The following is a 58,777-nucleotide window of genomic DNA, read 5'->3' as shown; positions in this document are numbered from 1 at the left end:
TTCCAAGGAGTGGCTGGTGGGTTTGAACCACCAGCTGTCTGGTTAGCAGGCAAGTGTCTTAGCCACTATGCTACCAGAGCTCCCCTACTGCTGGTAGGAGAGCAAAATGGGTAGCCACTGTGGAAAACAATTTGAAAGTTCCTCAACTCAAAAGGTTAAACATACCACTAAAAGATGAGCCAGCCATCTCAATTCCAGACACATATCCATAAAATTGAAAGCAGAAATGCAAACAGAAACTGTTATACCAGGGTTTAATGCAGTACTTTTCTCAATAACAAAGCACTGGAAACACACTAGATGTTCGTCAACAGATGAATGGATAAGTAAAATGTGGTACATACATACAATCGTATATTACTCATCCATGAAGAGAAAATCTTGATATACAACACAACACAGTTGAACCTTGAAAGTACTATATTGAGCAAAATAAATCAATCACAAAAGGACAAATACTGTATGACCTTATTTATATGAAATAAGTAAAGTACTCTACTGCTAACCAGAAGATTGGCAGTTCAAGCCCACTAGCCACTCCTCAGAAGGAAGATTGGGCAATCTACTTCCATAGAGATACAGCCTCAGAAACCTAAGGCGGGGTCGCTATGAGTCAGATCCAAAAACTTATTATGGTTACCAGGGGTAGGAGGAAGGAGAGAAGGGAAATTTTTACTTGAGGGGGACAGGAAATTTACAGTAATCATGGTAAGATGATTAGGAAAAAATGGAGGATGGGCCCAAGATATAGGATGGATGCAAGAAGGAGGACAAGCAAAGATGCAGGATGAATACAAGACAGAGAATGGATACAAGACATATGATGGTCATAGATGGAGGACTGATACAAGATGAAGGATTCACACAAGATGGAGAGTGGACACAAGAACTGAAAACAGACCCAAGACTAAGGATGAACACAAGATAAAGAACAGATACAACATAGACATCTGATATAAGATGGAGGATGACTGTAAAATGGGACGTGGACGGTGGGTGCAAAATAGAAGACAAATACCGGATAGAAGATGGACACACATGGATGATGGACACAACATGAAGGACAGATGACGCAAGATGGAAGATGGACCATGGCCACAAGTGTACCACTGGATGTTGAGTTCATTTCGATTTCTGGTGAGCTCATGTGTGTCAGAGTAGAACTGCCCCACAGGATTTTCTTGACAATAATCTTTGCAGAAACAAATCTCCAGTCTTTTCTTCTGTGAGCCTATGAGTGGATTCAGACTGCCAACCTATCAGCTAGACCTAACCTACTAAAACCCAAACACATCGTGCCACTAGGAACCTAGGTGTATAAAAGTTGCATAATAATTATTTACTAATTTTAACCTGTTTCTAGCCCAAATGATTACTGAGCTGAGTAAGCTAAGCTATTGAATAGTTTGAAATCCACTAACACCTAGATAAGGAGCTCTGGTAGCATAGTGCCTAAAGCACTTGACTGCTAACCAGAAGGCTGGTAGTTCAAACTCACCAGCCACTCCTGGGAAGGAAGGTTGGGCAATCTACTTACATAGTGATACCACCTTGGAAACCCAAGGAGGGGTTGCTATGAGTCAGGTCCGACTCAAGGGCACATAACAACAAAAACAACAACACCTAGATAAGGAGCTCTGGGGGCATAGTGCCTAAGACGTTCGACCACTAACCAGAAAGTTGGCGGTTCAAACCTACCAGCCACTCTGCCAAAGGAAGATGAGGCAATCTACTTCCATAAACATTTACTGCCTCAGAAACCCAGTGGTGGTTGCTATGAGTCAGAATAAACTCACTGGCAGTGAGTTTGGTTTTTTGAACACTTAGATATGTCTGAGTTCCAGGTAAAAAACATATAATGTTCCCACAGGGCTGATACACTAAATCCCAGGGAAGCCATTGCCTACTGTCCTGAGAGTGTGAGAAAGATGGAATGAGGACAGATGCTGAGGCCATCCAACAGCTCTGCTGTACAGACGCCTAAAACCCCTAGCCAGCAATGTCATAAATCCCAAAGGCAAGTTTGGAAATAAACATCCCTCATCTCCCTTCAAGCAAAGGCATGATTCTTCTGGCAGAAAACTGCAGATTCCCGAAACCCCAACTCGCAAAACACTAGAATTTCTTCTAAAAATTTTCAGATGACCCTTGTACTTGTTCTCCAAAAGTCTCTCTCTTCTTTTGGATGAAATACAAGACCAAGTGTCAATAGCAGGGTCCAGAATTTTTGTACTTCTCAGGCCATTAATTAGCTGGGTAACCTCAGATAATTTATTCAACTATTCTGAGCCCCAATCTCCCCATACATCCAATGAAAATAAATATTCAGTATAATGCTTTTTAATTGAATACTTATGCAGTATCTATCCCTGTGCTGGCCATGTATTCTTCATTCATTTAACACACATATATACAAACATACATGTACTCACATACACAGCCATCATACACATACATGCATACACACAAACATTTTCTTAATGTTAGTAAAATAGTGTTCCAACATTTTAAGATCATGGACCCTTCTGAAAACCAATGAAATAATGGACTCTCACTAATTAGAAAAACAAGTGTGCACATATGTGAGGGAGCCCTTACACCTCAGGTCTGAAATCTCTGATGACACATGTAACCACACATCAAGGGTACATGATAGAAGTTGAAAGGGTCACTGTCACAGTATAGGTAGTGCTATGCAAATTTGGATAGAGCAATCACAGAAGACTTTTCCAAATATTCTGTCAGAATGAACATATTACGTCTATGGTTTCTCCTTACCTGTGCAGGTGGCACAACCTTGCTTGTTGGAAGTGAAGAGGACTTGAAGCACTTAGTGATAAAGATCAAAGACCTTCACACAAAATCCTCACAACTGGACCAATAAGCAACCTTTTGGTTAGCAGCCAAATGCCTTAAGCACTGTATCACTGGAACTTCTCCTGCTACAAAAGTCCTCTTTAAAGTGTTAAAAAGCAAAGAAATCACCTTGAGGACTAAGGTGTACCTGATACAAGCCATGATATTTTCAATCACCTCCTATGCATGCAAAAGCTGGACAATGGATAAGGAAGACCAAAGAAGACTCAATGCCTTTCAATTATAATGTTGTTAAAGAATTTGAGTATACCGCAGAAATGCCAGAAGAACTAACAAATCTGCCTTAGACGAAGTACAGCTGGAATGCTCCCCAGAAGTGAGGGTGGCAAGACTTTGTCTCATGTACTTTAGACATGTTGTTAAGAGGGGCCGGTCCATGGAGAAGGGCATAATGAAATTAGAGTGCCAGTGGAAAAGGGGAAGACCTTCAATGTGGTAGTTTGGCACTGCTTGCTGCAACAATGAGTTCAAACATAGCAATGATTGTGAGGATGGCCCATGATCTGGCAGTGTTTCATTCTGTTGGACAGAGGGTCACTACGAGTTGAAGCCAATTTGATGGTCCTGAATGTTTTGATGGTCTCATGATATTTTCAGTAGCCTTATATCCCCGTGAAAGCCAGAAAATGAGTAAGGAAGACAAAAGAAGAACTGATGCACTGAATTGTAGTGTTGATGAAAAATATTGAAAATACCGTGAACTGCCAGGACAAACAAATTTGTCTTAGAAAAGGTACAGTCAGAATGCTCCTTAGAAGCAGGAATGACCAGACTTCATCTCATGTGCTTTGGTCACATTGTTAGAAGGAATCAGTGCTTGGAAAAGGATACCATTTGTTAGCACAGAGGGTCAGTGAAAAAGGAGAAGACCCCAACGAGATGGATTGACACAGTGGCTGCACCTATGGGCTCAAGCACAGCAAGGATTGTGAGGATGGTGCAGGACTGGGCAGTGTGTTGTTCTATTGTATGAAGGGTCACTACGAATCAGAGCCAACTCGATGGCACCTAACAACAACTACCATGATAGGCTGGGGCCCAACTGCATCAACTCTTTCTTTTGCATGCGTACATCCAGTTGTCCCAGCACCATTGGTTGAAGAGACCATTCTTTTCCCATTTAATGGATTTTGCATGTCTGTCAAAAATCATTTGGCCATCAATGAGTGAGTATATTTCTGGACTCTCAATTCTACTCCACTGGTCTTTATGAAAGTTAGAAATGTGAATTTGAATTTGAAATTGGGAAATGGAAGACCCCCAACTTTGTTCTTCTTATTAATAAATTTTAGCTACTCAAGTCCCCTTGCAATTTTATATGGATTTGAGGGTTGGCTTTTTCATTTCTGTAAAATAAAGCTGCTGTGTTTTGACTGGAGATGAACTGAATCCACAGATTGCTTTGGATTATATTGCTAAATTAACATTAAATCTTCCAGTCCATAAACATGGCCTATCTTTCCATTTACTTCTGCAATCTTTCATTTCTTTAAGAAATGTTTTCTATTTTTTTTTGGTATATGGGTCTCTCACTTCCTTGCTTAAATTTCTCCCTGGGTGTTTTATTCTCTTTCATGTTATTGTAAACAGAATTGTTTTTTATTTTCCTTTTCAAAATGTTCATTCCTGACATACAGAAACACAGATAATTATTCTGTGTTGGTCTTGATCCCTGTGATTTTGCTGAAATTTCCCCTTTTAGTCCCAGAAATATATGGCATTAGTGAAGAAAGAGCTTGATAATTAAAAAATTACCCCATGAAACCTTCGATTGAAACAGTTTGGCATTTTAGCATACTCAAATATCTATACTCTTTCAAACAACATCCAGTAGTGCAAATGTATGATCAGTTATATGAGCAACAACCAGGATAAACAACTCAGGGTGCCTCGTTGCCCACCTGTTTAGGGCCTGAACCCAATTCTTGGACAGTCTGTCCTATTTTGGAACTGGCTCAAGGTTCACCAAGGTGTAGCAAGAAATTCCAAGAATCTGTGAGAATACTTGTGATTCTATTTCCCCTCCTCATTCTTCCACAGGAGCTGAAGGTCTCTGTCTGGATGGCCAGTTATTTTTATCTACAAGATAGTCACCTTCAGAGGTATTACTTCTCAGGGAGGATTTTGCATCTTCATGAAGCACATACCGTTGTCCCTCAGTATCCGCCGGGGGATTTACTCCAGGACCCCTTGTGGATACCAAAATCCACGAATCTCGAGTCCTTATAGAAAATGGTATAATATTTGCACACCTACTTTAAGTCATCTCTCAGTTACTTATAACACCTTATACGATGTAAATGCTATGTAAATGGTGCAGTAAGCTCTCTCTTAGCCTTTGAGGGCTTGCTTTGACAAATTAAATGCTTTTTTCCCCAAATATTTCTGATCCATGGTTGGTTGAATCTACAGACACAGAACCCGTGGATAAGGAGGACCCACTGTATTCACATACACACAGATAGATGTACATGCACACAAACATAAATATATCCTGAGTGTGTGTATAATGTTCATTACATAAATAAATACATATTGTATACATTACATTAAATAGTCAATATTAAATAAACCAAAATCAAACCCACTGCTGTGAGGTCACTTCTCACTCATGGCAACCCACGCACTGTGGGGTAGCGCTGCTACCTAGGCTTCCCTGGCTGTGATTTTCATGGAAGCAAGATCCCCAGGCCCCCCTTGCACCACACCACTGGATGGATCGAAACTGCAACCTCTAGCTTAGCAGTCAGGTGCAAGCGAGGGTCCTTCAGTATTAAATACATACGCATATTTAATATGTGACTGCATTTGATTAATTCAAATTCCTTGTTTAAAAACTATCATTTGTTTCTGAAACCATACTCAAATAAAAAAGATATATTTTTTCAATGGGAAAATCACATGTATCCTATTTCATCCCCCAGAAAATTAAGCAATGTTCACTGATAGAAAAATAAATGCCCTTAACAACAAAACTAGTTTGCATGGATCATAAAGAGCAGTTTGGCGGTAACAGTACAGGAAATGGCAGGCAATCACGTTTAATTGTACTAATGCTTTGTTCCTTTTCCTACACTGTTGAAAAGTAAATTAACCTGGTGGGGGCTCCTAGTTGTCTAGCAATCAGCCGTCTCTAACAATCAGACGCAGAGAAACGCCGAGCGCAAAGCCCGGGATGGACTGCTGCGCTCTGTGAGTGGTGGGACCAGACTCCAGGGGACGCACCGCAGCCGCAGGCGGAGAAGGGCACCTCTCTCTGCGGCTCTGGGGAGTCACGCTGCCCAGCCACCTGATGTCCACCCTCCTTTCCAGCTGCTGCGTGTAAGTTCCCTAACTGACACTGTCCTCTCAAGTCCTGTGGAGAGCAGAGCCTCTTCGCTGGAGTGCTGATGTCAGCTGCTTAACTACGCACGTGGTGGTGCGGGTGACAAACGAGGCATCTGAGAAGGAGGCCACTGGTCCCTGAGAGTGAGTTCTGGAAGGCACATCTACAGACAGCAGAGTGCTCCCGCTGGGACCCTGGGGAGGACCGTCCCAGTCTCTCCAGCCAGCTCGCCAAGAGGGGGTGCCAAGACGAGTCCCAGAACGAGATCTTGCTGCTCCCACGTTGTGCAAGGCTGCGAGGACCTGGCGGTGCTACTGTTGGTTGAGCTGACACTTGGCCGCTCACTCCCGGACTTCCCGGCGAGTGCCTCGACTTCCCAGCACCAGAGCCCTCTCCTGCAGTTGGCACCTAGAGGCTCCAGTCCGTGGACCTGTGTTCTGCTCTGTGCGAGCTCTCTGCTCCCCGTCAGGGACCGCCCTCTCGGGGCAGTGTGGTCTCCTCCTGGCCAGTCCTAGGGTAAGATTTCCTGAGGACATAAAAGAGTGTGGAGAATTGCCATGTCTACCTGAGGGCCTTATCTGAATCCTCTTTTAATCCTCAGTCGTGTCCCGGCTTAGTACAAACGGTTAACAGGTGAGCTGCCGAGAGGCTGGAGGGCAAGGCCACTCAGAGGCACCCCGAGAAAGGCCTGGTGCCCTACCTCTGAGAAAGCAGCACTGACAACCCTGCAGAGCCCTGTGCTGGGCTGACACCCGGGGGGCCGCCATGACTCAGAGCCAATTTGACAACTGGTTCATTTGTATTGTGTATCTTAGTCACAGAAGTGTGATCAAGTTCCTGCCTCACCCTGTCCCCACTATGTCACTTTGTGCCTTCATCCCAAACATCACTTTGTGAGATTCAGAGTCAAGGAGCAAAGCCTGTTGAAAGGGACTGATGCCAACAGAGACTGCAGAGGGACCCTCCTCCCACTCAGCTGACAGGTCAGAGATGCCAGCAGCCAGAGTGATGGGCCTCCTGGGCCCAATGATGCCTGGGGGGTGACCCTGACCATGGAGACCTTCTCTCCGCCCAAAGTTGCCTATGCCCTGTCTGGTAACTTGGGACTGGGCATGCACTCGTATTTAACTCACTGACCTGTTGTGATCACCAAGGTTTGTGCACACATGGGAATGAGTCGCCTCATCAGTCTCTGGTGAGTGGGCAGTGTGGTCCACTAGGGCCTTGGGACTAGACACGCCCTTCATTACTACACTCGCCAGCTCCTTCTACATCTACTGCCCACAAAGGCACTTCTTTGAAGTGTTATAGTTTTACACTATCTCAGGAGCCTAGGGCTACTGTGTCAAAACAGTGTCCGAGTCAGTGGCTTTGAAGCACAAGGATTTGTTGTCTGTCTCACAGGTTTGGAGGCTCGAAGTCTGAGCCAGGACATTGCCTTCAGGGAGGGTCCTTCTTTGTCACTAGCCAGGGCAGTCCTTGGTGCTCCTTGGCTTGCAGAGGGGTCTTCAAGTGGGTCCATCTTCCCTGTGTATGTTCCCATGTCTGTCTCCCCTTTGTAAGACACCACTCGGAAAAAATTAGGTATAGAACCCACCCTATTCTAGTGTGACCTCATTAACATCACGAAGAGACCCTGTATTCCCAATTGAGACCACAATTGCAGTTATGGGGGTCAAGACTCAACATATATTTCTAGGGAGCATAATAGGACCCTTGAACAAAGGCAAAATACAGACTTTCTCTTACAGCAAGCATGAATCTCCACATCCAGCAGGGCAGAGCGAGGGCCCTGACACCATGGGCTCCTTCTGTACGGCTTTTTCAGACCCTGAACAAGTTGTCCTAAACAATGCAGGTTCTGATCAGACCACCTGTCACAAAACTCACACATCCCAATAAATTGCAGGAAAAAACACGAGTTTGTGAAAATTATCTACCATTGTTGTAATGCAAGACTTTGAAGCACCATTATTAAACATATTTTATGGAAGTACATATACACACATGCACAGGTATGCGTCACTTTGACATCCACGATACATTCTGTGAAATGGGACATTATATGATTTGGATGTTGTGCAAACACCATACTATGTACTTAGCAAACAGATGTGCCTGAATCATGGGCAACAACATTCACTGATTCCCCACCTTCCTGTTGTTTAGTACCCTTTTGCTTTGCTTCCGAACAGATGTTTCTCCATCATCCCTTGCTGCTGCTGTCACTACACTGGTTTTGCTTTATCTGGAAGCCACGGTGGTAATATTTTCAGGAGAAAATTAAGAAGAGAGATAATGCTACAACACTCAAAGAGATGCACACCACATGAGACTGGGTGCTTCGCCTAAGTCAAAGCACACAGTGAACTTTTATTTGTAAATAAGGAAAGTTCACATGAAAATAGCAATAGAAAGTACAGTACATACATACATAAGCCAGTAACAGAGGCATTTGTTACGACTCTCAAGGCATAACTAGTACAAATTATGTATGTACTGCACTATTGTGTGCCTGGCAGCACAACTGCATCACCTATGCAAGAGACATGACACACATGTGTTGCGTGCAGGAGCTATTGTGCTTGCTGCGTCTGGATGTGTCTGCTCCACCCCCTTCTTGACTTGGAATCTCTGAACTTTATAACCTCATGGGATGACAGACATATATGTGGCCGGGCATCACCTGAATGGATATTATATTTGAATGACTGCATTTTGTTTTCCTCAGTAAGAGATACATTTAGGTTTCTTCCAATAGCTACCCACAGTCCAATGAGAATCACTTCCTCACTGAACTTCCAAGGCTTCCTGACTTACATATTAGACCTAGGCTTTTCCTCCATGTTGATATCAATACCCACCCAGGCCACCACTTGAGTCGGAACTAAGCCTTCAGGCAACAGCCGTCACCTCAAACGGCCTTTCCTATAGCTTGTTGCGTCACCGGCTGACTCATTTCCACTTTCTCCCAGTCTTAGGCAAATATGCTTGTTTTTTTTCTTCAATCTCTCCCTCACACTCACACTACTCTGTTCTCTCTCTCTCTCTTTCTCTCTTTCTTCTCTCTCCTCTCTCTCTCTCTGTGTGTGTCTCTATTGTTTCCATCTCTCTGTTTCTCTCACTCCCTCTATTCCCCATCTTTCTCTTATTTTCCCCTAAATTTGATTCTACTGTAATATTCAGGAATCCCTAAAATTAACTGCTAACTGCTAAAGAAACACCAAAACTCCCGTGTTGTTTTCCTCTTCGCCCACTGAGAAGCAGGATATGTGTTTTTCATGCATCATTTAGAAATGCGGGCTAACTAAGCACTTGCCCTTCCCCTCCTGTGCAGAGAAGTGCAGCTTTTGTGTGTCAGCAAGAGGCATCCCTCCTGTTGGCCCATTTTTTTTGAATCATTCCCGGGACACCTGACACATGCCCTTCAGAGTTCTACTTCCTTGTCCAACAGTAGGAGGCAGGAGGCGACTCTTAAGTGTTTCATCAGCACAATGCTGGGGACTGAGTAGGATGGACCTTCTCAAGGCCATCAATCTGCTTTCACCCTGAATAGTCAAAAGGGAAAACTGTAACCAAGCAACACTGGTTCTGTTACAGGAAGCGAAATGTTCACCCCTTCCTATCTGAGTTGCTCTCCCTCCCCCCAGTGGAAACCCTGCCAAGTATCTTCATCTTATTTTATTTTATTGTGCTTCAGGTGCAAGTTTCCAGAGCAGAGTTTATTTTACATTCAACATTTCGTATACATTTGGTTTCACTCCCCAATTACCGTCCCCAACCCTAATTCAGTCTCCACCCTCCCTGCCCAGTAACCTCCCCCATGCCCCTCATAGTTGCATACTGCTTTGTGTCTTGCATTTCCTCCGTGTGAATGTTGCCCCTCTGGTGCCCCGTGGTCGATTGCTGCAAGGGATGCATCTCCACAGAGTATATGGGTGAGGTCACCCTGGGTTGAGTGGTCTGCGTGTACATCTTGTTTACTATTGGGCTGAGAGCCAGCCCCTGGGAGTGAGTTTTATTCCAGCCTGCCAACTATCTTTAAAAAAGGGAGAGAGATCCATTCATAGAAAACCTTTTTACAATTTATTTCCTGTTATCGATCTTTAAAATATAAAAAGGAGGCTCTAGCTAGATGGAGGCAGTCAGCAGTGAAAGTGTGACCATGCAAACAAATAAATAAATAGTTACAGTCTTTAGCAAACAAATGAACTTCCATCCACTTATACAAGAAGCTTGGTTTAAAAAAAAAAAAAAAACATAAATAATTTACAGAAAAATATGGTACATTCTAAATATTAACAGCATCGTGCCCACACCATTATATTGTTTGACCAAACAGAAAGGCTGCACATTCTTGATGATGTTACATTTAATGAAGTCCCTGAGCCCTTCATTGGTCTTGGGACTATAGTTCCACAAAAAGAAAAAAGAAAAATAGTAAGAAGTGCAGCAAAAGAAAACAAAACCAAAAAATCAACCTCAAAAGACACAACAGAGATATTTTATCGAAAAAAAGTAAATGTGTAATTCAGACAAATGCTATAAATGCTTTCTATTAAACACAGAAATGAGACCACTATTAACAAAATGGGAGAGTCACCCCATATCACACAGACAGCACAGACTTCTCTTACTAAATCCCAAATGCAAGAGTATTAACTAGTATTTCTTGCAGACAGACAGTGCAACTTAAAGCAAAAATGAAATCTAAATTGTGTGTATTACTGCATGGCTGATTAATCAGTGTGTGTGGTCACAAGGAACTACTGGTACTCCTTTAGTATTCAAATTAAAAAAAAAAGAACATCTGACATACAGCAGACAGATAACTGTAAAACATCTTATATTAAAATTACTGACAATAGTATATATTAAGGTTCCATTTATAAACTCTTTGTTATTATTTATTTCTTCTATTACATATTATGGGAGCTCTGGTGGGATAGTGCCTAAGGCATTTGATTGCTAACCAGAAAGCTGGTGGTTCAAACCCACCAGCCACTCTGTGGAAGGAGACTCCATGAAGATTTACTGCCTCAGAAGCCCATTGGAGGTCTCTATGGGTCAGAGTCGACTCGATGACAGTGGTTTGGTTTGGTTTGGTATAACATGTGACAGCATGCTTTATCATGACAACATAACATTATTAAGCCTCGTATGTGGGCAAGCATGTTTCTTGCTATAACTGTATCTGTGTATTATGTAAGTTTATTTATAGGAAGTATACTACGTATTACTTGACACATCTAAAATAAGTTACTGGTGAGTGGGGCTGCATTCTATAGTCATTCAATAAATATTAACAAACATTTATAACTGGAACCTTAATGGAATGTGTTAGCAAATCAGGTAAAAGCAACTTTCCCACAGTTTCCAAAGCCAAGAATAGCGATCATCTGCTGAAGTGCGTCTGCTTCTGGGTCTGCTTGTCCGGTGCCTCGTGCCAGAGAGTGGGCTTTGCTGGCCCCAGGCTCCCATCTAGAACACAGTTCGATTCCTTCCCTTAAGGCTCTCCCTTCCTTGGTTCAACTACATCTCTGTATAACACAGGGGGTTTCGTTGTAGAAAAGGGGAATGTGGGCGTTCATTTATTTTTGTAATTATTTTTTATGTTCCAGTTAGTTCACTGATATCGTCCATCATTTGAAATCATGATTATTATCTTCTAACATGTTCCTTGCTAGGGCATCACTTCAAGCTTGCATTGATGCTGTTTTGTCATTGACCTAATAGGACTTGTGTGTTACTGTGACAGCTCTCATCCAGGCACAGTGACAACATTAAGCAACAGAAGTGCTTTAGCAATATTTTTCCTGCTTAATTTATGATAAAGGTATATGCACAATATTCCTTTCAACTTCATATACACATAAATACAAAAAGTAATTACATTTTATATGTAAACGTCTTTCTTTTTAAACACACAAGAAAAAACAATGCATGTCATACTCAAGTTCCACTGTGCACAGAGTCACATACACTATCAGACTGTTTTCTCTTAGTGGGCTGGATGTTTGTCTTTGGGGTCCATTAATATTTATCCACTGAAGGCACTTGGGCTGGGGCTGATGACAGGAGGTGAATAACCACTCAGAGTTAAGGGCAAGGAGCAGGAGGTGCTGCTAAGAGAGAGAAGCTGCAAGTACCACGATGGACTGAGGTGTCTGGGTAACAGCATGTACAGTACATGGCCAGAGATGCAGCAAATACCATTTAGACATCTAGAAGAAAGGAAGAGATAGGCTGAATTAGGGTAATAGGATAATAGTTTTTTGTTTTTGTTTTTGTTTTTTACCTAAAACCTAAAGCATCATCATTTTAATTTTAAGAATAACATCCACAATATATATGGATAGATGGATGGACAGATGGATGGATACACGAATACATGGATGGATGGATGGATAGATAGTTGGTGGGTGGATGAATGGACGGAAAGATCTTTAAAGGTAACTTAACACAGGGAAAGGAAAACTTTACCAGAAACAAGAAGAGCAGTCAAATTCTGGTCTTCATTTTATGTCTGTACTGTCTCTGCGCATGCCAATGTGGGATTTTTGAGATATGTCTCTGAGCCTGTTGTTGTTTGTTGTTGTTGTTTGCCGTCGAGTCAGCCCCGACTCGTAGCGACCCCTCCTTGGGTTTCCGAGGCAGTATCACTACAGAAGTAGGATTGCCCAACCTTCCTTCCAAGGAGTGGCTAGTGGGTTTGAACCGCCAGCCTTCTGGTGAGCAGTCAAGTGCCTTAGGCACTATGCTACCAGAGCTCCCACCTCATCTACAGAAAGGGAATGCTTTCATGTCTGGTTGAAGGCATGGCGCTGGATCAAATGGGACCTTGATTTCCCTTGCTAGGTCTATAACCAGCCACTCCTTGGAAGGAAGGTTGGGCGATCTACTTCCGTAGTAATACGCCTCAGAAACCCAAGGGAGGGGTCGCTATGAGTCGGGGCTGACTCGATGGCACATAACAACAACAACAACAACAAAGTCTATAATAATATGACTCAAATATGCTCGAGACAAATAACTACAGAGAAACTCACGCTTCCTTTCTCCCTTCTTCCCTGTATCCCTCCCTACCTGCCTTCCTTTTTCTCTTTTTTTCTTTCTTAATTTGTAGCAAGGGTAGCAATCTAAAATTCCTTTAAGGGGCCAGCAGGTAAGGGTATAGGATACAGTAAAATGGGGAGGGGCAGGGAGTAACTGGAAAGTGGATGTCCCTCCAAAAGTCACTCAAAATCAATTTAAAATAAACAAGCAAACAAAGAAACAAAACAAAACACTGGCCAAATAAAACCTGTGCCAGGAATGGGCTCCCAGTTTATCATGTCCATGTATAGCTTCTGTGAAAGGTAAAGTAAGTGGGTATTCCATCCTGTCCGGTGAGTGCCACCCCACCCCCTGCAGGAATCCTTACACCCACCTCTGCATTCGTATCTGAGGTCCGAGAAATAGACCATCTCTTGAGAGAAGACAAACAATCCCAGTCGCCCACCAGCGTAGGTGTTGTCATAGATGGGCCCTGAGTCAGCCATGACCTGCTTTCCTTCATGTACCAACACTCTGCAAAGGGAAAAGAGGAGAGGAATGAGACATGAGAACTCTGTGGAGTGGATCACCAAAGGCTGGGCAGGCAGTCTGGTATGAGGTGGTGGCAAGGGAGAGTCTGAGGGTCTTGGCTGAGAGTCAACATACCTAGGGAGGGAGCGGACTGCTTACTTTCTCCTATTCTCTCCTTATAAGCACAGGTCAGCCATTATGCAGCACCACTCAATGTTCTCCTGGCTCTTAACTCATCTCAACACACCAGTAATCATGGCCCAGCAGTCACCACAAAAGGTGACCACAGCCTTTGCTTTTGAGAACCCACAGTTGGGTAGTGGGAAGAGCTTCCTTGGTCTCCCCCAGGTGTAGCCAGGTGTGTCCTTCTATCCAGCCAAGTGCTATTTTGTCTACATGCTCTCGTACTTCTCAGGCCTTCACCTGGGACTAAAATCACAGATCACCTGGGTTTCTCTCACTGGACTGTAAGTGCTTGATAGCAGGGACATGGTCCCCATCCAACATGGCTAGGATGGGCCGTAAACCATTATCTCATGTACCACAGAGAGATCTGTACGAGCTCACCTGCCAGGTACAGTACGGCTTCCTTGATGAAGCAGTACGAGAATGGAAGTTTCTCCAAAGAGACAGTATGACCTGCACAGGTGAATTTATACCTACAAAGGACTAGCACACTTCCAGCATCCATAGAACTCCAACCAGGTCTTGGTTCTTATTAACTAAGTCTAACGTTGCACACAAAGGTTTTCCAATGCTATTTTTTCCACATTTTCTTTCAGTCAAAATTTATTATAAATGCTATCAACCCAAGAGAACAAAATTCTACAGAGTTGATATCTGTGAAAATTTTATTCAAATATGTTTTAAGTTAGGGTTAGGGTTAGGGTAAGGCACTTGACTGCTAACCAGAAGGCTGGCAGTTCAAACCCACCAGCCAATCCTCGGAAGGAAGATAGGGCAATCTACTTCTGTAGTGATACTGCCTCTGAAACCCAAGGAGGGGTTGCTATGAGTTGGATCCGACTCGACCATGACAACAACAACAACAACAACAATGTTTTAAGTTCAGCCATTTTTAAGTGTCAGCAATAAATATGAATCTGTTCTCCAAATTATGCACCTGCTAATATTGCAAAGATGCAGTTATTTTAGTTGCACTTTCTCTCCTGCGCCCAGGGCAGGAGTTAGGAGAAAGAGTTCATCACTTTCCAAATGACTTTAACAAGACAAGTCTTAGATTCTCCTCTTCGACAATATTTTTAGAAATAAATAGGCATATAGTAGAGATAGGCAACAGAAAAGACAGGGTGTGTAAAAATGAACAATCTGGAGAAGAACACACACATTCGAATTCATGTTGGTTAAGGTTGGAGGTTCGAGGCCACCCAGAGGCACCTCAGGAGAAAGGCCTGGTGATCTACTTCCAAAAATGCAGCCACTGCAAACCCTGCAGCGTGCAGTTCTGCTCTGACAAACACTTTAGCACCATAAGCAGACTCACCTCAACAGCAACTGTTGGGCTGTTTGTCTGTCTATTCATATTTCAAAAATGTGTCTATTAATATTTACATTTGCCATCAAATGGAAAGAATGGTAATTCCTGGAGTGAGAATTGTCTGATAGAAACGTGGAAGGAACCGAGGTGCTCTCACCTTATGTAACCCGTCCTAGGTCTGTGAGTCAGATGCCACCGGTAGGCTGTGTAATCTTTCCAGCCAATATTTTTGGGGTCATGCCATAATGTTCGCACCTGGGAAGGAAGGAACCATCTCAACTGAGTGCAGTCAGCCCCCTGGGTTTAACAACCCCTCATCACACCAATGGGGAGACACAAAGTCTTTGTGCAAATGAGTCCTCTATGTAAACGAGTCCTCAGTGTTCATGTGGGTGCCTCTCTTTGGTGTACCCTGTCTCTGGTGCATTTCACAGGACCACTTCTGGGTGGTTCTAACCTGTTAGTGGGAAGCAGCACGGCCCAGTGCGAGGACCCTCGGCTTAAGTCAGAGTCATGGCCTCATCTCTGCCTCTGCTGCTTTCCTGATGAGGACCTTGGGAAAATTCGTAAATGTTTTTAAGCCCAGTTCTGCCTATCTCTAGAACTGGGCAGAAATATGTTTACTTTGCAAGAAGATTGCCAACTATGCTCATAAAAGCAGAAGGCACAGCACCCTTCCTAAAGCAAGCCCTCAGCAAGGCTTGACTATACTTAGCGTGTTTGAGCCCATTGAGCCCACTAGGCACAGACTCTCAAAGGACCATGAAGGTGAGTCAGGACCGGACAGCATTTCTCTCTGTTACACATACGATTGCCATGGGTCAGAGCCAACTCAACAGTAACTAACAGCAACAAAATTATTGCTGTGACATAGATAAAAATAGACAAAAACAAAAGCTGGGTTGTCTTTGGAATGGAGGAAGGAGAAGCCAGGCTACTCGCCTCATGTCCCTCACCTGCCCCTCCGTGTTCCCCGTGTGCCACAGTGCATTCCTCAGGTGCTCGCCTGTGCCCGTTGTGGAGTTGACCACTTTGAGGGACACCCCTGAGTAGCCATACGCCCGTGTGGGCTTGTCCTCCCAGTAGGTTTGAGTGACTTGCTTCCACATCACCACGTAGAACCTGCTGCTGGACTGATAGCCGAAGACAAAGCCAGCGTAATCGTCATCCCGGTCAGTATTGACATAAAACGTGCCACTGAAGTCCACAGACCCAAATTCATCGAAACCTGGACTCAAAGGGGAAACATTCAGTCACAAAAGTAGTTAGAAACACTGTCTAGGGAGATTCCCAGATTACCCCTGGAATCACATGAATGCTGGTATGAAGAAGTTGGGATGGACTTCCTTCCTCCACCTAGCCATGTTCTGTTGTGAGTTTCATGAATTTTTCCTGATTGATTTTTTTTGGGGGGGAGAGAAAATTCCATTTATAGCATGGGGGGGATTTTTCCATATTATATAATAGATATTTTAAAGGCCAATTCCAAAACTGAACACACATGGTGGTTACCATGGGTTGGAATCAGCTTTGGAAAAGCAAACTCATATGTCCCCAAGTTCTACCCTAGTTATTTATGCAGACAGTTCTGCACACCAAGAGGGGATGGGGGCTACCAGACAGACCACACCAAACCTATCCCCCTGATTTTAAAGAGCAGCCTGTGTGCCTGCACACACCATCCATGCTGGGATCACCATCATCTCACAAACAGTATCTTAGAGGCTCACCTACAGCGATGCCAGGGTCAGAGTTGGCCGTCTGAACCAGCTCCTTGCCTTGATGACGGATGACCCAGTTGGGGTCGATCTGAGTGGTGCCTTTGGGATCTAGGTGGACCATCTGGAAGTTCCTGAAGTCAGTCTCACTGATGGCATTGTTCTCAGGACACACATCATCAATATCTGGTACACTGTCATTGTCAAAGTCATCTTTACAAGCATCACCCCGCCCATCCCCTATGCACAAAGAACAAGACAGAAATAAGAAGGTAGAGTGAGCTGTTCATCATTGACCTTTCTGTGTCCAAGACAAGTTGGCCCATCATCCTAGGAAAATTGAAGGTGAAACAGTTTGTGGTGTTTTGTGGATCAGTGCTTGGTGAGCTCTCAGACTTTAGCTTGTATGCCAGGAGGAGTGTTGGCACTGTTTTGGAAACATGGCTTTGGTGAGCAGCAGCAAAGGAGACATGAAGTCAAATCCCACCAGAGACATTTCTCACTTCATTCTGACTCAACATTTCAACATTGGCATGTGAGGTCTGATGGCTGTCAGGTAATAGCAGCTCAATTTGCAACTTTTCACTCTGCTGGTTTCCAGAACATCTAACACCACCTTTCTCTGGTATCTCTGCCTGTAATCTACCTGGTATTTAAGGCACAACCCTTGAACTAAAATTGATTTTTCTTGGGGAAGTATCGTCTCCTTTTTTTTGGAAATTACTTTCAGATTTTTCAGGGAGGTAAGAGCTTGGAGTGTGGGGTAAGTGGTCCATATACAACCCTGGTCCATGTGGGAAATGAACCATGTTGCCTCAGCAGCTATCCAGTCCCCTCATAATGATGATCATCCTATAGCCTCTGAGCAAACTAGTGCATGTTAGTGCCCGTTGTTTTAGACAAAGATACCAAGTCTGGCTGACGCTCCCATCACATTCTTTGAAGAACTGTTCAGTTCTTTTCAATCACCTGCACTGCACATCCACTGAAGTAGTCCCGTACCTGGGCATTTCCCTTTCATCCTCATCTTCCTGGATAAAAGGTCAGCTCTGCTCCAGCTGGTGGCAGATCCATCACCCTCCACAACCCCCAGCTGTGTAATCTTGGACTCATCGATCTTAATTGGCCCTTCCTGGCTCCTCCAGGCTGCACTGTGGATTTTAGAGTTTTCCCTTGTCTTTCTAAGTCCCTCATCTTATTTATTAAGGACCTGCGTCCCAGGGAGTCCACTGGAACTGGCCAGAATTCTCACTAAGACACTCTTTACATCTCCAACTACAAGCCAAATGGCCACAAACAGCCACCAAGCCCAGCTGTGTCCCTCATTTGTTTTGTGGAGATAATGGTATAAAAGGCTGTAGCCTCCTGGTGGTCTTAGCCTACTCAAGCCCCATGTTGCTAAGGACCCTGATTTACATAGCACTGGATTACATCACTGTTTTCCCTTCATGGTCCATACTCCTACCATTGTAGTTTGCTTTGCCCTTAAAAGAGTAAGTTCCCAGTGACTTCACTGCTTTGTGCTGTTTATAACTGATTGTTTCTCTCTTAGAGATTGCCCAAAGATTACTATAAAGAAGCTGACACCTTCCCTCATCCCAGCATACACAAGCAGACCCCTGAGGCACATTACCTGTTGAATAACACACAGAAAGAGCCAACAGTACACTGAGCAGGCCAGGCAGAAATAGGAACAGACCCTGTATCCATCATCTGGAGACTAGGGGAGACCACATCTCCCCACCAGGAGTTTATGATGAGCACTGCTTGTGCAGAGGGGTTCACTGAGCAGTGTCCACTGTGCTGCAGGGCTCAGAAATAGCACCTACCATCCGAGTCCTCCTGCTCTGGGTTGGAGACAAGTCGGCAGTTGTCTCTGTCATCGGGAATGCCATCGTTGTCATCATCCGAGTCACATGCATCACCCTTGCCATCATTGTCATGGTCAGCCTGGTTGGCATTGGAGATGTAGGGGCAGTTGTCCTGGTTATTTTGGTGGCCATCCTCATCAATGTCCTCATTGTTGTCACACTGGTCCCCAACGAGGTCATTGTCCACATCGGTCTGAAGAGGCAGAGTGAGAGGAAGCAGAGATGGGTGTGAAGCACTGTAGTGGGGAGACTCACAGAGGTGGGGCAAAAGTGCAGGTGAGGGTGGGATTCATGACCTTGTTGTGTAACGGGCTGGGAGTAGGGAAGAACAGGCCCCAGAAACCACATGGCAACAGACATCAGAGTAGAGACTAGGGTCCAGGAATCTCAGCCCCAACAGCCTCCTTCTATCCACCTTCTACATAAGTCAGTTGCCTACATCAAACTACATCCTCATGGAAGACACTAAGTGCCAGATAATGAAGGTCCATTTTTACCTTATCTGCTACAATACAGTTCATGATCTGTATTCATGTGTTATATCCTCACTTGCCTCACCCAAAGGCAAATCTGGAAATGTCATCATTTCCTACGTTTGTGTCAAAGAATCCAGAGAGAATCAGATGGACTCACCACCCCTTTAGATAGTGGGGCTGCAGCATCTCCCCTTCAAGTCTTTGCCCCTGAGATGCAAGAGCTCTGCTTGGCTCTGAGCTCAGTAATATTTCCAATTAGAATTATTTTAAACCTGTGTTGTCATGTCTTGGCAGACATAATGGAAGATGCTAAAGGCATATCTCTATCTAAAAAACCTAAAACCCAAGCCTCTTGCCGATGAATCAATTCTGACTCATGGCAGCCTCATGTCTTACCAAGTAGCACTATGCCTCACAGGGTTTTCTTGGCTGTGATCTCTAAGCAAACTGTCAGGCCTTTCTTCTGTGGTGCCACTGGGTGCATTCAAACCACCAATCTTAAGGTTAGTGGTTGACCGTGATGTGTTTGTGCCACCTCCATGTGTTTCTGTATTTGTGCCTATCTGTACATTTCTATAGGAGCCCTGGTGGCATAGTGCCTAAGGCATTTGTCTGCTAACCAGAAGGCTGGCAGTTCAAACCCACCAGCCACTCCTGGTAAGAAAGATTGGGCAATCTACTTCTGTAGTGGTACTATTTCGCAGACCCAAGAATGGGTCACTATGAGTTGGATCCGACTCAATGGCAGTGCGTTTGGTTGGGTTTGTACATCTCTATGCATACAGATACATAACCCAAGGACCTTGGATCCCCCACTTGTAGACACAACCAGTTACCTGGTCAGGATTGTGCATGAGAGGACAGTTGTCACAGTGATCCCCGACCCCATCACCATCTGTGTCTCTCTGGTCAGTGTTGTAGACATAGGGACAATTGTCTCGTTCATTGAAGACATCTGCAGGCATTCAGAGAAAGAAATGGGAGCACAGTACATTTAGGAAAAATGCATTACTTTTCTTTTTGCATTAATGTACAGTCAAACTTTAATTTCTAAAAAGGTCTAAGAATATGGAAGAATTTAGAGATTCCTAGGCTCATGAGAGAACATATGTCATATTTCTCTTAAAATCTAAAGTTCCTTCATTTAAAATAGAATCAATGCTTGGAGATCCTGGGTCATGCCACATAGGTGGTGTAATTCAATGTATTTCCCTGGGATGCATCTTTGAGCTACTGTATCAGTCATTCTCCCAGAGAGCTTTTCAGAAAACATGTACTGGGTCCCTAGGAACTGACTAGCTCCCAGGATGGTGCCTGTTTGTTATTACAATGCAGAGATTCATGGGATTTTAGATGTAATACATATTTGAAGAAGTCTGGGAGTAGATAATGGACCAGTAACACTGGAGTGATGACGAATCACACATCAGCAGTGGACTGTGGTAACACCATCTATGACACACGCACTGAGAGGCACATGGCACAGAGCAAGAGTCCAGAGGGAGGGGAGCTCAGTCTCGTTCTCAGTCAGGTAGGGGCTGAGCAAGGAGGTGGCTGTCCAGCAACAGGGCTGAGGCTGAGAAGGGACCCCTAAAATGCAGCTGGCACCTGGTGGATGCCAACAGAAACCACAGCTCCCCAGTGGTGCCAAGCTGCCAGCAAGTGTGAGATTCAGCCACTGTCTCTGAGGTAGTGGATCCCCTGAAAAGATTATGTGATGACACAAGCAGCCAGAATGCTCCTTGGAAGCGAGAATGGCCAGACTTCGCCTCTGATACTTGGGTCACTGTCAGAAGGGACAAGTCCCTGGAGAAAGATATCATGCTGGTAAAGTAGAGGGTCAGTGAAAAAGGGGGAGGCCCTCAATGAAATGGATCGACACAGTGGCTGCAACAATGGACTCAAGGATGACAAGGAATGTGAGGATGGCTCAGGACCTGGCAGTGTTCCATTCTACTGAAGGTAGGGTCACTGTGAGTGGGAGCCAACTCCACGGCCCTTGTCAGCAATACTTAGTGGGCACAGAGTTTCTGTGGAGGTCATAAAAACCTTGGGACATAGTGACGATGGCTGTACAATGTGGTGAACATCTTCCTTTCATGCCACTGAATTGTCCACTTAGAAATGGCTCAAGGGACAGTGACTAACTTTGTTGAGAGTGTGTGTATGTAAAAACTAATCTGGAAAATAACATAGCATGAGACAAACAAGTACGTTAGAGTGAGTCCAGGAAGCCATAGCCGGTAGTGCAGGGGACATGCCTTGGCAGAGTGATGGTGCTGCTCAGGCCAGGACAGACATCACGGGGCTGAGCACCAGCCAGCTCCCAGATGAGCTGAGTTCATGGCCTGCCATTTCCATGGGAATGCTGCTGATCTCTGCACCCAGTGGGAAGGGGTGGACAGAGGGACTGGGCTCAGAGTGAAGAAGCAGGTGTGATGTCAGAGATAACCATACATGGAAAAATTAGAAATAAGGTAGAGATGAGAGTGCCCTATGAGGGACGAGTGGCCCACAGACATTTTCAGAAGTGCAGTGTGGCAAAGAGAAGGCCAGGGTCCATGGAGTTTTGAGTGGAGGAGCTTAGAAGAGAGGTCATGAAGAAGGCCAGAGCACAGGACTCAAAGAAAGAAGATGTAAGGTCGTTATTGCTGCCGTCGGGTCGCCTTGCCTCTTGGCTACCCCATGCTCTGCTGTGCACAGTATAGCTGTGGTGCACAGGCTTTTCACTGACTGATTTTTAGAAGTGGCACTCCAGGCCTTTCTTCCTAGTCCTTCGTCGTCTGGGAGCTCCACTGAAACTTGTTCAGCATCACAGCAACCCACAAATTTCCATTGGCAGATGGGTGGTGTTTGCACCAGACAGAGGTGCTCTGGCCAGAATTGGGAGTCTCCCACACGGAGGGTGAGAATTCTACCACTAAACCACCAATGCCTCACGCCAGACATATGGTTTTCTAAAGAGTGGTCCTGAGGCTGGTGAGCTCTGTCACAGCCGCATGGGAAAAGATGAAGTGTAGAGAGGCAGAATGAGGATCGACTTCTATGAGGATAGTTTAATGAATTGCTCTTATACGGGAGACTCTGGGTGGCACAGTTAATGCAGTTGGCTGCTGACTAGAAGTTTGGAGGTTCAAGTCCACTCAGAGGGACCTTGGAGGAAAGGCCTGGCAATCTGATTCCACAAAATCAGCCACTGAAAACCCCGTGGGAAACAGTGCTGCTCTAACACATGGGGGAGCCCTGGGAGCTGAAGTCGAGTCCAGGACGGGACTGAAGTGGAGCTGAAGCAACGCGTCCAAACTGGAACATGACGAGTGCAAGCCCTGCTGATGGGGGGCCTTCGCGTGCACATGTGACCACGAATACAGAACTGACCGTCCCCGTCGATGTCCACAGAGCAGGCGTCGCCCTCGCCATTGTTGTCCGTGTCGATCTGTGCTGGGTTGTGCACATACGGACAGTTGTCACAGCGGTCCCCAACCTCATCTTTGTCATAGTCAAACTGGCGGGGGTTGAATAGAAGCTGGCAATTGTCCTGGGGGAAAAATAAATACAGAATTTAAGAAATAGCACACAACTGTTTATTCTATCATAACACTGCTGAAGGCTTACATGTTACCTGCTCAGAGTCGATCCCAACAGCCAACGCAGGAACAAAGAATGCATGAAGCCAATTAACCCTAGCAAAACACTTCCTCCACAAGCATTGTTTTATACGCAAGCATGCATTTGTCTTGTTAAAGACTTTCAGATTTTCAAACCCAAAGACAACACAGCAAATACATTGTGTCAAGAATAGATTCGTAAATATCAAATGACTGAATAAACGAGCCAATGAATGAATGAAAGTCATATGTAGGAAAGATACGAATAAAAATACAGGCATCTGATCCCTGCTAGTGCTGTAGTGTGCACTGTTATGTTAAGTCATTCATGTTCTGCAACACTTTTTCAGAAAAACGAAAATACCACCATAGAGTCGAGTGTATCATTAGGTTGGTGAGTGTCATTGCTGGCAGTCCACAACTAAGAAGGGAAGTGGATACATTCCTTTCTATGCAGTTACCAGGGAGCTACATGATTAGAAACATTTCCAGCCAAGCACCCCAGGCAGCACTGCTCATGGGGAACTGCTGTGTACATGACTAGCGTTCCCTATTAGGACTGGTAGAAATCGTTGACACTGACAAAGACTATTCAGCTTGACTGATCTCCTTCTGACCTCCCTGCTCCTCCAGGAGAGAACGAGGCAAGAGGCTGCAGCCTACCTTCTCGTCATTCACCCCATCGTTGTCATCGTCTTCATCACAAGCATCCCCGATCCCGTCCTTGTCAAAATCTTCTTGCCCAGAATTAGGCAGATGGGGGCAGTTATCCTGCAATTAAAAAAATATAATACTAACCTAATTAGAGAAAGTGTAATAATTCTGCCCCAAGTCATGGTATATTCAACCACCTCATACGCAGGTGAAAGCTGGGCCGTGGAAGAGGAAGACAGAAGACCTGGTGCATTGGAAGTGTGGTGTGGTGAGGGATGTACCTGGGACTGCCAGAAGAGTAAACAGACTTAGTCTTAGAAGAAATACAACCTGACTCCTCCTTAGAAGTGAGGTTGATGAGACTTCAACACACTTTGCACACACCATTAGGAAAGATCAATCACCAAAAAAGGACATCATGTTTGGTAAAGAGCCATCGCAAATGAGGACAACCCCCCACGCGACGCAGTGACTCAAACATTCCATCAACTGTGGACTCAAACCAGTCCATCAATCGTGAAGACGGGGCAAGACCCAGAAGCATTTCACTCAGTTGTATTTGGTGTCAGAGGGGACTAGGGGGCAAGCACATCAATCCTGGAAGCATTCTGACAAACCTCCCTCTTTCAGTAAAGTGGGGTAACCCTCAGCCACATCCGCAGTGGGAAACACGAGCGACTTCCTGGGCTTATTTGGTGACTAAGTCTGTTGTTCTATCACCGTCCTGGTTATTCTTTCTACAGAATTTCAGGCAAGAATTAATCTCAAAAACAGGTCATTCTACTTCATACGTGTGTGTCCATGGGTCTGTAAACAGCTCATTGTAGTTCATACATGTGTCCATGTATCTGTAAACAGCTCATTCTAATCCAAAAATGTGTGTGTTCATGTGTCTGTAAACAGCTCATTCTACTTCATACATGTGTGTTCAAGTGTCTGTAAATAGCTCATTCTAGTCCACAGTGTGTGTCCATGTGTCTATAAGCAGCTCATTATAATTCATTCGTGTGAGTCCATGTGTCTGGAAACAGCTCATCCTAGTTCATACGTGTGTTTCCATATGCTTGTAAACAGCTTATTCTAATTCATATGTATGTGTCCATGTGTCCATAAAAGCAAACCAGTGGTTATTGAGGCGACTCCAACCCTGGGCACTGAGTCGCAGGTACTAGAATATGTCTTTTTCTGCAGGGGCTGCGCTAGGGATCATGCCTCTGCTGCAGGGGGTTTGAGACAAAAGGGACTTGTTTCTGAGCCCTGGATGCTGGTGATGTTGCCAAACAACCTAGGCAACGAGCAGAGTAAGGAGCCAGCCTTCGGGGTGAAAGCAGGACCGAGTGTGTATGTGCCTTCCCTTCCCACCACCTTCAACTCACAGATCAATGAGCCAGAGCCTCACCAGCCGTCAGGCTCAAAGGAAAGAGCTCTTTCAAAGGGGCTGAGCTCGTTCCAGAAAGGACACAGAGGACCTGACAATGCTTCCTCTCCCTCAGCTCGCTTTAGTTAGTTGGTAACACCAGCACGAAACAAAGAAAATTATGAAGTTTTTCTGTTTCCAGCATGGCCATAATGTGAGCCAATACTGTGCAGACGTTAATAACTGGAGGAAATGGAGACAGAAACGGCAGTGGCACTCATGTGTGTCCCACGGAAGCCCAGGGTCACATGGACACTTGTCTCCTCAGAAGCACAGCCCATGGGAGCTGTCCTGAGCCAGTTTCCACATGACTGAAAAGAGAAGCACATCATGGCACGCAGTGGAGCACTTCACACCGGTCTGGGTATGTGCGAGCATCGACTGGAGAAGATCTCCACCCAGTTACACAAATGCATCCAGAAGGGCACTTGGGAGAGGCGCGTGGCCCCAGTCACTGATACCCCCACTGCCCCCCACCCCCCGAGGTGGGCAGAAAGCAGTCCTTCTTAGGGCTGTGCTCTTATCTATGAGAGGAATTCTGACAGAAATACAGGAATATGGGGGAGATGGGCATTTCCTATTGTTTGTGCCAATAAGTCAGTTCACATCTGCCATGAACGACTTGTCCTGACTTCACTAGAACCAAGGGTGGCCTAAGCATTTGAGTTGTAGAGATGCCAAAAGTTAACACGCTCAGCTGCTACACAAGGTTTGCAGGTTCAAATCACCAGAGATGCCTTCAGAGAAAGGCCTGGATATCTGCTTCTGACAGGTCAGCCACTGGAACAGCCCCACCCTGGCACGCAGGCTCACGAGTCAGAGTCAACTCAGCTGCCGCGAGGTCACTGGCTGGGCCCCATCCCCGGCTGCAGTGCCCTCACACGCCACCCCCCTACCTTGACGCAGTGGTAGCTGGCATTGGTGGCACAGACCAGGTTCTTGTTGGGCCAGCCGTCCAGGTCTGAATCCTCCCCACAGATGAGGCCATCCCCAGCGTACCCTGTTTGACACTCGCACTTGTACATGGGGTCACTGAAGTGGCCCAGGTAGATGCATTCGGCATGCCTGTGGCAGTGGTGTGTCTTGTCTTTGCATGGGTTCTCAGGCTCGCACACCTGTGGAAGACATGGCTGTGTGAGCACTTGTGTCAGGCACCACAGGCATACATACATGTGCCCTAGGTTCTCTCCTCAAAGGGCTGCTGTGGAGACCACAATGCTGAGCAGGAAGCAAGAAACTTGGGATTATATATTTCCATGGAGATGGCTGGGGCATGCCTTGGTTATTCTACTGAGTGATAAAAACAGCATTCCCAAGCCTGAGAAAGAAGGCTTATGTGGGATATGGCTGCAGTTCAAGAAAGTAACCTGGCCCTGATCCTGCAGGGTGCTTTGTATTCCAATAAGGTCTGGCTCGCTGGGCAAACAGGGTCACTCTTTCTGCAGTTCTGGAGAGCACTTCCTGTCCTTTCCTGTCCCATCAATACTGCATGTGCTTCTCCGTCATCTCCATCAGTACATCCTTCTTTTGGACTCTTGCTGATAAAGAAGGAGGAGGAAGGGAGGGGAAGAAGGAAGTAGGGAGGAAGAGGAAGGAAGAGGGGGAGGAAGACAGAGGAAGGAAGAGGGGGAGGAAGACAGAGGAAGGAAGGGGGAGAGGAGGACAGAGGGAGTAAGGGGGAGAGGAAGACAGAGGGAGGAAGGGGAGAGGGAGGAAGGGGAGAGGGGGACAGAGGGAGGAAGGGGGAGAGGAAGACAGAGGGAGGGAGAGGGAGAGGGGGACAGAGGGAGGAAGGGGAGAGGGGGACAGAGGGAGGAAGGGGAGAGGAGGACAGAGGAAGGGAGAGCCTCACGACACAGCAGGTGGCCCACATGACTCACTTGTTTCTCTGTCCTGGCCGCCTCCAGGCCAACCCCGAATGGCTGGCTCCCCTTGTAGCGTGGGGGGCAGGGCAGGCAATGGAAGCCAGGGTTGGTGTTCACGCAGCGGTGGGCCTTGTTTGTCGTGAAGCAGATGTCAGTGACCACGGCACACTGCAGGGGCCAAGCAGATGATGGGCAGTAGGTCCTGGGCCCTCGGGTAAAGCCCCCACCCCGTGATCAGCTGGGAAGTGCACCTACCTCATCCAAGTCCTCACAGTGTGTGCCATTGCCCAGGAAGCCGGCTGGACAGGAACTGCAGGACCAGGAGCCATCGGGAAAGCTGTTGCATTCTGCCCCCGGGAAGCAGGGGTTAGACAGACAACCATCTGTGGGGGAGGGCAGGCAGGGTCAGTGACCTGATACAACATCGCCCTGTTTTAACCACACCCGGAGCCACTCAGAAACACAAAAACACCATTGGGCCTGGGGCAGGGCCTCGCCACTAGTTATCCTGGAACTGTGCTAGTTGAGAATTTTTTGCTGATGAAGCAGCAGCAGCTTAGCATCAAAGTCGCTATCTCCAAAGAGACTGATCAAGTGACAAAAATGTTGCAGGTTACAGCAGAATGGGAGCAGTAAGATCCAGCTGTAGCCCTGGTCACATTTTGTGCTTTCCCATGAAAAACTGAAGGCACATCCCAGATGATAAAAGTGGACAACCTGTGTCATGGGTGGACACGGGAAGAAGGTTGTTACTTCTGCACACACCACAATAAAAAATGTATTGGAACAGGTTATTGATGGAGGTGATTTTTTAAAAAACTGAAGCAGTTGTCTTTGCAGTGAGAACAGAACTGAGTTCCAATTTCTATTCTGTTTCCCAGCTCTGATCCAGCTGATATTTGCACTTTCAACAGGATGAAAACCCAATGATTTTTTTCAAAGAGGGCAGAAGGTCTTGGCACCATGGACAGACCACAACTTTGCACGCAGAAGGCCATGGACCCACTCACACTCCCTGTCCACCATCAACACAGCCTGTCCACCATCAAAATGTCTTGTTCACCACTGACATGCACTGTCCTCCCACCAACACACCCGTGGACCCAACAATATGCCCCGTCCACCAGTAACACTGCCTGTCTACCATTGACAAGCCCCATTCACTGACATACACCATCCACCCACCAACATTCCTGCAAACCCAATGACATGCCCCATCCACCCAGATACTGGCACTGTGTCCACCCCCAACATGCCCATGACCACCACCATCACAACTGTACCCACTCTCAATGCATCCCATCCACCCCCTAGCACATCCTGTCCACCCAGCCACCCCAGCCACCCCCAATGTGCCCCATCCAACACCAGCTACCCTGTCCACCCCAATGTGCCCCATCCACCCTCGACCACCCCATCAACCCCTGCTCAGCCCACCTCTGGCTGCCCCGTCCACCCACCAACAGGGCAGCTCCTCCGGTTACACATGTGCTGCTCTTTGGTGTCACCCACACAGGCCTTTCCTCCATGCTGGGGCTCTGGGCTGTTGCAGACCCGTGTGCGTTCACGGATACCACCAGCACACGTGACAGTGCATGCTGACCATGGGGACCAGGGGCTCCACCGGCCATCAACTGTGGGGACCACAAACAAAGGGAAGAACACAGGGAGGATCAGGGACCAGGAAAGGCCATTTGACACTGGTGAACAAAGTGTGTGCGTGGGGAGCAAGACGTCCCACACACTGCAGAAAAACCGCTCTGTTTTGCTTGACTGTAAGCACGTGTCCCTGGGAACTACAAAGTTTAATGTGCTTGGCTTCTCACTAAAAGGTTGAAAGTTCGAGGCTACCCAGGCACCTCGGAAGAAAGGCTTGGTGACCTGCTTCTGAAGAAACAGCTGCAGAATACCTTGCAGAGCACAGTTCTGCTCCAAGCTGACTGCACATGATGGGTCTTTGGTTGTTCCTCCCTCGCTTACACCCTGCTTCGTGCACAGTTGTGCCCCTTGGGATCCAACATTTCCTCAGCATTTCTCCTCCCTGTCAGTTTCCTGCATTAACCAGTCATTCTGTTGTCCACCATGCTACCCCACCTGACATTGGGCCTCCTGACCTCGAGCCATCTTCCCAACCAGAGCAGATGTCCCTCTAGTAAGTGCCGCCACCAGTACAGTTACCATGGAGCTGATTCCAACTCCTGGGGATCCCCTGACCCCAGGACTTGGGAGCAACCCAGATGGTGGCAATCCACAGTGCTGTGTCTTCACGCCTGGGAAGGACACTCACGCAAACTACCTTTAGAAGCATAGAACTGGGAACAGTGCTGGAATTATTGGCACACTCTGTAACACAGACGTGGTCGTTTCTGAGAAATTATTTAAACTTGACTTTTGTCATTACTCTTTTGCACAAAGGAGAAATCTGGGACGGAAGCCATTTCCTATGCCCTCCTTCCCCCTGAGTGCTGTCAGGAAGTGCATTTCCTTGAGGAAGGGTCCATGAGCCTTCAATTCCCTGCTTTCTATATCCTATGGTGCCGGCTGACTCGGACACCGAGCCACACTGTGATGTCGCGTCACATTCTCATGACATCCTCTGCCTTCTGCTGTCTGCCCAGTCAAAAGTGTTACTCTCACTGTGTCCAAGCCTTTCCACTGCCGGTCAGCCTGTGAAATGCATGGAGCCCAGGCAAGTGACCCCCGTTCTGAAGGCTCCATCCCCAAAGCAGCCAATCCAGGGGACCTCAGAACAAGTGTGCTACATTCCCCTGGAACTACATTGGTTGTCGTCCAGGTGGATGCTGGCCTGGGCTGACCACGGACTGCACCCAAGCACCTGTCGCAGCTGCACTTTTCGCCAAACACGCTCCTGTACCACCATCCGCCAGCAAGCACAGCTTCAGTGCCCCACACACTTACCGGGACAGGGGATGATGCTCTGGCAGGTCTTTGTCTCACGGCCACTCCCCTTGCAGTTCTTGCCACCCATCTGTGGGACTGGGGAATTGCAGAGTCGGATTCGAGTGACGTTGCCGACTCCACAGCTTGTGGAGCAGGAGGACCAGGGGGACCAGTGACTCCAGCCGCCGTCTTGCCGGACTGCACGTGGGAACACAGCACAAGGATATCAATACACAGAGAGGCCCAGGGAGCTGGCCTGAGGCCAGACATCTGCCCTCTCACTGACTACTGTGTCAGAGCTGGGGAGAAGATGACATGGGAGTAGCTGCCTCAGGCCAGAGAGAAACAGAAGATTCACTGGGCCAGAACCTGACAGAAAGGAATGGCCAGTGTAAAGCCTTCAGGGCTACAGATGAAAACTGACTTTCCAAAGTCAGAAGGCTAAAGACTTGCCTTCTGGCATCAAGATAAGTAACAAAGGTGATGGGGCATGAGGCACCAACACTGGGGTCATCTCCCTGACCTGGAACTGTGTCCCCCACACTCACTGCAATCTTCACACTGACCAAGGCAGCACTCCCCGTGCTCACTACAGGTCATCACTCTGACTGAGAGTGCTCTCTTCATACTCACTGTGGTCATCACACTGACGGGGAGAGGTGTTCCCCATACTCACTGTGGTCATCACATTGACCAGGGGCAGTGCTCCCTTGTACTCACTGCAGGTCATCACACTGACTGGGATAGATGCTCCCCACACTCTCTGTGCTCAACACACTGACCAGGAGAGGTGATCCCCACACTCACTGCGGTCGTCGCACTTGCCCAGGCTGCACAACCTTGTCTGAATGGAGGGCCCCAGGCAAGTGTTGCTGGTGACGTCACATGACCGTCCTCTCTGCTGGGTCCCCGAGCCACAGGTAACTGAGCACTCAGTCCACTCTGCCCAAGGAGACCAGCCCTCATCACTGTCTTCAGCTGTGGACAGAGGAAGCACAACAGCCTTAGATCACACCATCCATATTATGGTCATAAATGAAACAGAAATGGCCCACAGCTCATGAGACAGCACACACCACACAGGATATGAACGTGCCACTGCCTGGTAGAGGGAGGGAGACTTCCTTGTTGGCAAACGAGTCCAGAGTCACCAGATGCCCTTGGGTCTTAGGAATTCAGCACTGGCCTTCCCTGTACAAAACAGGGAGGAGTGGTTTGGTGATGTCATCTCTGTGAATGAGGCCTGAAGAGGACCACAGGCCCAGGACAGGTGAGGTTGTGTTCTGAGGGGTAGGGAGAGACTGGGCCAACTGTGGCCAGGGAAGGCAATTAATAGAGTCTTTAAAAATATCTTCAAAGAATGCATTGAACCACGTTTACATGAAGCTCATTAAAGTTACTAGGATTTACTTCCATCACCATCTTTCTCACTGATTTCTATAAACAAACCACTGCAATTATTGGTTGAAAGGTAAACTCACTGCCATTGAGTCAAGTCTGACTCCAGCAACCCTATGGGGCAGAGCAGAACTTTGGTGGTGGCCTTTGTCTGTTGTCAGTTTTAGTTTCTATTATCTTTCTTCTGGCATCTTCCATATGTGTTTGTGAGGATGGCATGCTGCTGTGATACATTCGTGGATCTAAATAGACTCAGTGGTCTGTATTGACAACCGAGTGGCACTCAGCTCCTAACTAAAAAGCCTGTGGTTTGGATCCACCTAGTAGTGCCACAGAAGAAAGTCCTGGCACTCTGCTTCCATAAAGACTTCAGCCAAGCAAACCTCATGGAGCTCAGTTCTGCTCTGTAACAGATGAGGTCACCCTGAGTTGGAATTGACTCGAGCCAATGGGTTTGGTTTTTGGTTTACTAGGGGCATAAATTCAGGGTCCTTTCTTTATACAGAGGATTCTGGGCAAGTTGGAGCCACAGTGGGGCTCAGTCCCTCATCTGGGAAGTGACGTGACTTGACTAACCACACTGATCCCTGAACTTCTAGGATGCCCTCCTGGGGGTGAGTTGTGCTGGCCATGACACAGTTGGCACTGGATAGTTCTTCTGTGTCTTTCTCATTGATTTGTATCCAGGGGTCTAAGCTGCATGCTCTCTGCCCACATAAACACACATATTAATGAGAGAAAAGAAACCCCAAGACACACAGTCTCCCACTCATGTTTCTGATAGGACTTACCATGGAAGCAGGAGGGGCAGCATTCACCTTCCTCAAAGGAGGGGTTTGCACATGTCACTGGTGGGCAAGTGATTTGGTGGCAAACAGTTTTAAATTTCTACAAGTAAACAAAGGTATTTATATAGCATAACAAAAAAGCTAACTTTGTGAAAGTTGGCATATGGGCTGGCCAACAACATGGCCATAATGCCTTCCACAACCCACAGATCTTGCATGGATAAGTAGAATAGATTGAGAAACAGATCCAGCCCTTTCTCTCATCAGTGTTCAGATCTTCGTGCAGACAGGGGATCCAACATGGCTCTCTGCACCTCTTTCTTCCTTTCACCCATCACAGGAGCTGTGAAGACACAGCAAAGACTGCCCTCCCTCCTATTGGAGGAGAGGGTAAATGGATGGACCGTGTAAACCTGTATTATTTGATGTGAAAGCCACCATCCATGGGAACTGAATAACATTAAATAGAGAGATGGAACTAAGTCATCTCCTATAATATTTACTAGTGACTTGCATTTCCTACATGTTCGTGCTGAACCTCAACACTTAACGGAATTGAGAGGAATTAAACACAGACAGGAAGAGATAGGGTTCTATCCAGCTCTGTCTCCTGCCACCTGTATGACTGTAGCCATGTCACCTGGGTCTCTGGGTTGTGGTTTCCTTACATGCAAACCAAAGAGGTAAGGTAAGTCTTTATCTCTAGGTTTCTTCTACTTCCAGGACTGCTACATCTAGACACATTTTCTACCCAGTCCTTGAACAGTGTCAGTGTATGGGCAGTCCGTGGCAAACAGAGTTACATGTGGCTGCAGAATGAGTGCAGTGTGCAACCATCCTCCTTACATACAAGAAGAATGGCTGCTGGCACCTCACCTTGCAGGTGCAGGTGGTACAGCTATCCACCACCCAGGTCTCATTGTCCGCGAAGAAGCGGCCATCCTGCCAGCATGCCGTCACATTCCTGGTCTTAGGAGGGCCACCCACAAGCTCCCAGAGGAATTGGTTGTCATTCGACTGGAAAATTAAGTTAAATATTTAGGCACAAACCAGAACATGCTGCCCTCAGCTGTCATGTTCATGGACAAGAAGGAGGCTCTTCCATAGAGAGTGGCAACAGCCCAGAACCCACTGGTTATGTGGTTTCTATAATCTGTGTGGACATGAGGCTGAAGAAGTTGGACTGAAGTAAACCTATGCAAAATCATGTTCTCAGTGACCCCAACCAGACAGTGTGCTGCTGTGGTTGTCCATAGAGCTTCACTGTCCTTCAGTGTCTAATTAGCATCTGTGTGCAGATGCTGCTTCCTTCCCATGTCTTTCAGTGGGTCCCCACTGATGGTGGTCCTGCCCTAGAGGGTGAAGACAAGCCTGTTGATGCTGCTGCAGTGCAAGATGGTGGTGGGAGAGGGAGAAGGGCCAACTGGTCAACAGCAGCTGAGAACAAAGGCCCAGTCCATGCACTTCACTCATTTTCTACCTTAGACACTAAGTATGATAGGCACTGTTTGATAAAACAATGCCAAAAAAAAGAGACAATCTTTGCTCTCCTGGGGGTTACAGACTAAGCAAAAAGGCAGAGAAAAAGAAATATATAAAATAAATGAAAACTACATGAAGTCCCTAAAAACTTTTGTGTTCACCTCCTTTCTTCTAACCATTCATCAGGAGAATGTTACATGGGTCACCTTCCCCTAAGTAGTTATTTTTAATTTGGTGGTGATAAGTCTTTCACAATCTATTGACAGATACTTGCAAAATGCACAGAAGACCGCCACCCTGATTTTTTTGTGCAATTTCAGGAAGTTCACAAATTTCTGAATCCCTGACCCCAAGTTAAACCACCTTGTCCTAAAAGCTCTTTTCAGTTTGAGAATAAGGAATGGTCATCATGAGCACAGCTTCAGTGGGAGCAAGAAGAGCCATTTATTCTCTCCTGCTGAAGGTGATGGCTGGCCAGCCATCTCCCTTCTCAGCACTGTCTGGTTTTCCCTTCTCCCCACCTGCCCTTCCTCCCTCCTCCTCACCTGTCCTTCCCCCTTCCCGACACCTGCCTTTCCTGTTTTTTCCTCATGTGTCCTTCCTCCCTCCTGGACACCTACCACTTTCTTCAGGTTCTCGTGCAGCTGGTTCACAATCACGTGCAGCCCGGAAAGCTCATTGATCATGTGGCCTAGCTCTTCACAGGAGTGCTCACACACTTCCGGCTTCTTCTCTGACCTCTGGCCCACGTACTCGGTTGTGACGTGTGGGCTCAGGTGGAGGGTCTCCGTGTTCTCACTGATGGCATTGACCTCCACTGGGGGGAATCACATCAAGAGGGTGAGGGCCCCAAACCCCACTGATGGAGCTTGGCCCTAGAATGTTAGTACCCAGAGGTGAGGCGGAACCCACATTTGGTTTTGGAATAACTTAATGCTAAATTGAAGTCTTCAAGTGGCACAAACAGTTAAGTGCTTCACTACCAGCTGAAAGGCTGAAGATCTGAACCCACCCAAAGTGTCCCAGAAAGCAGGTCTGGTGATCTGCTTCAAAAAACTCAACCATTGAAAACTTGGAGTTTTACTTAGTTCTACTCTGACCCTCAGGAGGTCACCATGAGTCAAGATCAACTCAAGGACAACAACAACAACAATTCTAAGTGACACCCAAGAACAACAGCTGCTTCCAATTATGGCCCAGGCTTTTAAAAAAGAAGTCTGTCCATTCCAAAGCATGTAAAAATAGGACACTGGCAGAGCAATGTCTTAGCTTAGGAATAGGAAAATTTAAAGAGGCTGCCAAAAGAATGAACAAATCAGTCTTAGAAGAAATACAACCAGAATGCTCCTTAGAAGGGAGGAGGACAAGACTTCAGTTCAAGACTTTGGGCATGTTACCAGGAGGGACCATTTGCTAGACATCCCATTTGCTAGAGTAGACAAAAATCCAAACCAAACTCATTCTAAACCAAACCCAATTCTGACTCACTGTGACCCTATTGGACAGAGTAGGACTGACCCATGGAGTATCCAAGGCTGTAATGTCTATGAGAACAGACTGCCACACCTTTCTCCTGTGGACAAGCTGGTGGGTTTGAACTGATGACCTTTAAGTTAGCAGTTGAGCACTTATGCACTGTAGCACCAGGGCTCCTTGGTAGAGTAAAGGGTCAGTGAAAACTTCTTCTTGCATGAGATGGATTGGCATAGTAGTTACAACAATGGACTCAAAGATCCTAATGATCATGAAGAAGGTGCAGATACAGGCAGTGTTCTGTTCTGATGTACATGAGGTACCCGTGAGCCAGAGCTGACTCAATGGAAACTAACAGCATCAATAGACTTTCACAAACACATGTGCTTAAGTTATGCATATGTCTTCAATCTAATTCAAACTGAGATGCAGATAGCAATTCCTTGTTTTTCTGACAATTTCTCATTTTCAGTCCCTATTCTAAGTCTCTTCTTCAAGCACACACTCTCCAAATATTCTGACAACTTGTTTTAACTTCTCATTTCTCTCTTATCCATCCCTAAACATCATTCTTATAACTCCTTGTTCTGCCTTCAAGAAAATTCAGTTGTCTTCAGTGTCAAATAAACAACTTCTTCAAACCATCACCTTCATTTCCCTGATGGACATGCTATCTCTCTGCTGGAATTCAGGGCCCATCCACATTGGTGAAGAGCAGAAACCCACAGGAGCCTGACCCTGAGGAGTCTGCCCTTCATTGCCTGGATGTTGTCCTCAGCCATGTGAAGTATCAGTGCATGGGACACGTGTGAGCATGGCCCATAATCTGGGCACTTGATCCTAAGCAAGTCCAAAAGCAGAAGTCATTAGCACACCAACCTGGGCCTGGCTAGCAATATCAGTGCCAATGGCTCAGCAGGAGCTCACTTGCTTACTCACAACTCAGGGTCACATACTTCAAATGTGCTAGCTCCTTCACACATTCCATCGTTGAGTTACTTACTTACTGTTAAATGTCATAATTCTCTCAAGAAGTTGTTATTAAGTTTTTATTACTTGGTTATACACCCTTTTAGCAATTTTCATTAAGCTTGGAGTCTTCTGCTCAGGTTTGCTACATCTGTAACTATGTAACCAAAACCAAACCAAATTAACTGCTCTCAAGTCAGATCCAACTCATAGTGACCCCTCCTTGGATTTCCAAGGCAGTATCACTATGGAAGTAGATTGCCCAACCTTCCATCTGAGGAGTTGCTGGTGGGTTTGAACTGCCAGCCTTTTAGTTAGCAGTCAAATGCCTCAGACATACTAAATCCTTCCCAAGTATGACTTTGAATATATCCCACCTGAATTTAGAGACCATCTCAAGAAAATATCTGATGCATGGGACACTCATGGTTGAAGACCAGATGAGTTATGAGATTACACCAAGCATTTCACAGATGAATAAATAAAAAAAATCATTCCCAATAAAACCCATTGTCATTGAGTCAGACTCAAGACAAAGTAGAACTGCTCCTCAGATTTTCCAAGGCTGGAAATCTTTACAGAAGCAGATTGACTCATCTTTCTCCCTTGAAGCAGCTGGTTGGTTTGAACCACTGACCTTTTGGTTAGCAGCCCAATGTTTTAACCACTATGCAACCAGAGCTCCTAAAAGATCATTAGGGAAAAAAAAGAAAAAAAAAAGAAAGACCAAAATGGATGTCAGAAGAGACTCTGAAACTTACTCTTGAATGCACCAAACTTTCTCTTGAATGTACTTAAATATAGCTAAAGCAAATGGAAGAAATGATAACACTATAGGTGGAGGGAAGATTTCAAAGGGCAGCTTTAGAAAACAAGTATTAGAGTGAAATGTGCAAAGACACAGAATCAGAAAACCAAAAGTAAACAACACATTTGGCATTTCTCAAGGGGAAAGAACTGAAAAAAACTTCAAGCCTCAAGTTGCACTATTGAGGGATTCTATGAGCAAAATATTGAATGATATTAAGATAGAAAGAACACAAATCACTGTACTAAAAAAAAAAAAAATGTTGATGTTTAGCCATTTCAGGAGGTAGCATATGGTGAAGAACTGACGGTACTAAAGGAAGAAACTTACACTACAACAGTAGTGTCTGATGGCAGCTGATGTCTTGGCCTTTCAGAAAGTTGTGCATTATTAGTGATGGCCAAAACAGGGCAATGGGCCAACCCAAAGGGACACTTGGTGGCATTTCAGCAGGAGCCAGAAGACAGGGGATGAGATAGGGCCTGAGCCACTGCTTCTGTTGCCAATGAGGAGTCTGGAATTGGGAGTGTGTATGACAAGGCACTAACCATGCCTTTGGTCACAACAGACTCCAGGCCAGGACCACAATGATAATATCTCTTACCCCTCCATGCCTCGACTGACCAATAGATCAAAAGGCATGCAGCCCTAGGTTTGCAAGTCCTTCAGCTTGGTCACTGGCTCATGATGAACCAATGACACCAAGGGGCAGTAGGAGGAGGAAGTTGCTTTTGCAAATGCACAAAGCCAGGGTCCCAGCGAGACTGAGTCATCCAAGTAGGAACCCCTTTGGAAGTGGACGGCCAGACCATATGGCCATAATCATGCATTAAAGTCATCAGTCCTACACACATTTCACATAGTGGTCCACACAAAAACAGCTTACATCTGCCGTAACTTAGAGTTGAAATGAAGAAGACGTCTTCATGAAAAACCTACAACTGGAATCATTACCATGTAAGGTCAGCACCCTCTGTCAGTGTGTCACACTGCAATTGCATATGGCTGTGATGCTGAGAGCTATGGCTATGGTATTTCAAATAACAGCAAGGTCACCATGGGGACAGGTTTCAGCAGAGCTTCCAGTTCAAGACAGATTAGGGACAAAAGCCTGGTGCTCTCCTTCTGATGATCAATGAAGACTGTCTGATATTTTGCTAGAAGATGAGCCTCCTAGGATGGAGGGCTGGTGAAATGCACAGCAGCCAGCACAGTGCATGGCAACCTGCCCATAATAATGAAGATGGTGGTGGACCCTGTAGTGTTTGTTCTGTGCCTGGGGCCACATGAGTCAAAGCCAATTCAATGGCAACTAACAGAAAGCATATAAGAGCTTTTGCTTTTGAGTCTGTCAGACAAACCCAGGCCACTGCTTATTAGAAAGTTAAACTCAGCAACTAGCATAAACTCTTAGGCCATAGCTGTTTTACTTGTAAAATGAAGAGAACTAAAGTACCAATCTCATGAAGTTATTCTGAAGATCAAATCATCTATTTAAAGTGCCTGGCATAGTGACTTCCATAAATTAAAAGTTCAAGAAAAGGTAATTCAAGTCTAAGACAGCATAATTTAAAGCAGCAATTAACGGACAATGGGATTATCTGTAGATGATTCAAGGAGCATAAGTTTTCATAATTGGACAGTATTGACAAAAATGAATAGTGTAAGAACATTTCCTGGTTTGCTATATGCAGGGGATTTTCACATCTGAATAGGCTGTAAGAGTTATACATATTGCAAATCAATTTTAAATGCCAGTGATTTAAACTGGCTTGTAAAATGGAAAACAAAACAAAACAAAACAAAATAAAAACTTTGGATTATAAAAATCTACTCAAAAGCAACCCTACAAGCAAGTTATCATTTTCAGATGTCAACATGTCTAAGCTGACTAGGTAACTCCTATAAGGACAATGATGGCACTTTATTAAAACACTCTTACTAAAATCCCCACTAGCACCATTTCCCACACATGCACACACACATAGACATACACACATATACACAGACACATGGAGGAGACATGTGTCTGTGTATATGTTCAAGGCAGAGAACAGAGGACATTGTCCCAAACACACCCACCTTCCTGGCTTTGCTGGCAACCTTGCTTGCTTAGAACATCTTCCACAGAATTGCCAAACACTAGGTACACATTTTGAAGCAAACCCTGTAAATATACACAAAGGGAGAGAGAGAGAGAACAGATAAACAATGAGCCTTTGAGGCCAAGGTAAATGACACCTTATGAACCGAAATATCATCTTAAGTCATGATAATCATTTCCCCCATGTCTCACATTCTATAGTTCTGAGACCTTTTGTCGTTGATTGTCCCCAACATAAGGCATTTTTGAAACTTTGTTTTCGATGCAGCACAGAAAGTGGGAGTTTGATGTGAGAAGGTGTTCTACAGAGAATGAACGTGGCCCCAAGAGTGACAGGTAAATTCTCTGCACTGAATGTGCTCTTCTGGACGTTGCAGGGGACGCTGGTGAATACAGTGTTCTTGCATTAGCCTAAAGGCCTTGGAAACATCCCCTGGTCCAGTTGTGGTCCATGTAAAAGCCCAGACAGCAGGTCTCCTGGTCTGGCTTCAGCCTGTGGTCCTTACATAAGCACAGATATCAGGTCCCTTGGTCAGGCTATAGTTCCCATGGTCCATATAGGAGTATAGACAGCAGGGCCCCTGGTCTGGCCACAGTCCATGTAGGAACACACACAGCAGGGCCCCTAGTGCAGCCACAGCCCATGAAGCACCCAGAAACAGGTCCCCTGGTTTGGCTGCAGTCTGTGGTCCTTGTAGGAACACAGATATCCGGTCTCCTGGTCCAGCTACAATCGGTGATACATGTAGGGGCACAGACAGCAAGTCCCTGGTCCAGCTTCTCTGTATGGTCCTTGTAGGAGCATACATATCAGATCCCCTGGTCCAGCCACAGTCCATGTGGGAGCACACAGAACAGGTCCCCTGGGCCAACTGTTGTCCATGTAGGAGCCCAGACAGCAGGTCCCCTGGTCCAGCTGCAGTCTGTGGTCCTTGTAGGAACACAGATATCAGGTCTCCTGGTCTGGCTACAGTCAGTGATGCATGTTGGAGCACAGACAGCAGGACCTCTGGTCCAGCCACAGTCCATGGCCCAGGTAGGAGCACAGACAGCAGGTCTACCAGAGCCTCCCATGCACAAGTGGTCATAGTCATTTACAACAAGAGCTGGTCATCATCAGACTGAGCCACTGGAGCTTCCCGATGACCACAGTGATTCTTTCAATAACAAGTCAAGCGTTTCTAAGGCTTTTACTCAAACAACTGAGTTTAACCATATTCACTTCCAAGGAAGACATGCACATCTGGAAGAGAAAACTGTACTGACCCTCCTGTAGTAGGTGCATTTTAAACACAGGGGTTTTAGAAAGATCCTCTTCCCAAAAAAGTTTCAATCAAAATGAACATTGTACTTGGTGGTGTTGTTGTTGTTGTTATGTGCCGCTGAGTTGGCGCGACTCATAGCGGCCCCTCCTTGGGTTTCCGAGGCTGTATCACTATGGAAGTAGATTGCCCAACCTTTCTTCCAAGGAGTGGCTGGTGGCTTTGAATCCCCTTCATAAATAAAAAGCCCTTCCTTACAAATGGGCAGTTGTTAATTTACTCTCTTATCTTTTCAATACAAAACCAAGAATCTATGAGTTGTTTCAGCTTCAATGAAATGAGACTGGAGTTACTAGAAGGTCTGAATGAGGGTCACTCCCTGACCACTCAATCAGTGACTGACAGGGAAATCTTTGACCATTTGTTGAGTAAGAATGAGCACCAAGTGTCAACTTGCTCTGTTTATTCCTGACCCAGAAAGAGATACATATGCTAGCATGTGTGGGTGTGTGTGTGAGTATATCTGAGAGAATGTGTGAGGTGTGGGAGTGTGGAAATGTGTGGTAGATAACTGGGGGGGGGGGATGGACAGTGTTTGCTATATGTGTGTGTGAGTATCTATGTGTGTGAAGGAATGTGTGTGAGTGTGTGTATGTATGTGAAGGAATGTGTGTGAACGTGTGTGGTATCTCACCAGCACCCCATTTGCACAATCAAACACTGAGAGACACTGTGAAGTCATCTCTCAGCAGTACCTGCCTTCAGCCCTCATGGCTGCCACCTACATACCCTGAAGTGGTTCTCCCTGGAGGACCCTTTGGCCACGAACATCCTGCTCCTCTCCGTCTTCAGCTGCTCATAGAAGGGCTCGTCCAAGGTGAAGCTGTCCATCAGGTCGCAGCCCACGTACAGGCTGTAGGTCTCACCTGTTACTTGCACCGTGATGTTCTTCCACTGGGAGTCAGCCAGGCCCACATCCTCCAGGGAGATGACATGCTGTGCCCCATCCACCCAGTAGGTGAGGTCCAGTGTGTCAGCTGGGCCATTGGAGACAATCTCGAACTGCCTCTGCGTGGCCCCTGGGCCCTCCAAGGCCAGCAGGGTGCCCCGGGACTTGCTGTCCTGTTTCAGGCTGGCCAAGAGGAAGAAGCCCTCCTTCTGCCTCATCATCTTAGCCATTTTGCTGAGGTCCTGGGCGTTGACTGGAGGGATGTAGTCAAAGCGGACAAACCGGTACGCCGGTACACTGGGGTCAGGCCCTCGGAACTGCTTGGCACCAATGGTCTTGCGGTTTATGTTGCTGATACTGAAAAGGTTGAAGGACATATCATCATCCTGGTCACTGGCTGCTGAAGGGAACAGAGGCAAAGAGGTTACCAACAAACAGCAGGCTATGATGTGCACAGCTAGTCTTTATAATCAGATGACAATTGCATATGCAACAAAAGCATGCAGTCACCCAAGATTTTGCTGCTTTTCTTCTTTTCTTAATAGAATGCCAATGCTCTATTTTAAATAAAATGATCATTTTCAATCTTGGAGTCTCTGAGTGGCACACACTACTAGCCATAAGGTGAATGGTTCAAACCTATGCAGAGGTGCCCTGGAAGAAGGTGTGGCAATCCACTTCGAAAAGGTAATGGCCATGAAAACCCTGTGCAGCACAGTTCTGTTCTGCACACGTGGAGTCGTCATGCATCAGACTCAACTTGATGAGAGCTGGCATCCATCCCAGGGCTACTGATGTATGTCCAGAGAAAAGCAGCTGGTCCAGGGAGGTGTTTTGACAGCTTCCAGAGCTTGTGCCCAAATACCAGTCAACAACCTCACTAAGAACATGGTCTAGCTCAGCTGGCATTTTCCACAGCAAGACTTTCCCCATGAAGAAAGCAATGATTGAGTTACACTCTGGGGCAAGTTCTGCTTCTTGTCACAGACCAGGTTTGGCCACACTGATCTTTCCTGTTCTTGCTGTTTATTCCAGACCTAAATCTAAAGGCAGCACTCCACACTACCCTCAGATTACCCAAAGAAAAGGAACATTCCAGAAAATAAATGATGAATTTTCAAAAAGCAACTAAATTACATATTGGTCTCTTGTGGAGGTCATCAAGGTGAACAGTTATGTCCATCTTTCTTTTGTGAAGATAGATTATCCCACTTATGTTACATGCAATGGATGAGAATCTGAAGCAATCATAGGTCTCAGTGCATTCTCAGGAGGTGGCACATTTTACCCTGTGATGGTGAATCTTACATGTCAACTTGACAAGGCTAAGGTTACCAGTGATTTGACCAAACTATAGTCTAGTTGCCGTTTCATGATGTAACAATGTGATATGATCTCATCACCTTCCACACGTAATGCAATGCAAGCAAGCCACTGAAAAGGGAGCTTCCTTAGGGTGTGTTCTGTCTCTGGACTATAAATAGATATTTTGGCAGAACTTGCTTTCTCTTGACTCTGCACCTCTCCTGTCACTCGGGTACATGCCTACAGATGTCTCCAGTCTCTGTCTGATCTCACAATTGCATGAGCCAATCCCTTGAAGTGTATTTCGGTCTCCCTTTCTCTGTCCTTCTCTCTCTCTCAGCACCCTGACATTCTCAATAAATGAATGGTTTTGTCACCCTTTAAGCTACAGGAAAGCTACAGGCAAGAAAAATTGTCAGATCTCACCAAAATCTAACACTTCAAATAATTGAAAATAATTTACTCAGCAAGAAGTTTAAACAAAGCTTAAAGTTTCATCTGACATTTGACAAGTTAAAATTTTAAACTCACAGTGCTGCTTACGGGAGTATGAATTGAGCAACTTTGCAATCAGGCTATTTGGCAATATACCAAGAATGTTGAAAATAATGAAGACTTTGGCTCAGTAGTTCTACTTTAGGAACATATCCTGAGGACATAATCACAAATTCCTAATGATTCATTCACAGCAATATTTACTGTGGCTTCATTTGTGCTGGCTAAAATAAAAGCCTCTGTAATGAAAGTTGGTCTAAAATTTAGGATTAGGGTTTCTCCCTTTGATGGAATACTATAAAGTCATTAAAAAGGATGAGTAAGAAAATAAACATGTAGGAAATAATTACAATGTGTTTTAAGTTAGAAGACATTGGGAAGAGAATAAGTTGCAGACCAGCAAACATTTCCAGTGTTGTAAATATGGGATACAGAGGAAAGATGACTAAAACGTGCAGAGAAGAATGTATCTCTGGGTTTTCTCGAACACCTAATTTTCCAGAATCCATCATTTCACATGATATGTACACAAAAAGTCAACACAGACTATATTTTAAAAGTGGTAAGAAGGTTCCAGCAGGTCAGGTCTGTCTAATTCTCATCTTTCTCAGTGGCCCAGCAAAGGAAAGGACTATGTGAACACTCACCATATGAGGTGGAGGACACCCACAGAGCCAGCAGGGCCAGCTGCCAGAACATCCTGCCCCCTAGGAGAAAATCAAACCCTGGTTAGTTCTGCGCACACAACCACAACACTCACTTTGGGCACAACCTGCTACTGCTGTCTGGGGCTGGCCCTGATGCACGGCGGACCACCCTACACAAAGCAGAACAAAACGCTGCCCGGTCCTGGGCCAGCCTTACAATCTGTTGAGGACAGGACCCTTGTGATCCATGGGGCTCTTGTTGGCCTTTCTCCCGAATGCATCTTAGTCCAGAACCTCCCTGAAGCCAGTTCGGTATCATAGCAAGAGGCAAGCTTCCACAGACAGACACACGGTGGCTGCACATGAGGTGCCCTGGCTGGTGAGGACCTGGGTCTCCCTACCTGTTGGGAGGCTAGAACTCCACCACTGAACAACCACTGCTTCATATTTAAAAGTTTTTGTTGTTGTTATGTGCCGTTGAGTCGGCCCCAACTCATAGCGACCCCTCCTTGGGTTTCCGAGGCAGGATCACTACGGAAGTAAATTGCCCAACCATCCTTCCGAGGAGTGGCTGGTGGGTTTGAACTGCCAGCCTTCTGGTTAGCAGTCAGATGCCTTAGACACTACACTACCAGGGCTCCTTATTTAAAAGTAGTTGCATAGAAAAACCAGAAGTAAACTGATTTGCAGGAAGCTGAAAGGTAGATAAGAAATGTGCCTTTTGAGTGAGATTCTTCTGTTGTAGTTATCACTCACTGGGTCAGTACTTCTTGACAAGCTCTGTGCTAAATGCATTCCAAATACCAGCTTCATTTAATCCTCCTAATGATGTGATATGATAGGACCTCTGGTAGCATAGTGCCTAAGGCACCTGACTGCTTACCAGAAGGCTGGAAGTTCACACCCACCAGCCACTCCTCAGAAGGAAGGTTGGGCAATGTACTTCCATAGTGATACTGCCTGGGAAACTCAAGGAGGGGTCGCTATGAGGCAGATCGGACTCGATGGTGCATAACAACAACAACAAATGATATGATATGAGGTAATCCTATTACTCCCATTTTACAGATGAGTAAGTGCAGGATCTACAAAGTTAAGATCCTGCCTAGAGTGGTGTTTTCAGCAAGTAACATAGCTGGGGACTTTAATCTAAGAAGCCTGGATTTATATATATATATATCATTTCCTTCCTGGTGAAAAATAATCCAATAAACCTAATTTGGCATGTCATACTTCTGAAGAACATAACGTTTTGGTTAGCAAAAATTTTACCCTGCTTTTCTGTTTTCCTCCAGCCTGTTTTTCCATTCTTGAGGATTTTGAATTGGCATGGTCCAACAGTCCTGGGCCAGGAGTCAGAAGCCTGCTGTGCTAACCCCTGCGGGACTCAGGGAGAAGGTGGTTCTGTTCTCTGGCCTCTGTCAGCCACATGGACACAGAGACAGAGTCTTCCAGAAACATCTGTACGTCTTGTTCCAGCTCTGAGCTAAAATGTAATGCCCAATGCCCAACTCAGGAGGTAACAACTCATCATCTTCTGGGTGTTAAAGGAAACCTATCAGACCCCTTCTCCAGAAATATTTGGTAAATTGGAAAGTCTCCTGTCAGTAGTGGAGAACCAATCTGAAATGGAAGGAGAGTGCCCTGCAGGACCCCAGGACCCCTTCCAGTTCTAGAGTCATGCTTTCCCAATGCCAGACACAAACAAAACCACAGCGTGGCCATGCTGAACTTGAACCACTCGCTGGCAGGTGGCAGGAGAGCACAGTGGTTATACCCCAGGCTGCATGGAGTCAAAGCTTAGCCCTGTTGTGGGCCAGTGTATAACCCAGTGTATACACAGTCTCTGTGCCTCAATGTCCTCGTCAATAGAATGAAAAGCATCATTAAAAACTCTGCCTCCTAGGCTGCTAAGAAAAATGAGTGAGACTAACTGATATTTGCAAAACGCTCAGAATAGCATGTGGTGCAGGAAGCATGAGAGTGTTTGTGGAAGACCATACATATTTGTATACCTGGGATGCTTTTGACTGTACAACAGTGATGTTAACAATGTGATAAGGCCTTTGCACAGGTTTGTAAGAGGACTAACATACGTGAGCAAACCCTTGCACTCAGAACAGCACCTGCCACACTGGAGCACCAGTGCAGTGGTTCAAGTGAACAGTGGGCGGACAGGGTATAACATCTGGAAAGTCTCTCTGTGTCCTCTCACCATCTGGCAGATGTGGGCTGTCAGGGGACCTTCTTGCTGCACTCCGGTTTCCCTTATTAAAACCATGTTCTCCAGACAGTTGTGAGGTCTCTGACCCCCGTAAAGTGAAATGCAAAGTCTGGGTACTCACACTCCTGAGAGAGATGTAAGTGGAGTAAACTGAATTCAGGTATTCAGAAATCCCAAGCCCACGGTCTGTCTCAGACTCCTTGGGGCAGACTCCTTGAAAAGTAAAAGTGCTGCAGTGTCAGTAGCTATTGTTTGTCAAGTGAGTCATGGTCCTGCCTTGTCTCCTGGGATGATCACAACAACAACGATCAAGAAACACTAGTGTACCCAGTCAGTGTCAGAGATGTGAGATGGCTGTTGGGTCCACAGTAGATTTCCGCCACTGTCACCAGTGTCTTACACTACGGATCACGGTGGACCACAGGCGATTCTAACCACCATCACCATTGTCAGAGATCCCTGTGAGATTCACAGGGAGTTCCAACTACTTCCACCAGCGTCAGAGATACAAGATAGCTGTCAGATCCACAGGGGATTCCAACCACTATCACCAGTGTCAGACACTATGGCTCACTGTGAGAGCACGGGAGATTCTGACCACCGTCACCAGTGCCAGAGATGATGGACCACTATCAGATCTACAGGGGATCCCGACCACCATCACCAGCGCCAGAGACTATGGATCACTGGCAGGTCCACAGGGGATTCCAGCCACCTCCACCAGTGTCAGAGACTATGGATCTCTATGAGATCACGGAAGATTCTGACCACCTCCACCAGTGTCAGAGATACGAGATGGCTGCCAGACCCACAGGGGATTCTGGCCACCATCACCAGTACCAGAAACTATGGATCACTGTGAGAGCACGGGAGCTTCCGACCACCCCTGCTAGGATACTTGCTTTCACCCATATACATTTATTTGTTGGCTCATGCTTTTACTTATATTTTTCGAAAGGAAAAAAAAAAATGCTAAAACTGTTCTACAACAGAACTTGATTAGGACTTACTAATCTATTCAAATTCTTGTTATATCAATTACCAAAGCAAAAGTTAACTTTACAAAAGGTCAACTTTTACCCAAAACAATGGTGAGAAGGCCAGGGGGTGGTGAGGGAATCTAGATCAATGGAAACAGAACAGAGTGGAAGAAAGGAGGATGCTGCCACAAGGTGAGAACTGTAACCATTGGGCAGAACAATTGGTAGGAAGTGTTAGAAACCCAAAACCAAGCCAAAGCCATTGCCATCAAGTGGGTTCTGACTCGTAGCCACCTTATAAGACAGAGTAGAACGGCCCCACAGGGTTTCCAAGGCTGTCACCTTTACAGAGGGAGACTGCCACATCTTCCTCCAGTGTAGCCGCTGGTGGGTTCAAACCACTGACATTTTGGCTCTTAGCTGAGCACTTAACCATTTCACCACCACCAAAGGAAACCTAACTCGCTGTGTAAACTTCTACCTAAAACACAATAAAAAATAACTTTGGTGAGATATATTTATTTACTTCCATCAAGAGTCCTTCAAATTGCCCTTTCTGGCAAACAAAATAAGGATGGCTACCTTCCATCCTCAGAGGACCAGCTACCTTTCAATGTGCTCCACACTAAGAAACAATCTCACTCCAAGAAGCAGCAGCAGCGAGGCTTTCCCCAAACTTACTTCTGCCATCAGCAGTCCTTGCACCAGACACTCAGATTCCTCTCCACTTTCCAGGGACATTGTTCTTGATTTCCTTCTCTCAGGCCCCCTCTAATGCAGAATCTCTTGCATGGAGGTGAAAATACCAGGATTCCCTGAGGGAGGAGCGAGTGCCAAGGGAGGCCAGGCGCAGGAACGCGAAGTTCACAACCCTGTGCTTCAGCGGCAGGAGCACACTGCAGATGTGGGTGCTGGCCAGTGTTCCCAGATATGCCACCCCAAATGGCAGTGTACGTTTCCCTGCCTCCTCTTAGAAATGACAAGGAACTTTTCTGAACATCAGAGAACAATGACATGATTAGGTAAATTAAAAAACAAAAAACCCTTACCTGGTAGTCTGATGGTTGACCGTTGCTCAGAAGCCAGCCCAGGAAGACTGGTGGGGAGTGGAAAGGCACTCAGCTCAGCACCACGATGCACATGGCCCGGTTCCCCGTGGCAGGCGGGTCCTCCCTTATATGCGCCTCACAGGGGACGCGCTTGATCCATCCCGCAGAGGGCTGACATCATCCCGGTCCTGACCCCACCATTTGCTCCAGTACCTGGAGCAGGAGGCCAAGTCCAGCCCTCTGCCGGGCGGGCTTCCCGCCCTCTCAGCCTGAGGTGCCAGAGGGGCGGGATGGATGCTGAGGGCTCACTCTCCCTGTCCTCCTCAGGAAATAAGAGGCTATAAATAAAACTGGCAGCCCATCTGGAACCCCTGTGCTGCGGAGAAAGAATGCAAGGCTGTGCCTTAAGTCGGCTGCAAATCCCACCCGCAAGCACGGTGCTTCCAAGGACAAGACAGCCCCTGATAAGCACAGAGGGCCAAGTGTGTGAAGTGTCGGTCTGGATGCCAAAGAGGCTGCCCGCTGAATGGGTTTCTTTACCACGAGCAGAGACAGAAATTAATCTCAAAGGGAGCATGCCGACTTTCCTTCAGAATGGCCGATGGCCAAGCAGTACTTATGCAGCTTCGGGGACTTTATTCTCCTTGAACCTGCTTCCTCCCCTCAGCACAGATCCCCCAGACTGGTGTCCCCTACAGGCATCTCGTGTCTGGGCAAGCCAGTGCGAGGGTGTTGTCACGGTGACAGGGAGCAACCCGTCATCGGCTAATCTTCTGACTAGAGGGACAGTCTGCTGTATGGCTCATGAAAGACATGCTCCACGCTCCCCAGCCCCCAGCTCTCCACCGCTGGGTGCCTCCTGGGGGGTGGACAGGGAGACAGTGCACAGGTAGATGGAGCATCTCCCAGGCAGGCACAGGCTTTGGTTCTTCTGGGCAGCTCAGGGGGCTGGTTCCAGGTGGGGATATTGTGTGAGACAGGGCAAAAGGCAAGTCTCAACCAAAGACAGTTAAGGAGAATATTCCTAGAGGGCACCCTCAGACCAGTGTCCTTGGTGGGGTATAAGTGAGTGGAAGGAGAGACACAGACACAGAGAGACCTACAGAGAGAGGTCATAAAAAGACAGAGAGACAGAGAAACAGAAAAAATAGACAGAGAGAGATTAAGAGAGAGGTAGAAGACAGAGAGAGATGGACAGAGAAAGACAGAGAGGGATGAACAGAGTCACAGAGGCAGGCAGAGTTGGGCCAAAGCTGTGGGAGAGACAGACACAGAAAGAGAGGAAAAGAGGGAGACACAGAGAGAGAGAGAGAGAAAGACAGAGAGAGACAGAGAGAAACAGAAAAGACAGAGAAAGATAGAGAGAGATGGACAGAGACAGAGAGGGATGGACAGTCCAGAGGCAGGCAGAGATGGTCCAAAGCTGTGGGATAGACAGACACAGAAAGAGAGGGAAAGAGGGAGGCACACAGAGAGAGAGAGAAAGACAGAGAGAGACAGAGAGAAACAGAAAAGACAGAGAAAGATTGAGAGAGATGGACAGAGACAGAGAGGGATGGACAGTCCAGAGGCAGGCAGAGATGGACCAAAGCTGTGACAGAAGGGTGCTACTCCCCCTCTCACGTCGCTGGAGAGCTTTTGTCTCTTCACATCTATCCATTTCCCACTTGCTGGACAGCATCAACACTTGATATAGAGAGGAAAGAGGACTGCTCTCAAATAATGTTTAAGATGAGAAGTTAGTGTCTTCTGATGGTCAGCAAGTTGATGGCAGTTATCATTTGACTAAAAAAAGTCTGCATCCTAACTGATGCAACCAAATGGGCAGGTGGCCTCAAGTTCCAAAGCAGAATGCACGACCAGGTCTCCTTAAAGAAGCCTCCAAGGAAAGCTGCCGGGGCTTCAGGTGTTCAGCTCTGCCGACAGGCTGGTCGCCCCTGTGGCCTGAATGCAGGCTCCCTCTGCTGCACCTGCCAGCCACAGCTGTCTCCTGTGCATGTCCTCACCTGTCGCCTCTTTACTGGGCATTTACTGAGTAGGACTGTGGCAGAGGAAGCACTGCCCAGCCTCCAAGAACATGCAGGAGGAGAAGATGGGTGCTGCCTTTAGAGCCCAGTGGAGAAGTGAGCATGAACCCACTGCACTGAGTAATGGAGGCTGTGCACAGTGGAGTGAATGAGTGCTCTGGGCCCTGGGCAATGCTTCCCAAGAGAGTGCTGCCCAAGGTTGCTTCTCAGAGAACAGGTGGAGGGAGTACACTGCAGGTGGAGTTTTCTGAGGCGCTCTACAGAGCAGGGCTGACAGAGAATAGGGGAAGGTCCACCGCAGGTGTATGTACTTGTGGGTGACAGAATGACCAGAGGTGTGGCATTCTGCGCCCAAACTAAGTGCGGATGGATTGGAAGGCAAAGGGGGCAGGTAAGGTGCTGGTCAGCTTCTCTAGGGACCCTCAGAGCAGGACAAGGACATGTGGTGACCACCCAGGTCACAGAGGCATTCAGATGCAGGCACAGGGTAGAGAGGAGCTGGGTCCGAGGCATGGGGAGAGCACATGAAGCAAGACTGACAGGGACAGAAAAAAACAAAGGGACATGTGAGGCACTGTCAGGATCCAGAAGCTTCCATGGCTACATTAATTATTTCTAAAGTATTGAAGGAAGCCCACAGGAGACCTTCACCTTTGAAATTATTGGAGGAAGTGATACATTCTGAACTGGGAGGCGAGACAGAGGAAGGACAGGCGCATGAGCAGGACAGGACTGAGGCAGACGTGAGCTCTGTGTTCAGACCTGGCCTGTCGGTGTGTCAGCACCTCCAGGGGCATGTGAAGGGACAGTGAGTGGACAGCCTGCTGTGGTGAAACCAGAAGGGCAGTGAATGCCTGGGTGATGGACAGATGGACAGATGGACAGAAGGGTCTTGTTAGGCTCGTTTGATTGCTGTCTAAACTGGAGTTCTGGTAGCATAGTGCCTAAGGCACTTGACTGCTAACCAGAAGGCTGGCAGTTCAAACCCACCAGCCACTCCTTGGAAGGAAGATGGGGCAATCTACTTCTGTAGTGATACTGCCTCGGAAGCCCAAGGAGGGGTCGCTATGAGTCGGGGCTGACTTGATGGCACATAACAACTACAACAACAAACTGGCTTAGCTTGCTCTCCAGAGACACTAGACCCACCAGACCAGACTGCCCAATGTGAAGCCAATTGAGAAGGAGAATGACACCTGCAGTGGAAGCCAGGCAGGCTTGTGTGGGTGGGGACAGGCCCTGGGGGTCCCTGAGGGCAGGCATCTGCTAAAGTCCAGCTGAGGTAGACCCGTGCTGGCCAGGGCAGGGCTGCACCGGTGGGTGTGAGCACTCTGAGTGAGCCAGGTCAGAACTGCAGGCCCAGAGGACAGAACTTGGGCCATGGAGACTGGCATAGACAGCACTGACAGTCACCTCTGGTGGTCCAACCACCTGGGGCAGGCCAGCGAGGGTGGGAGACCAGGATAAGTACCAGCTCCATGCCTTGGACCAGCACCCGCAGGACTGTGCCATATGGGTGTTGCCCCTGAGGATGGTGCCAGACCCTGCAGGTCAGAGTGCCATACGAGAGGCACAGAGGTGGGGCTGGCCAGGTTATGCCAATCAGGGGTGATGGGGATATGGCCCTTGCTTGAGCAGGGCTTGCAAGTGGCCACGCAGTCCAGGTTGCACCTGGAAGATGGGGGGTCAGCTGCCACCCAAGAAGAGAGTACCGAGTCTGGCTCAGAGTTGCTGCTGAGATGGACATGGGGACTCTGGGACCAGGTGAAAGCGTGTCCCCATCCATGGGAGAGCTGGGGGCTCTGCACTGAGCCTGGCCTGGCCTAAAGCATTCACTTTGTAGAGGAAGTTAATGAACAAGCTGTGAGGACACCCAGAGTATCCTGTGCCTTTGCACACCCACATTTAGACTCATCCCCCAGAGGCATGGCCCCCCACCTCTGACAGTACTTGTGGGAAGCTTGAGGGTCGAGGCGTGGCTGCCCACCCAGCACTGCTGGTGGTGTGGGGGGACCCCTGGGAACCCCACGGGGCCAGGGCCCTCATCCTCTGTGTCACAGGGTGGGGTCCCCATGACACAGTGTGGAGCCCTGACCCTGAAAGGGGAGAGCAGGCTGGAGGAGCCACCATGCAGGAAGGCGCAGCTGCTGGCCTTTGGTCTCCCTTAGTCCCCCAGCTCTCCTAGCCACGGGCCAAGCGCAAGGCTGGCACTCAGCCCACCTCAGGCCTGTGAGTTGCAGGTTACCGAGAGGTCTGCGAGGCTTTGTGACCCGGTGGGTGGGGAGCAGAGTTCCTGGGGAGACAAGTCAGCTGGTCAGGGAAGATGGGGCCAAGGGATCTCCTGCAGGCTGATCTCCCAGCTGGGAGCACAGGAGAGGGATAGCGCACTGGGCCTGAGACAGGCAGTTGGAGGGAGGGAGCCCTGAGGGGCAGTGTCATGCTGTGGCTTAGCCCAGCAGGGACCAGGAAGCCAGTCTCTATCCCCAGAGACTGCGTGACACCAAAGGACCCTCTCAGTCTTAGTTTCATCATGTGAAATGGCATGATAACAAACCTGGCCCCAAGGAGGGTTCGAACACGACAATACCCACCCCACCCCAAACACACACCTGCAGACATCAGGGCTCTGGTGCTGTCTGTGAGGACTGTTAGGAATGTACTTACTCATCCCAGACACTGAGGCCCAGGTCTGCCGCAGCCAGGGCCCCACTGGCCTGCACTGAGACATGTGCTGAAAGTCTGTCTGATCATTCCAGAAAGCTCACAACAGTGGGAGAAACCCCCCTCCCCCCCAGTTTGTCTTCAGAAGGCACTGGAAGGGCAGGTGACATGACCTAAGGGTTTTGGAGCAGAGCAAAGCAGCAAAGACAACTGGAGTCAGAGCACGCTGCCTGAGGCACGCAAGCCTATTCCTCAGCTCAGGCTCTTTTCTCCAGGTGGGCCACCCAGGTAGGGACTGCAGCCTCTGCAGATGGATGCACTATAAGCCAGCAGGGTGCTGAGACGGAGCATGGCTCCACCAGGACGTGCAGCATTCAGCTGGGTTGGGCACACGGGGTGCCAGCAGGAGGAGGGAGAAACCCCTGCCTGTGGCAAGTGACCCTCATGGGATGATGGAGGTGGTCCCTCTGCTGGGCCACAGCTCCCGGTACACAGTGCTGGTTAAAGCCAGGGCACCACCAGCTCCAGACACCAACCGCCCTGGGGCTCGGCGCCCACCTCCATCCACGCTTTCTTGCCAAGTGGCCTCATGTTTTCCAGGATTTTAAAATCACCTCTCCACATGTCTATCAGGCTTAGCTTTAGACTCATAGCCCCAACTTCTGTTCTAATGCACTCAAATTCAAACCAAACTTACTGCCACCAAGTCAATTCTGAGCCTTAGTGACCATACCTGGGTTTCCAAGGTTGTAAATCTTTACAGAAGCAGACTGCTTCATCTTTCTTCTGTGGAGTGGCTGGTGGGTATGAACCACCGACCTTTTGGTTAGCAGTCAAATGCCTTAATCACCACACCATCAGAGCTCCAGTGTACCGGTCAGTGTCAAACTGGTCATATCCACACAAAAGCCAACTCCCTCACCTCCTTCCCCATGAACAAAAAGGGCACTTTCAGTTCCAATCTTTCCCCTATCAGTAAATGTCCCCAGTCATGAGGTGTCTCAAGCCAAAAACCATGAATCACTGGCTCTCATCTCTCCTCCCCACTCTCTTGTGCTTCTGTCAGAGCAGATGAGAACCTGTCCTTGGTCTGTCCTTTCTAACAATGGCAGACCCCTGGAGCCCCTGGGTGGTAGAAAAATTTGGAGGTTAGAGTCCATACAGAGGCACCCTGGAATAAAGACCTGGTGATCTAGTTCTGAAAACGTCAGTCATTGAAAACCCTGTGGAGCTCAGTTCAACTCTGACTCACATAGTGTCAACTCAATGGCAACTGGTTGATTACTTAGGAGACCCCTGGCCACCAGTTCCCTCTCAGAATTGTTGTGTGTTGGTCAGTCATGGGGACATCCCCATCTACGGCCTGACAGCTTCTGTCCTTCAGCCACAAGCTGTGAGCACTTAGGACATTACTTCACCACCTCGGACTAATTCTCAATTAAACAAGGTACCACTACCACCTCTTCCTGGGCAGCTGTCAGTCCGTGTAGCCTGATCAACACTGGGTAAGTGTCCCTACTCTGACCATAGTAGGGTCCATACTACTCTGTTCCTCCACGCTCCTCTCCTTACAGCCATTCCAACAATGAGCAAACACAGTTCACAGGTAAACCATGGACCCCCCACTACACTGTGCTCAATGACCTCCTGACAGACTTAGAATAAAATCCAAAATCCCATATTGGCATCAGGGACCTGTCTACCTTTCTGCACCTGAGCTCATGCTGAACTTGATGCTACCATTTCTCTCCCATTCTTTATCAAACTCATTCCTGTCGGTTTACCCTCACCACCCCACCCAGCTGTTCTTGCTAAGTTTACAAATGACTGCTTCTCATTCTCTTAACTTAGCTGATTGCTCTCTCCTTGAAGCACTTAGCTTCCAGTAACCTCATTCATCTGCCATTGCTCCTCCTTTCCTGGCCTTTTGGTTTCATTTAAACTGGTTTATCCTCATCTTGCAAACCTCTGAATATCATGGCTCAGTCCCTAGACCTTTCTTTTCTCTATCTGTATTTTCTTAATTTCCTAGCTGACATCACCTGACTGAATGACTCAAATACCATCAAAATACTGATGACATATAAGGTCACATCTAGACAGGACCACTTCATTAAACTCCAGACTCAGAGACCCCACTGCCTACAAAACCTCTCCTTGGATGTCTGATAGCTGCCTCCAGTTACCAAGTCCACAGTGATCTCCTGGTCTTCCTCACACTTGCCACTTCTGTGGTCTTCACAGCTCATTCACTGGCAACCACCTTTCCCATCACTCAGACTAGACTCATCTGTGAGCATTCTTGACTTCTGCCTCTCTTTACCAAATCCAAACAGCAGAGGATACAGTGACTCTTTTATTTCAAAATAAATCTCAAGTGTGACCAATTCTTATCAGGTCTGATGCCACCAGTCTGGTCCATGCTACATTTTTTACCTGGAATATGACCATTGTCTCCTAGCTGGTCTTCCTCTTTCTTCCTTTCCAATATTCATTCATATCCAGGCAATGAGAGAAACTGGCCAGGGCTCCACACTACAAGGGGGTCTGTTCTATACCTCCTTTGGGTCATGTTCTACTCCAGGTGACAGAAGTCTATGGAGCCCAGAATTTGACAGGAAGGATGATACCTGGATTCACCTCAAAAATCACATCGTTTTACTGATTGAAGATAAAGGCAAAGGAAAGAGCCTGAAATAAAGCTCAGAAATGAGAAAGCATAGGGTGGATCTGAAAAACAAGCAGCAGCCCAGCTCAGCCGGGAAGAGCCATGAGCAGAAGAGGTTGAGCTTACGGACTGCCATGAGTCCACGGACTTTGGATGTCAAGCCCAAGAGACCTTTATTCTACTATCTCATCAGTGGAGCCCCTGTTTAAAATTCTGATTAAAGCACTGGTATGATACAAATTACTCCTGAGAAAAAAATATTCTCATGTAATATAAAAGAAAACTCAGAAGGGGGAGAGACATAAACCCCAACAACACGTTGGGACATTTCCAGTTTCCTAGAGAGATAGAAATGGGTGTTTGGATTGGAATAGCAAGAATAAAAGCAGAGAAAATGGTCCAGACACAGCAAACACTGGACTGGTGAGTTAACAGAAATTAGAAATTTATTGGGAGGAGGGTTGAATGCAATGTGTCTCTAGATTTGAGGGTGCCTGCATGCTGTTGGGTTATTAGTAAAAAAGAAATCAGGAACCAGACTATACTCTGTATTGATAGTGATGTGGTTTTGTTAGTTGTTGAGTTGGCTCCAAGTCCTGGCGACCTTACATACAATACAAGAAAACATCATCCCATCCTGTGTCATCTCCATGACTGTTGGTATGTTTGAGGAACCCAAGTTCAAAAGGGAAAATATTGTGCCGGTGCATGGCGAATAAACGGAATTTGGGTCTGTAGAAAGGAACAGTCTCAGGACTAGGAAATGGGGTAGAGCCAACACTGCGGGACTGTGTTCTGCTCTGGCTGGGGCCATCCCAGGCATGGGAAAGAACTGGATGTGGGTCTTGCAGTTGGGATGAAACTGGAAGAACAGAGATGAAGTAAGACAGAGTCAGAAAGGAAAGTTTAGGGCATTTTCTATGCCTGCCTGGGTCAAGAAGGGCCAGTGGCTTTAGTGAGAGAACATTTTCTTCCTCAGGAAAACTGTAACTTGTCCATTCCTAGGCTCCCTGGGTGGCAGTGCAGCATTGGGGTGAGGGTGAGGGGTAACTCATCATACATAGGGAACCAAGACTTCTAGTGGGGAACCCACCGAGAGATGGCTGCGATTGTCTCTGTGTCCCTGCAGCATATGAGTAGGAGTTGTTTCTGAGTAAACTTGTATGGGCTTGCTGGGCACTGAATCTGCAGGACCACAACCACACCATTAGAGTTTGGAGGACTAAGCATCTGCTTCATTCCTTTTAAAAGTATTGGAAAATACAACTCATTAACAACCTGCGAAATGCTGATGACACACCTTGCTTGCTAAAAGGGAGGAGGGCTTGCAGCACTTACTGATGAAGATCAAAGACCACAACTTTCGGTATGGATTACATCTCAACATAAAGAAAACAAAACTGGACTGATAAGCAACATCATGGTAAACAGAGAAAAGATGGCAATTTTCTTCGATCCACAATCAACACTCATGGAAACAGCAGTCAAGAAGATTAACAATATAATGCATTGGGTGGATATGCTGCAAAAGACTTCTTTACAGCGTTAAAAAGCAAAGATGTCACTTGGAGAGCTAAGGTTCATCTGACCCAAGCCATGGTATTTTCAGTCACCTCGTATGCATCTGAAAGCTGGACTATGACTAAAGAAGACTGAAAGATAATTGATGCCTTTATATTCTGATGTTGGTGAAGAATATTGAGTATACCGTGGACTGCCAGAAAAAAGGAATAAATCTATCTTGAAAGTACACCCAGAATGCTCCTTGGAAGTGATGATGGCAAGACTTCATCTCACATACTTTTGGCCTGTTATCAGGAGGGACCAGTCCTTAGAGCAGACATCATGCTTGATAGAGAATCAGTGAAAAGGGGGAAGGCTGTCAACAGGATGAATTGACACGGGGGCTGCACCAAAGGGCTCAACTCTAGCAATGCTATGAGCATGGTACAGGGCTGGGCAGTGTTTCATTCTGTTGTACAGAGGACCACTGAGTCGGACCAACATGACAGCACTTAACAACAATGTGTTGGGCATGCATTTATGGTGGCCAACCTGACCTCTATTACTGTTGTTTATGGTTCCCAGACCTATAGTCTACCATGGTAGTATTCTTCCCTCGCATGGAGAGGACCTGGGTTTGATTCCTGGCCAATACACCGTAAGCACAACCACTATCCATCTGTCAGTGGTGGCACAGGGATTGCCACAACAATGAACAGGATTCAGTGGAGCTTCCAGACTAAGAGGGATAAGGAAGAAAGGCCTGGAAATTTACTTTCAAACACCAGCCCACAGAAGCCCTGTGGACCACAGCAGTTCAATCCACAAGGAAACATGAAGGGGTCACAGGACTGGGCAGTGTTATGTCCCATCATGCATGGTGTCACTCTGAGTCCGGCCCCTGGGAGACAGCCAACAACAACTCAAAGCACACGGTGATGTTCAGAGAAGTTCTGCTCCTGAACAGGAATAGTTGTTTCAGATACAGCTGGGCCTTCTTACCACACTGCGGATGGTTAGACAAAAGCATTCATATCAGTGGCATTTCAACAGGACCTTGCCCTCATTTGCTTCGCCTTGGTAGTTAAGTTTTGCTCAACATCACTCTTCCAGCTGCAAGTGTCTTGGTGCTGAATCATTCGCTTTGTGTGGTGTCCTGGGAAAAAGCACACATGGTGTGGGTTTTCACAAACAGATTCATGTGACTGACATTTACCAATATTTTTGTAATCAGGCAGGAATCTGAGCACAGAAACAAAGTGGGAAAGAGCTTGGACCAGTGGCGGCTGTGCTAATGCCTCATTTGATATATCCATGTGTCTTCTTCTTATGGAATTCATCATCTGGTCAACAAGGCCAGAAGGCTCCCCATGATTGTTAAAACACCCCAGATAGGGTGGCAGATGCAATTATGCCTCCTAGGATTGAGCAAGCGTAACCTTTCACAGCTTGCAGTCAGGGAAGCACCCTCTTTCTTTTCAATGTATTTGCAAGTTTGAGAGAGGCCAAATTTTGCAAGAGTTCATAGCAAAGACTCAGGTCCTTCATTTTTTCCCTCATCTTTTGATTGTTTTTAAAAGTAACTTGGCAAACCTTATATAGGCAAAAAATCAAAAGAGGACAAAGCAAAGGGGTTGTTGTACTACGTGAGGACTTTCTTAGTGATGAGCCAGGAAATTAGCACTCTCATCTAGGATGGATTTACTCCTTAATGGCATGTTGAAACATCAGTTAGTGGGAGGCATCAAAAAATGAGCTGATGTTATTAAAGGAGTTCACAAAGGAAGGCATCCATGGGTGGTACATAAGGTTAATGTGCCCACCTGCTAACCTAAAGGTTGAAGGTTCAAGACCACCCAGACACACCTCAGAAGAAAGGTCTGGTGATCTGCCTCCAAAGAGTAAGCTGTTGGAAACCCTCCAGAGCACAGTCCTCCTCTAACCCTCAAGAGGTCCCAATGACTCAAAGTCAATGCTCTGGCCAACGCCAACGTCCTTGTCAAAAAGAACTCTTGAGTTAAATCTTTGCTACTGAAAGTGCTTCTTGGCAAGATGGCGGACTAGGCAGAAGGATTGCACAGACCCTCTTCAACAAAGAAAAGGGAAACCAATTAATACAGACACAGAAGATAATCTTGGACCCCTGAGCCTTGAAGGAAAGGATGCAGATTTGGACTAAACCCCAACTAGCAGAAGAATTTGCGTGAAA

General features: G+C 46.8%; 1 protein-coding gene across 1 annotated transcript; it reads right to left on the bottom strand.

Annotated features, from left to right (window-relative positions):
- Nucleotides 1-13,631: 13,631 nt before the first annotated feature.
- On the bottom strand, nt 13,632-47,761 carry THBS2 (thrombospondin 2; the record flags this gene model as incomplete). Its single annotated transcript, XM_007950506.2, has 21 exons — nt 47,710-47,761; nt 43,457-43,516; nt 40,850-41,406; nt 38,777-38,861; nt 34,065-34,261; nt 32,839-32,979; nt 31,966-32,062; nt 30,584-30,754; nt 29,795-29,974; nt 28,336-28,509; nt 27,131-27,258; nt 26,891-27,043; nt 25,907-26,125; nt 23,603-23,710; nt 22,710-22,869; nt 20,168-20,286; nt 18,814-19,048; nt 16,997-17,224; nt 16,223-16,494; nt 15,424-15,521; nt 13,632-13,771 (listed from the first exon to the last, which is right to left on the bottom strand). Coding segments are annotated over exons 2-21 (3,514 nt in total), but the record flags the coding sequence as incomplete, so codon positions are not given.
- Between the last annotated feature and the right edge of the window lie 11,016 nt (nt 47,762-58,777).

Source organism: Orycteropus afer, unplaced genomic scaffold, assembly GCF_000298275.1.
Source record: "Orycteropus afer afer isolate SDZICR_OR568_19922 unplaced genomic scaffold, OryAfe1.0 scaffold00273, whole genome shotgun sequence".
Classification (NCBI taxonomy): Eukaryota; Metazoa; Chordata; class Mammalia; order Tubulidentata; family Orycteropodidae; genus Orycteropus; species Orycteropus afer.
The sequence above is the reverse complement of the archived record's forward strand: the minus strand, read 5'-3'. Positions and strand labels throughout refer to the sequence as shown.